The 72,089-nt window shown below is 43.1% G+C and overlaps 1 protein-coding gene and 2 long non-coding RNA genes across 4 annotated transcripts; 1 reads left to right on the plus strand and 2 right to left on the minus strand.

Moving 5' to 3' along the window:
• The first annotated feature begins 22,855 nt into the window (after positions 1-22,855).
• Positions 22,856-23,302, plus strand: LOC138817209 (large ribosomal subunit protein eL21-like). The gene has a single exon (XM_070007619.1). The coding sequence runs from the start codon at positions 22,883-22,885 to the stop codon at positions 23,300-23,302; it is 420 nt and encodes a 139-aa protein (XP_069863720.1). The 5' UTR covers positions 22,856-22,882.
• Positions 23,303-23,909: 607 nt separating this feature from the next.
• On the minus strand, positions 23,910-30,849 carry LOC138817210 (uncharacterized). Of its 2 annotated transcripts, none has more exons than XR_011368779.1 (3): positions 30,565-30,849; positions 26,014-26,296; positions 23,910-24,199 (listed from the first exon to the last, which is right to left on the minus strand). It is a non-coding gene; the product is annotated as an uncharacterized lncRNA (long non-coding RNA). The 2 variants fall into 2 exon arrangements; XR_011368778.1 differs by having other exon boundaries at positions 26,009-26,296.
• An 8,761-nt stretch (positions 30,850-39,610) lies between these two features.
• On the minus strand, positions 39,611-57,343 carry LOC138816482 (uncharacterized). Its single transcript, XR_011368672.1, has 3 exons — positions 57,267-57,343; positions 41,147-41,243; positions 39,611-39,840 (listed from the first exon to the last, which is right to left on the minus strand). It is a non-coding gene; the product is annotated as an uncharacterized lncRNA (long non-coding RNA).
• Positions 57,344-72,089: the final 14,746 nt, after the last annotated feature.

A 72,089-nucleotide genomic window follows, 5' to 3' on the forward strand; every position in this document is an offset into this window, starting at 1 on the left:
TACTAGGGGGAGTATTTGATGCCATGTGAATACCCTGTGTCTCACCAAGTCATCCTCAAACTTGTGACTGAAAATTAATATACCATTCTGGTAAATAGTATAGAAGTTTCTCAAAACATTCATTATAGAATTTCCCTATGATCTAAATAACCCCATTGCTGGGTATTTATCCAGAGAAACTGCAATCAGTCCATTGAAGAGATAGCAGCACTGCTGTGTTCATTCCAGACTTATTTTGCAATGGTAGAGATATGGAGATGAGCTAAATGAAGACCAACAGACAAATGCATAAAGAAAACATGGCATATGTTCACAATGGAATACTATTCAGCCATAAAACAAAGGAAATTCTATCATTTGTGACAACATGGATGAGACTGGAAGACATGAAGATATTATGCCAAGTGAAATAATCCAAGCACAGAAAGATTAGGACGATAGCCTTTGTATCTATAATCTAAAAAGGTCAGATACATTTTAAAAACTGAAAAAAAGCAAGAGCAAACAGGAACAACAACAAAAGTGGAATCTGAGTTGTTACAAGTAGGTATGGTTAAGGGTTTCAGCAAGAAGACAAAGAAGGGGAGAAGGAGAGGAACCATCGGGTGGGCAGCAAGGCCATCAGTGATGCCAGGTGACTGGAAGTGAGAAAATGACTTGATGCTGCTTGCACCAGAGCATCCAGATGACTCCTGGCCTCTGTTTCTTCCTCTGAGAGGGATTGTGCTGGCACAGGAGATGCCCTGAGGATCAAGAAAGACTCTTCCCCAGAACTTTCAGAAAGCCCTCATAGAGAGCAAGAGCCAAAGCAGCCTCTAGGAACAAGAGACAGTGTGAATTCTGGTTGTTGAAAATCAGCCTACTTTATGCACTTGTTCTCATGGCTGTCCTGGGAAGTGAACATGAAGGCTCAGCATACTAGGAAGGTTTTTCCCTACTGGCTGTTTATTTGTGAACAGCACAGTGGTGCTGTGGGTACAGCCATGCGCTACAAATCACTTAGAGATGCACATGTGTTCCCTCTTACTGGCCACTCCACTTTTTTCTAGAGTCTCTAGAAGACCTTCTGCAGGGTGGTGGATAGTAAGAGAGAGAGAGAGAGAGAGAGAGAGTACAGAAGCCTCATGGGACATTTAGGGTCAAGCTGTGTAAGTGGCATTCATATCTGACTGTCCAGAGCCCAAGCACAGAGCCCACCCCAAGCAGAAGGAGGATGGATCTATCATTCAATATATACGAAGGAGGGACAGGAAGCCAGTTTGCTAAAACCATTGTATTTTAAAACCTCTGCTTCAAACCTCAAAAACTTGTTTCTGGAGGCAGAGATAAGGAGCTTTATGGCTCAAGGCCAGCTCAGGCAAAAAGCTAGTGAGATCCTATTTCAACAAACAAGCCAGGTATGGTGGCTTGTTCCAGCTACATACGACACCATAGGTATGAGGATATCAGTCTGAAGATGGCCCTAGACCACATTGCAAGAGCTTAACCAAAAATATTAAGGCTCAAGCACTGGAAGCATGATTCAAATGGAATTGTGCCTGCCTAGCAAGCTTAAGGCCATGCGTTTAAATCCCAGTACCGGCACAAGTTAGTAGAAAAGAAGTCAGTCAGGAATTGCAGCCTATGCAGTGTACAGATGGCAGAATACGCTGATAAACCAAAGCCTGCCTGACAAGAAGTGGGGGCAGGAGGGCTACAAAAGAAAAGGAAGTAAGAAGGAGAAAACAATGAAGAAATAAGAATGAGCATAAATCTTTGGTGCTACAATCTTATTGCAACAGAAAGGAGAGCTACCAACTAGAGTTCTCCCAAGAGCAGGCTCAGTAGTGAGGAACACAGCCCAGATGGCAGAGGTCAGCTGAAGTACTGTCTTCCTGTCGCATATCTATGACACGTGCTCTCTTTCTCTGCCATATTTCTTTTCTAGTAAACTTTCCTATCATCTTTACCTATGTTTGCTTCTCACCTGAACTATTCTCTTGCCAGACACAAGTACCAAAGTCAACAAAGCTGCCTTAAATTGTCTGGTAACACACAGTGCATTGGCCAGGAAATAAGAGATTAAAATACATTGTTTTCTGACTTGGATTCATCAAAAAGTAACAGTCCCATGGAAGGGGTCAGAATGGTCCCTGGATCTATTGTTTGTAATATATACAGTTTGGCTAATTTACCATGCATCTGTATGGACCAATGTCCAAGCCATTTCCGTGTATCCTTGGGGAACATTGCCGTGTGTCTTCTCTTCTCTCCTGGCTATGCACAAGCTCTACCTTGGGCTTCCTTGCTCCACCCTCCATTGCATTCCTCTCTGGATAAAACCCATAGAAGATAGACCTCTGACAAGAAAACTTGGGATAGAGTGCCTGGGTTTTCAGGTGGGCAGTGTTTGCTGTGGCCTCTGCTTCCCTTCTTAATGGAGCCAGTTAGAGCTGCCCTTCTCTGCTGTAACTGCTGAGATCATTGGATAGTTTTCTCTGGGAAAGAAGCCAGAGCTCTCTGATCCCCTTGGGCACTGAATCGCCAGCAGAGCTTGGCTGGCTGAGGGCCTGGCTGTGAGCAGAAGAAACAAGATAGACAGATCTGTGTGTGTCTCTTTCATTATCATCCTAGTGCATCTGGAGCCCAGGAGAGAGGATGGGAGCACTAGCAATTAATCGGGGACTGTGAGGTTCAGCCAGTCCTATCGCAGTCCCTCTGTGGTAAGGTCATTTCCATTTCCCTTTTGTTCTCCTTTGCATATTAATCAGCAAGAAGAGAGCAGTATTGTTAGAGCAGTGGCTGGTGCCAGCCCTAATCACATCTGTCCCTGCAGCATGCAGTCTCAAGTAGCTGAATCTCCCCCAAATCATGGGGCCTTCTGCCCACTCCCTAAGGTGCAATTACTCTTCTACTTTTTTTCCCAAATAGTGCAATGCACACATAACACATACATGGATGGATACATGCATGCATGTGAATGTGAATACACATGTTCACATGCACAGAACATAAACACTACACAGGGTGAAGTGGGGCTTTCCTACCACACACCAGACAGCAGCTCCTTACAATGGTTTCTTCTTTGTCTTCAGTCAACACTTTGAAGTCCAGCCTCCAATACAAATGGAAGACATATAAAATATCATTGAGACAGGTGCTGGTGGCTTCTAGCTACTCAGGAGGCTGAGATCTGAGGGTTGCAGTTCAAAGCCAGCCTGAGCAGAAAAGTCCCCATGAGACTCCTATCTCCAATTAACCGCTAAAAATCCAGAAGTGGTGCTGTGGCTCAAAGTGGTAGAATGCTTCCTTTGAGCAAAAGAGCTCCAGGGACAGGCCATAGGTTCAAGCCCCATGACTGGATATATATATATATATATATATATATATATATATATATATATATATATATATATATATATATATGATCTATCTCTCTCCATTCTTTCTGTCACAGGGAGAATAGATTGAACTTCCTCCAACTTATAAGGAAAGAAAATGACAGGAAGGAAACAAAGAGAGAATGTGTGATAAAGATGTCACAATTATAAAAGGTTGCTTTCACAAGTACATCTATTTCTATTCAATCCCTGAAACTTCTGTGACTGCCAAATTGGCCACCACTTGCTTATTCTGTGGCACTGTCTTATTTCTGCTGGACTCCAGGGACATGCTGGATGGTAGGCCTACAAACTTGCTTCAAAGAACCTTGTCCTATGGTAACCCACAGCCTTGTAAGGCTGGTACTCAGGTAATAGCTGCATTGGTCTGTAGGTTTGGGGATGAGTCAGAGAAGGACCTTTAGTGCTTCGTCTGCACTAACTGACTGAAGGAGACACACTCCTGTGTGCTCCAGAGCTGAAAACACAATGGTTCCCATTAACCATCAAGTGGAGCTGAGCACAGAGACTGGGAATTAGATCATCAGACCCAGTGTTCAAGCAGTGTATGCCTGTTTTACAGCTTCCATGATTCAAAGGCAAGCGAGACAAGCATGTCACTTTCCTGAGAAGAGCAACAGAAATTGTCACCATCTTGAGTGGTGACATTTGTTCAAACAAGTGATAAGTTGTCCTCATGCACCTCAAAATCAGCTCTTTTTTTTTGACATTTTAATACATGCATACCATGAAGAATGATTAAGTCAGGGAAATTGGAATTCCATCATCTTCAACATTTCTTTGTGTTGGGAACATTCAAAAAATCTTTCTTCTAGCTATTTTGACATATGTGATAAGTTATATGTTATTAAGCCAGTAAGTCAATAATAATGTCAATAAGCTATTGACTGTGCTATGGAACAGTAGAGCTTTTATTTTAATTTTATGCTGGTACTAGGGCTTGAACTCACAGCTTTGCACTCTTGCTTCATTGTTTTCACTCAAGGCTGGTGCCCTCACACTTAAGCTATCCCTCCACTTCCAGTTATTTATTTGTTTTTTATTGTAGAAATAGTGTACAGAGGAGTTACAGTTACATGAGTAAGGTAATGAGTACATTTCCTACCGAGCATTGTTACCTCCTCCTTTGTTTTTCCCCTACCATCCCTTCCCTCCCCATCTACTTCCAGTTTTTTGGTGGTTAATTGGATTCTCTTGGTTAAAAAGATTCTCTTGGATTTGTCTTCATGGGATGACTTTGAACTTCAATTCTCAAGTCTCAATTCTCCTGAGTAGCTAGAATTATAGGTTTCTTCCTTTTCTCCAACTGTAATTTTGTACCCAATCACTGAGTTGAATTCACGCCTGCCCCCAATCCCAGCTCCTGGGAACCATCACGCTACTCTCTACTGCTCTGAGGTCAATTTGCTTAGTTTCCCCATGTGAATGAGAACATGAAGTGCTCCTTTTTCTGGGCCCAGCTTATTTCACATCACATAATGTTCCTGTTCCATCCTTGATGCTGCTGCAGTGAAAATGTTTAACATCACTAATCCTAAGAGAAATGCAAATTACAATCAAAATGAAAACCACCTCATCCTGTAGAATGGCTATCATCAAAATGACAATAATAACAATAGCAGTTATAATAATAGCAAATGGCAATGATGTGGAAGGAAGCTTTCATACACTGCTGGGTGGGGATGCAAATCTGCATAGCAATTTTTTAATATAAACTAGGGCTCATGATCCAAAATCTTTGAAATAACATTCTCTTTCCTTTCCTTCTGATACATTTTTTTTTATCTAAGTCAAGCCAGATTGAAATGAGCAGCTGGAAATCCCAGGAAAAATGGGGGGGGGAGAACAGAGTTGGACAAGGGAAATGTGAAATCCAAATTATATTTATATAACACATATATATTGAATATGAACATGCTCTGCCCTAGATACGTGAAGACCTTGGGCCTGGAACCTATATCTTGAGTTCAAAACAAGCAAAAGAGGCCAGATGAACAGGTGAGTGTCTAGACTACAGTGAGGAACTACATGGGGTAAGGTGGGAACAGACAGCTCAGCAGTTACAGCAGTAAATGCAGGGTTCCAGGAAGGCTGCTCTGAGAAAATGCTTGGGAGCAATGATGAAGAAAGCATGCACCAGTCAAGTCCGTGTGTGGAAAAGTGTGTGTGTGTGTGTGTGTGTGTGTGTGTGTGTGTGTGTGTGTGTGTGTGTGTGTGTGTGTGTGTGTGTGTGTGTGTGTTTCTGAGCTTACAGAGGCCAGTGCAGTTGCAATAAAGTGATCAGAAAAGAGAGACCTAGGGACTTAAGTCCAGAAATGAAAGGATGGGCAGATTGGTGAGGCTGGCAGGAAATGACAAGGACTTTGCGATGAAGCCTGTAGGTTTGTAAGGGGAGGGACCATGAGTGACTGAGGTTTTAGAAGGATATTCTTTCTCTGGTGTCATGTTGAAAACAGATTACAGGAAAACAAAGATGAAGGCAAGGGAAGCACTTTGGAAAATACTGAATGATGCTGGTGCTTGGCTGGAGGGACTAGCAGAAGAGATAGAAAGGGTAAAAAGGCAGAAAGGAAGATAGGCAGGTAGATGTTGGTGTCAGAATGTTTTTGGAACTTATCTGGTTTGGAACTTATCTCATAAAGTTGGAAGTAGTAGAGCACTAGCCTTGAGCCCAGGCCCTGATTCAAGCTCCAGAAAAGACAAGACAAAGAATAAGGAGGAGGAGGAGGAGGAGGAGGAGGAGGAGGAGGAGGAGGAGGAGGAACAAGAAGAAGAAGAAGAAGAAGAAGAAGAAGAAGAAGAAGAAGAAGAAGAAGAAGAAGAAGAAGAAGAAGAAGAAGAAGAAGAAGAAGAGGAGGAGGAGGAGGAGGAGGAGGAGGAGGAGGAGGAGGAGGAGGAGGAGGAGGAGGAGGAGGAGAAGGAGGAGGAGGAGGAGGAGGAGGAGGAAGAAGAAGAAGAAGAAGCAACAGCAGCAGCAGCAGTGGCACCACCAGTGGCTCACAACTGTAATCCTAGCTATTCAGGAGGCTGAGATCCGAGGGTTACAATTCTAAGCCAGCCCAGGTAAGAAAGTCTGTGAAACTCTTATCTCAAATAAACTACCAGAAAAGCCAGAAGTGGCACTGTAGCTCAAGTGGTAGTGTGCTGGACTTGAGCAAAAGAAGCTCAGGGACAGTTAACAGGCCCTGAGTTCAAGCCCTAGGACCAGCACAGAAAGCAAGCAAGCAAGCAAGCAAGCAGGCAAGCAAGCAGGCAGGCAAGCAAGCAGGCAGGCAAGCAAGCAAGCAAGCAAGCAAGCAGGCAAGCAAGCAAGCAGGCAGGCAAGCAAGCAGGCAGGCAAGCAAGCAAGCAAGCAAGCAAGCAGGAAAGAAAGAAAGAAAGAAAGAAAGAAAGAAAGAAAGAAAGAAAGAAAGAAAGAAAGAAAGAAAGAAAGAAAGAAAGAAAGAAAGAAAGAAAGAAAGAAAGAAAGAAAGAAAGAAAGAAAGAGAAAGAAAGAAAGAAAGAGAAAGAAAGAAAGAAAGAAGAAAGAAAAGAAAGAAAGAAAGAAGAGAGGAAGGAAGGAAGGAAGGAAGGAAGGAAGGAAGGAAGGAAGGAAGGAAGGGAGGAAGGAAGGGAGGAAGGAAGGGAGGAAGGAAGGGAGGAAGGAAGGGAGGAAGGCAGGGAGGAAGGCAGGGAGGGAGGCAGGGAGGGAGGCAGGGAGTCCGGGAGGCAGGGAGAGAGGGAAAAAGAGCTCCAGGAAGCTGCTAGGAGCTACAAGGGTCCCTTACATCTCCAGCTGAGTGTACTTGACTTAGAGGAAAGTTCCTTTCTGGTTTGAAGAACACCTTTGCCAAAACTCCGGCAGGAATTTACTCCCCTAGGGAGATAGGAAAAGGTGATTAGGTCTTGAGGACTCTGCCCCTGTCCATGCCTTAATCCATTCAATTGTTGATGGCTTAGCACATTATTGTGGGACAGCCTTGGCTAGAAAATGAGATCTCTTTGCCTACTTTGCTCCATTTCATCATGTGTTAGCCTGCATCCCCTTGAGTCTCTGCAGAGTCCTCACTAAGCAAGAAGACCTTCCCCAGATGCAGCTTCTTGAACCTCTACAACTGTGACCTAACTACATCTATTCTCTTTACAAATCACTCCATCTGTGATTCTCAGTTACAGCAGCAACAACAAAAGAATCAAGACAGTAAACAAGGGTGAGGCAGAACCATCTGAAAAGACAAGAGGGAGCAAGTTGTGAAGCTCACACAGGGCTAGGGAGTTTGCCTTGCACCCTTTGCACAATGTACTAGTATTGGTAGAGAACTCAGAAGGGACTAGCCTCCACACCTGGGCAAAATGAACAATACAACCTCACTGGCAATGCTTGAATGCAAGGTCCTGTGTGCTATCATGTGGAAGCTAAAGTTGATCTCCAAAGTGTGGAAATAAGAGTAGTGCTTACCAGAGCCAGGGAAAACCAAAGGGGGAGGTGACAGCGCCCAGGCCCAGAGTTCAGGCCCCATGACTGGACCAAAAAAAAACAAACAAACAAACAAAGGGGGAGGTGAGATGATGGCTGACCAGGTACCAGGATGTGGTTGCATAGCACAAATAACTTAGAATATTCTAAAATAGTACAGCTATGGCTGACAACAATTAATTGAATACTTCAGAAGAATTAATGGAGATGCTGTGTGTGTGTGTGTGTGTGTGTGTGTGTTGGTATTCTGGGTCTTGAACTTATAGCTTGGGTTCTGCCCATTAGCTTTTTTGCTCAAGGAAGGTGCTCTACCACTTGAGCCACACCTCTATTTTTGGCATTTTGGTGGTTAATTGGAGATAAGAGTCTCACAGACTTTCCTTGCCTGGCTGTCTTCAAACACTTATCCTAGGATCTCAGCCTCTTGAGTAGCCAGGGTTACAGATGTGAGCCACCAGTGCCCAGCTTAGAGAGGCTTTTAAAGGTTAATGTAAAGAATTAATAAGTTTGAGGTGACAGATATGCCAATTCATCTAATCATTCATATGGTACATACCACATTAAACCCCATGAATATATACTATTTATCATGTGTCATTTTTTTGGTCAGTCATGGGGCTTGAACTCTGGTCCTGGGTGCTGTCCTTCAGTTCAAGGCGAGCACTATACTACTTGAGCCACAGAGACACTTCTGGTTTTCTGGTGGTTAATTGGAAATAAGAGTCTCATGGACTTTCCTGCCTAGGCTGTCTTTGAATCATGACCTTCACATCTCAACCTCCTGAGTAGCTAGGATTACAGGTATAAGCCCAGCTCAAGTGTCAATTTTTAAAATAAACATAAGGTAGGGCAGATCTCTCCTCAGAGATCTGAGGACTGCAGTTTGTAGCCAGCCTGGGCAAGAAAATATTTGAGGCTCTTATCTCCAGTTAACCACCAGAAAAACTGGAAGTGGAGCTGTGGCTCAAAGTGATAGAGCTACTTCAAGCAGAAAAGCTCCAGGACAGTGCCCAGACCCTGAGTTCAAGCCCCACAACTGACAAAAAAAATAATTAATTTAAAAAACATATTAGAACAATAGCAAAAACAAGATCCTAAATGATCAAATGTTACCTTCTTAATAAGTTAAACAGAGCTCAAGAATATTCCAGGTAGGGGCTGGGAAGGTGGCTCAGTGGTAAAGAGCATGCCTTGCATGCCAGAGGCCCTGGGTTCAACTCCTCAGCACCACATAAGCAAAAAGAAAAAAGCCGGAAGTGGCGCTGTGGCTCAAGTGGTAGAGTGCTAGCCTTGAGCTGAAGAGCTGAGGGACAGCGCCCAGGCCCAGAGTTCAGGCCCCATGATCGGACCCAAAAAAAAAAAAAAAGAATATTCCAGGTGCCAGTGACTCATACCTGTAATCCTAGCTACTTAAGAAGCAGAGTCCTGGAGGACTGAAGTTTGAAGACAGTCTAAGAATAAAAGTCAATGCTGTACACATTATCCTGCCCATGTAATTGTAACTCCTCTGTACAGTATGTTCACAAATAAAATTAAATTAAATTTAAAAAAAAGTCAATGCTATTTCATCTCTAATTAACTAGCAAAATGCTGGGGAGCATAGTCAGTATGAGCAAATCAAGCAACAGTGTGAAGCCCTGAGTTCAAGCCCTGCCACATGCACACAAACATGTTCATGCACACACACACATACACATTCAAAAATGCAATATTACTCAACACCAACAAAGCAAAATGCTGCAGGATGGATGGAATGGTTCCCAGCAGACTTGGATTGCTGGGCTTTGAGTTCTACAAGGATAAGCTAGAAGCACAGGGCATGGTCATAAAGTGGGATATCTGAACACGAGATAGTAGCAGAGCTGTAGTTGCTGCTAATATCAATGTCTCATATGAATTATGAAAGCGTGAGGAGGACGAAATCTGTGGAAGAGAGAAGTTCAAGAACTGAGCAGCTGCATTATTTACCATAGCTAAGATATGGAGCCAACTCAGATGCCCCTCAATAGATGAATGGGTCAGAAAGACAATGGAGTTCTATGCTTCCATCCAAAAGAATGACTTTGCCCCATTTGTAAGGAAATGGAAAGACCTGGAAAAAATTATATTAAGCAAAGCAAGCCAGGCCCAAAGAAAAGTAGGTCACATGGTTTCCCTCATTTGTAATGACTAGAATGTCTATATATTCTTAACAAGGATCACAATAGCTCGATTGCTAAGTGCATAGGACCATATATAATGAAGCATATCAAAATGAACTCCAAGAATAAGAAACTCTTGTTTCTTATTATGTCCTGCATGCAGTTATTTTTTTCTGTTTTAGTTTTCTACCATTTGTCTTGCATATAAGTTTATATGATTCCTGGAAGGGAAAGGGAATCACAGAAACAGCAGGACAAAGGATGAAGTAATGCAACAATGATACTCACCTAACACTGTTGGAAATACACCTTGTGGGGAGGAGTAAGCAGGAGAAAATGAGGGAGTGGTAACAGTGTTTAAAAAGAAATGTATTCTATACCTTACTTATGTAATTGTAACCTGTTCATCACCTTTATATAAAAAAGATACTTTAAAAAAGAAAGAAACTGAGCAGTCAGCTTGTGGAAAGGAATCTTGTGTACACACATTGAAACTGTTGGGAATTAAGCAGACACATTGTTGGAGCAAAGGACAGGGAGCCCAGATGTTTAACCAGCTAGACAGAACAGAACACACCCTTTTCTTTTTTTTTTATATTTTATTTTATTTTATTTGAGAACATACTGTACAGAGGGGTTACAATTACATGGGCAGGATAATGCATACATTTCTTACCAAGCATTGCAGCCTCCTCCTTTGTTTACCCTTCACCTCCCTTCCCAGCCTCCCCCCTCCCCCCACCCAATCATACCTCTCTCCCCACCCCCCCACACCGACATTGTAAAGCTGGTTTTGACATGACATTTTGTACTTCTCATTGTTGCAACAGGTCCACCTGAATCCTTAAACGACTTGTTTGTCCCCATCTCCTCCACATGTTATACTGATATCAAATATAGTGAAAGCGGGGGTTACACTGTGGGGGAGGGACATACAAAGCAACAAAGAGATAATCTTATAAATGCGTTAGAAACACATGCATTAAAGAAACAAAAACATTAAAATACACATCTAAGGGTTCGTTTTCCTAACATCACATTATCTGACCTTTTCCGCTTGACTCATACCTATACTAGATATTGCAAATAAGGGAAACCATGGGACCTATGCTTCTTTGGGCCTGGCTTACTTCACTTAATATAATTTTTCCCAAGCTTTTCCATTTCCTAACAAATGGGGAAATGTCATTCTTTCTGATGGAGGCATAGAATTCCATTGTGTATATATACCACATTTTCTTGATCCATTCATCTACTGAGGGGCATCTACTGGGTTGGTTCCATATCTTAGCTATGGTAAATAATGCTGCAATAAACATAGTTGTGCTGGTAGCTTTAGTGTGGTCTTGTTTGTAAACATTTGGGTAAATGCCCAAAAGTGGGATTGCTGGATCATAGGGGAGATCTATGTGAAGTCTTTTGAGGAACCTCCATACTGCTTTCCAAAGTGGTTGAACAAGTTTACATTCCCACCAACAATGAAGTAAGGTTCCTTTCTGTCCACATCCCCTCCAGCATCTGTTGTTGTTAGAGTTCTTGATTTTTGCTGTTCTAACTGGAGTGAGGTGATATGTCAATGTCGTTTTGATTTGCATTTCTTTTATGGCTAGGGATGTTGAACATTTCTTCATGTGTCTAATGGCCATCCTTCTTTCTTCTTCAGAGAAGCTTCTCTTTAAGTCTTTTGCCCACTAATTTTTGGGCAGTTGTTTCTTTGAGGATTTGTTGTTGGGGGGTTTAATTTTTTGAGTTCCAAGTATATTTTAGATATGAGACCCTTGTCCGTTGTATGGCTAGTAAAGATCTTCTCCCAATCGGTGGGCTTTCTATTGATCTTGCTAGCTATGTCATTTGCCCTGCAGAAGCTCTGCAACCTTATGCAATCCCATTTGTCCAACCTTTCTTTGATTTGTTGTGTTTCCGGGTCTCTATTCAGAAAATTTCGGCCTGAGCCAAGGAGACCTAGGGTTTCTCCTATTCCATCCTGTAATGTTTTCAGAGTGTCTGCTTTGAGTTCTAGGTCTTTGATCCATTTGGAGTTGATTCTGATGCAGGGTGATATATAAGGATCTAGCTTTAGTTTTCTACATGTAGTTAACCAATTTTGCCAGCACCATTTACTGAAGAGGCTGTCTTTCTTCCATTCTATTGTTTTAGCTTCCTTATCGAAGATTAGATGGCTATAGGTCTGTAGGTTCATTTCTGGGTTTTCAATTCTATTCCACTGGTCCTGAGGTCTGTTCTTATGCCAATACCAAGCTGTTTTGATTACTATGGCTTTATAGTAGAGTTGGAAATTTGGTATTGATATTCCTCCAGCAGTGTTCTTTCCGTTGAGGAGCGTTTTTGCTATTCGGGGTCTTTTATTGTTCCATATGAATTTTTGGATTGCCTCTTCTATTTCCTTGAAGAATGAGGGTGGAATTTTGATAGGTATCGCGTTGAATTCAGAACACACCCTTTTCAATAATCATTAGCTGTTTATGGCTCTCCTCATTTTGCTTTCTGAATCTAAATTAACTACTGGTAAATAAAGTTCAAAATCACTTCTTTAGTTGCAAGAGCTGTATGTGGCTGGCAGCTAAATATTGCAGTTAAAGAACTGCAGTTAGAGAACGTAGTTAAAGAATATTTTCTAACCAATAATAATAGAATATCTATGATGGTTGGAAGTTCTGCTGAACAATGTGGCCCACCTTTGGGAAGTGACTGAGAGGAGGACAGTTAGGCAGCAAGGGTAGTAGAGACTTACTTGGGAACACTGTCAATCAAGACTGGGGCTTAAATGCCAACAGACCCATCCCTTTCCTCCACCTGCAGCCTGCACCAGAAAGAAACCTGGCTGGAGGTCAGGTGTGTTCCACCAGGAAATACTTTACTTCATGAACAGGTAGGTAGGATAATCCCAGCCGGAACTTTTCATTTATTTTGAGCTTGAGTCTCCTTAGACTCTGCCATTAGTAATGGAATATTTTTTTTGTTTGTATCATTTTTTGGTGTTAAAGAAATATTGTAAAGGTGATGTACAGAGGGGTTACAGTTACATAAGTCAGGTAATAAGTACATTTCTTGTCAAACAGTATTACCCCTCCCTCGTTTTCTCCCATTCCTCCACCACTGACTACCCTCTCCCTCAAGTTGTAAAGTTCATTTCCTACATAGTTTCTAACATGTATCACTGTTGCATTGGTTAAACCTCTGTCCCACCATTTCTGTGAATCCCCTTCCCTTCCCCAAATCAGATAAACTTATATACCAGACAAAGAGTACGGAAATAAAAAATGGTGACAACAAAAAACAAACCAAAAGAAGAAAAAGAAAGGAAAAAGAAATGACTGCAAACTGTACTCTTAAAAAAAACTCTTGTTTCCTATTCTTGGAGTTCATTTAGATAACCATCTTTTTAAATGGTCATACAGACATATCTTTTGAGCTACTGTGATGCTCTGCTAAGAATATCCTAGACATATTCTAGTTATTATAAATGAAGGAAACAATGGAGCCTATGTTTCTTGGGGTCTGGCTTACTTCACTTAATATATTTTTTCCAAGTCTTTCCCTTTCCTTACAAATAGGGGGAACTCAAAGCTTTGCTTTCCTTGGTCCAGTGTCTACTCAACAGAGGTTGCATGGGAGATAGTCCACAGATTTGGAAATAAAATGATGCTAGGTGATTCTTATGAGAGAAGATAGAATCTGGTCCCTTTATTCCACCAGACTCAGGTCAGAGTAGTGAGGCTTCATGCAAGATGCCTCTCTCTGGCAGCAATTTTCTGCAGGATCTTTCCAAATTCATTTCTGGTGGAAGCAGAGAATTCCATTGTCTATATATGCCACATTTTCTTGATCCATTCATCTACTGTGGGGCATCTGGGTTGATTCCATATCTTACCTATGGTAAACAATACTTCGGTGAACATGGTTGTTCTAGTAGCTTTAGTGTGGCATTGTTTGTTGGCATTTGGGTAAATGCCCAGGATAGGGGAGCTCTGCTTTAGTCTTTTGAGGAACCTCCATATTGCTTTCCAGAATGGTTGAACAAACTTACATTCCCACCAACAGTGCAGTAGTATTCCCTACTGGCAACATCCCCACCAGCACCTGTTATTAGTTTTCTTGATAATGGCCTTTCTAGCTGGGTGAGGTAAAATTGGGAATGACATGAGGATGTCCTCTCTCTCCACTCTTCTTCAATATAGTATTGGAATTCCTAGCCAGAGCAATAAGGTAAGACACAGACATAAAGGGGATTCAAATAGGGAAAGAAGAAGTAAAACTCACCCTCTTTGCAGATGACCTGGTCATGTATTTAAAGAACCTCTCCCAAGTTACTTGAGATGGCTCATATCTGTAGGCCTCTCAACTGCTCTGTATTTCTGGTATGCTCCTGAACTGCTGTTGGCATCCTTGATATTCAGGGGAAGGGAGCCTTGGATGGTGGGCCCAGGTTTTCCAGAGAAGTTGAGACAATCTCCACACAGCACCAGGGTCATTGTGAGCACAATAATAGTAAATAGTAAATCTTTAGATGGTCTCTACTCTGAGAAAGACAGTAGGCAATCAAAAGAAACTGAAGAACTTAAATAAAGAGTTAATTTGCTGAGTGATGCAGACCAGCAAGTCACAGAAATAAATTTGGAAAGATCCTGCAGAAAATTGCTGCCAGAGAGAGACATCTTGCATGAAGCCTCACTACTCTGACCTGAGTCTGGTGGAATAAAGGGACCAGATTCTATCTTCTCTCATAAGAATCACCTAGTATCATTTTATTTCCAAATCTGTGGACTATCTCCCATGCAACCTCTGTTGAGTAGACCCTGGACCAAGGAAAGCAAAGCTTTGAGTTCCCCCAAGAAACAGAAATTTTAAAATAAATAAAGACAAGTTGCCCCAGGGCTCACAGCTGGTATCAGTTTTGGTCCTGTAAATGAGACAACTTGGGGAAATAGGTATACTTCCTTGAGCAAGTATCAAGATAGGCTATGTACAGGAAGAATTGAGGTACGTGGTTTAGTACCCCCATAGTAGAGATATGGGAAAGTTAGAGCGCAAGGCAAGACAGCAGTCCCTCAAATACAAGGGCTGCTTTCTGGGCACCAAGGCCAGCAAGTCGACGGTGATAGGTCGCTTTCTGTCATGATGACACCATACGTACCTGAGGAAAATCAGCTTAGGAGGAGAAAATATTTATTTTGGTTCATGGTTTCTGAAGTTTCAGCCCATAGCTGCTTGGTTTCAGTGCTTTTGGGCCTGTGGTGAGGCAGAGCATCATGGAGGGAGCAGATGGCAAAAGTAACTGCTTACCTCTGGCAGCCAGGAAGCAAAGAGAAACAAGGCAGAGACTAGGGTTCCAGTAGTCCTTAAAATCATGCCCTGAAGGAGGTCACTTTTTCCCACTAGGCCCCACATTCCATCACCTCCCAGAGTCCTTCACTTGGGGATTATCCTTGATAACACTGATTAACATTGAAGGACCTTTAAGATCCCAAACACAGCACTGACTTGACTCTGTGATTCCTGTTACTTATTTCCTCGTGTAGGCTAAGTGCCCCTGTGCCTAGAGAAAGACATGAAGAAGAAGAAAGCATCAGGACAGCAGCTCAGCCACTGAGGGAGGGCACCAGTCAGACTATCTTTCAGGCAGAAATGGAGACTGGACAAAGCCCATGAAAGGTTTTTCAGCATGAAACCTGGAATGGGGGAAAAAAACCAGGATCCTACTGTCCTTCATGTCACTCTGTAGATCATTTTGGAACTTTGATACCCAGGGCTAAAGGTTTGCAAAACTGCTAGGAACACAAATTCATGAAGGCTGCTTGAAATGGGGTTCACTTTCTCCTTGGGTTCCTTCCTCATTCTCAGGACAAGCTCTGGCTTCTGTCTTTCCTCTTCCTGTTGTGGACTATTTCCAGAATGCTCCTATTGACACTGATAGAAGTGTGTAATGAAGGGAGAAGCTCAGCCTGACCCCAGTCAGAAACCCAAGCCCCCTCAAAGTAGAGAACTTCCAGAGTTTATGCAACAGGATCCTGGGTTTCTAGGTGATGGATGTAAGAGTCTGCAGGGATCTCAAGGTGATTCTTCAGCTTCATAAAAGCAAGCAACTACCTAAAGGCCCAAAGCACTGTCTACACAAGGTACAGGGAAAGATGGACACCATGCCGGCAGCTGTTCTACTCCCCAGCCATGTGCATTGGAAACTGGGAACTTGACTTTTCTCAGCTGTGTTCAGACTCTCTGAATGGTAGGAGGTGGAGGTGGTTTACACCACAAGCCTCTGTCAGGAAAGCCTGAGCTCTGACCATATTGTGGCCTGATGCTCATACTGGGAATGGCAGGCAGACTTCACCTTAGCAGAACTGGCCCTGTGTACTCCACCTGCTGGAATGGAGCGGGAAACTGTTGTCTGGGCTGCAGATTGAACCACAAAACAGCATCTTCTGCTGCCCTCTGCTGTCAACTCTGCTACATTGCAGCTGGCTCAAAGGGAATTAAAAGAGCAGAAGATATGGTTTCTCTTCCACCTGCTTTTAGGCCTTGTGCATTCACAGTCATCCATCACTCTCAGTATCAGGAGAAGGATATGTAGCTGTAGTTTTGGCTGATGGTGCTCTAGGAAACTATGGCTAAGCATAAGCTTTCACCCACAACGTGTGCAAACCTGCGCAAGAGATGCATTCACCGGACAGCAGAATGCATTCAGATCTGAGCCCAAATCTGAACATCGCTTCTTCAAAGCCTCACAACGCAGCTCGTTATGCAGTTGCTAGGCTGAGTGCCTGGGATGATAAGGAGAGATTTAAGTTCGGGAGTTTCTGGCTGTCTCAGGATAGCAAGGTCACAATGGTCTGACGCTGTGTGGACTTTTCCTAAAGTGAGGCACCCTGGCTCTGTCTCCCCCAAGCAGCAGTGGCTTCTGAAAACTTTGCCTCTCTCTGCAACTCTGTGACAGAAATTGCCAAGGATTTGACTGCAAGAACTAAACACCAGGATCTGTACACAGAGATGCTGTAGTCCTATTCTGTGCTTACTGCAGGAGCTGGGGAGGGGGACAATATTCAAACAGACATCACCCGAACCCCTGGGGCTGTGCTTCAGGTTCTCATCAACTCCTTAGCTGCATTCCTAGGGAGAAGATGTAGTTATCAGTCAGTGTGGATATGGAATAACCATAGCTCCAAAGAGAAGAAGATCTCCACTGTTAGGGACAGTCAGGAGGGAGCATCTCCCTCTGTACCTGCGTTCCTGACAAAGTGGCTTGTGTAATGCAACACACCTTGGCTCCTCTCAGGTGGAGGTATGTCATGGTCCAGCAGGAGACTACACACGTGGAAGAGAAAGGGACAATACTGTGAGATGCCCTGTGTGGACCTGGAGCCACTGGAGTCAAGAGGCCAGTGACATAAATGATGCTCTCCAGGCATACGAAGAAGATTTGTCAGACTCAGCTATTTACCAGCTAAGTCTTAAAAGGGTTCATGATAATTAAACGAACTAATCGGATTTTCAAAGGGCACCAGGACCACGTAAACAGATGGGATTTTATTTCCTGCTCATAGGGTGTCATTTGAAGTTAGGGGGGGTGAGGTGCTGTCATATGTAATCTTCCTGTAGAGGAAGGATCAGCCTCTTGACTTCCCATGCTGGAGAGGGATGGAGGGATGCTGAACTATCTCCAAAGTCTCCCAGGCTTTAGAGGACAAATGCTCATTGTTTATTGTTGTTTGATTTTGTGGGGGATGGGAGAATCTTGAACTCAGTGCCTGGGTGCTATCCCTTAGTTTGTTCACTGAAGGCTGGCACTCTACCACTTGAGCCATAGCTCCACTTCCAGCTTTTTGGTAGTTAATTGGAGATAAGAGTCTCACAGACTTTTTTGCCCAGGATAGCTTTGAACCTTGAACTTCAGATAGCAGCCTTATGAGTAGCTAGGATTGCAGGCATGAGCCACCAGCATCTGGCTGTAGTCTAAACATTCTGGTTTTGTTTGTGGTTTGAATTGTCCTAAAGTCACTAAGTTTGTATTTGTTTTTAATTTTTTTTAATTTTCACCTATGGGTATGAAACACTTGTGCCCATGGTTTGTGATCTGTCCCCAGATCATGCCACAACCTGTCCGGGAAAACAGTATTTTTAAATCATTCTTGCTAGCTAGCTTCCGTTTTAGGCTTGACCAATAGGAAGTTCTATGAAGAAATACAGATGAGAGGAAAAGAGAAGTTAGAGTCTTTCTTCCCTCCCATCCACTCCTCACTCCTGATAGAGACCTTGAAGGAGGCCACCTTGTCCATCAGCCCCAGACCCAGCTGGGTGGCCCTACTTTACCACATTGGTCACTGGGAGACCCCTTCCCCCACCTCCTCTTTCCTTGGCTCTTCCAGCTCCCATCTTTTTGGTAGCTGTGGCATATTTCTGAGATGCTAACCTACCTGGTGCTTATTCCAACAAGGTTTAACTAGTACTTGGTATTAAATGACTTCTTTTGGGCCATCTGTTGTGGGCAATTTTCCTGATGAGACCCTACTGGGTGAAACCTATGGCTACAGTATAGTTTTTGACATTGGTTTGTCCTCATTATTTGATTGCTGTCTTAGTCTGTGTTGCTTGCATTAGTCAGACTTTGTAGGGACAGACACAACAGTGGTGTGTGTGTGTGTGTGTGTGTGTGTGTGTGTGTGTGTGTGTGTGTGTGTGCAAAACGGACTTTTGAGAATGACATATACAACTGGAGGCTGAATCACTCAACACGGCTATGTGCACTCTAAAGCACCAGACAACCAGGTCACTTTTCAGAGTAAGCAGCTCAAAATGAGGACCACCAATGATGCAGCCTCAAGGATCCATCCTCTGTCCTTACTAAGAAGATCACGAGCAAGGGGCAGCCAGGGGAGGCAGTAGCTCACTGCTGTTACAGAAGTTGTCTTTACCCAGAACTAAGATGGGGAAAATTGCTAAGAAAATGGTGACCAGCCTTAGTTTGTTTTCTGGGATTCCCTCAAAGTGAGCCCAGAAAACAGGACTTGAGTGCAGGGTAGCTTGTTGGTAGCACAAACGAGGGAGGGGGCAGCGCATGGAGGCGGGCAAGGTAAGGACGAAGATGGCAAGTTATCAGGTGGACACTGTGACGCCACTATGGTAGAGGAGACTGGAAAGTACATGGAGCTGAGGCGGGGGGAGGGCAAGGAATGGGGGACGCAGAGAAGCATGTGGTCCTGTGCATTTCTATCCCATCCTTCTCTGAGCATGTGTCGTGAGTCTTCTGCTTTCCAGACACAGCGGGTTTGCAGGGAAGCAGGCCCCTGGGGTGGGGAAGCAGAGAGGAGAGGTGAGGCCCTGGGGGTTGGGAATATCACTGGGAGCTGTGGGGGGAGGGTAACTCAGGCGGGCTGAAGGGACACCGGACAGGCAGCAGTTTCTGTCATGAGCTGCACGAACCAGTGATGTGACAAGAATCGTCTTCTCTTTGCATCAAGATGCTTTTCACCCACACTGCCACAAGACATGGATGATCCAGGGAAAACCATGTTATAAATGGCAAGCAAATACCACCTGCCATTTCAACCCAGGTCCTTGTTGATCAAGATGCGTTGTATCATACATTGACCTGTTGAACCTCCTTGCATAGCTACTTATATTTTTTAATATATAAAGAAAAATTTAAACATAGGTTCTGGTTCAGAAGAAGACACATCAATGGGTAAGAGGGTTTTCCTGGGATCCTTTCCATTTCAAGTCTGCCTGCATCCAACTTACCTCCAAAAGTGATGAAGAATCCAGAGGCTGGTCTTGTAAATGGCTTTATGACTAGCAATTGCAATCAATTGTTCCCATTCAGTGGGATCGGGGCCTTTGCAGTCCTCTTCACCAAAGCAAGACCTCTTGATTTTGTCAAGGGGAAGTTCATTCATTCACTTTGAATGTCAGGTCATCAGAAATATAGTATAACAATGCAAACAAAGTCTTCCTCTGGTCCTGTCCCTTGTTTCACAGACAGGTCATCCCTTCCAAAACAGCTACTGTTCCAAGCTTTGTGCCTGTATCCTTTTGAGAGCTGTTATGTATAAGTAAGTGTTCTAATCTATGTGTGTGTACGTGTGTGTGTGTGTGTATATATATATATATATATTCACATATATGTATTTACATCCTCCCTTGCTTACAACGCTCTTGCATGTTTCTCTCATTTGTTGACTCTATATATGACACATTATTACACTCAGAGGTGCTTTGCTTTTTTAAAAATTATTTTCTCGTGTTTGTAGTAAAGAATATGTAAGAGATTTCTCAAAAAAAATAATACATCATTCCTTGAAATGTTTTAATTTTGACCTTATTCATGGCTTAAACTATCTCAAAACTTTCATTTAGTTAGCAAATTTTTTTCCGTGCTACCATGCACCAGGCAAGATGTTGGGTTTGATGTTGAGAATGTGAACTTTATACTCTAGTAGACAGAAATAAACAAGGAAATGAGATAGAAAGTTGAGTCCCCTGCTGTGAGGATGGGGTCTGTGGGGTTTAGAGGCAATTATCAGACAGAGCTTCAGAGAAAATAATGTTTTATTTACCATCTCATGTTACCTGAGCCGGGGGTAGGAAATCTGAGAGAGAAGAAAAGTGTCAGCCATGGAAAGAGCCAGCAGATGAGCATTCATAGTGGAGGGAAAGCTAATGCAAAGGCCGGGAGTGGGAAAGAGGCACACTCCTTAGGATACAAAGGATACCCAGGAGTCAGAAACCTCAGTGAGAGGAAGGGGATATGAAATACACTGGAGGAATAGGCAGGACCTATTTAAAACAACAACAGAAACCTCACTAGGTATTTCCCACAAAGACATACAGGAATTCTTCTTACACAAGAATTTTCTTTTACAGGGCTGGGAAGGTGGCTCAGTGGTAGATTGCTTGCCTTGCATGCATGAGGCCCTGGGTTTGATTCCTCAGCACCACATAAGCAAAAAGAAAAAAGCCGGAAGTGGTGCTGTGGCTCAGGTGGTAGAGTGCTAGCCTTGAGCTGAAGAGCTGAGGGACAGCGCTCAGGCCCCACGACCGGACCCAAATTTAAAAAAAAAAAAAAAAAAAAAAAGAATTTTCTTTTACAGATGGAGAAGCTGAGCAGCCAAAACAGAACCAATGCCAAAAGGCAAGCCATTCAAAAAACGGAGAGGCTGATAGCATCTCCAGGCTGGAAGGGCAAAGAGAAAGGGGGCGGAGGGGGGGGAGGCCAAAAATCTGAGGTCTCTGCTCAGGCCTATCAAGCACAGAAGCAGAATAATAAAGGTGACTGCCTTGTGCAAAAGCTGATGTCGTGGAGCACAGGGCCAAGGCTGGACCTGGAGGAGAAATGGGAAGAGAGAGGAAGATACACCCTCCCCTCTCCCATCTACCAAATTCCCACCAATGCCTCCCATTGGCTGAACCCAACAGGAAGCCTTAGAGCAAAGGATCCTGGGAAACGGAGTTTCTCACCCTGCAGCATGTAGGAACTAACCTGGAATGGTGCTACGGGGATCATATAGACACCATCCTACTTTAGCCCATACCTACAGTTAGCCCTAAAGCCATGGCCAGATTAAGTGTTTAATAAAAGCTTATTGAATTGCCTTTAAAAAAGCAACTGTTCTGGTTTATTTACTTTAATCATAATAACTATGATCATCCCACTCAAAGTCAGCATAATGTTCAACAGCCTCATCCACCTTACCCAATTATTGACTCTGCAGTTCCTTTAACTACTGGATGGGGGATTTATGTCACTGAAGGCACAGAGCCCCAAGCCCCTGGCTGTGCACTGGTAGGGGAATTGTGGATATGATTTGTGTGGTCTGCATACTTATCTCCATTTTAAAGGGCATGCCATACCACACACTCCCTGCCACTGGAAGGCAGATGGCACTCACACTAACTCTTGCATGTCCAAAAAAAGAGTAGCTGTTGCCATAGCAAACAGATGAGCATTTTGCTCATTCTACCTGGGCTCAGGTATTTTGAAGCCTGGCTCTGAAGTCTGGAGCAAATGTCCTGTTACACAGACTCAGTCCATGCAGAGATGAGGCAGCAGGCGATTTGCAGCTGGTTACTCCTGAATAACTGTTCCCTTCTCCTCTCTCACTCTGTAGGCTTGTGCCCCATAACCACCTCATACCAGCCATGGCTTTACATTCCTACCGTCATCTCCTTCATGATTTCAAAAAGGTTTAATTCTTTACTTGGTAGAAGATGTGAAATTCAACAAGCAAACTAAGCATAGTCTAGCCTGGGAAATGATGTAACAATTTTCATAGCGATTTATTAGCCAACCTGTATATTTCCAATGCCCTACCAATGTGGTCATAGCTCTGAAAAGCATGGTAGATTGACTCCATGGTCTGTCCCAGAACCCAAATCCCCCTTGAGGACTGAGCCAGACTCCTGCTGAGTGGACTCAACTGAGCTGCTTCCCATTGTCCAGTGCTTCCATGAAGTCATGTGACTCATTCATGTCTGGAGACCCAGGTGAGAGAGGGCAAGTGTGCATGCATGCCCTTTAAAATGGAGATATATGTGCAGACCAGGCAGAGGGCCTATGTGTGTCCACAATTCCCCTACCAGCTCACAAGCAGCTGCCATGAGCGTGCCTCCCACCCAAGTCAGAGAAAAGATGGAGGAGAAATACAGGCTTCCTCCTCTTGGAGGGAGAGACAGGAGAGGGTGGAGAGGACTCAACATGAATCCTCAGGTGTCTTCCCAGGTGAAAATTGCAAGCCTCAGCTCCTCACCCTTTTCTCCTCTTGCCCCCACAATCTAACCTGTCTTCTCTCTCCCTTACACATGCTTCTGGGGATCCCATCTCAAATAAATTGCTTGCGTAAGATTATAGAGAGCGCCTTTTGGCCAGAACCGCCATCTTCCAGTAATTTGCCAAAATGACGAACACAAAGGGAAAGAGGAGAGGTACTCGGTACATGTTCTCTAGACCCTTCCGGAAACATGGAGCTGTTCCTTTGGCCACGTACATGAGAATCTACAGGAAGGGTGATGTTGTAGACATCAAGGGAATGGGTACTGATAAAAAAGGAATGCCCCACAAATGTTATCATGGCAAAACTGGAAGAGTCTATAATGTTACCCAGAATGCTGTTGGCATTGTTGTGAACAAGCAAGTTAAGGGCAAGATCCTTGCCAAGAGGATTAATGTGCTAATTGAGCATATTAAACACTCTAAGAGCCGAGATAACTTCCTGAAACGAGTGAAAGAAAATTACCAGAAAAAGGAAGCCAAAAAGAACGGAACTTGGGTTCAATTGAAGTGCCAGCCTCTCCACCCAGAGAAACACATTTTGTGAGAACCAACAATAAGGAGCCTGAGCTATTGGAACCTATTCCCTATGAATTCATGGCCTAAAAGATGTTAAAAACAAAGACTGCTGGACTATAAAAATGACCTTGAATAAAAGTGTGGCGTATCTTCCCAAAGAAATCTGTAAAGCAAACTATCTCTCAGTTCATTTTTATTATATCTTTGCCATTTAATATTTTTCTTGAAAATAAAAAAGATGAGAAGTTTAGAGTACAAAAAAAAAATAAAAAAGATTATAGAGAGCTCAGCTCTAAACCAAGAGACAAAGACTTGTTCTGAGGGGAGGCTGCGCTGTGACACCAGTCTGAGCTAGGGAGAAGCATGAGGTAAAAGAGTGAAGGAGAGGCTAGGAAGAAGGAATATCACATGCTGAGTTTCTGAGCATGCACAGCCAACTTTCTCCTAGGCCTGTCCCCCAGGCCATTCGCATCTCTCCAGATGGCAGTTGGTTCCCTACAGTGGGTGGCTCTGATAACATTTGAGACTGGATTATTCTTTGTCATGGAAATGCATCCCTGACCTCTACCTACTAATGCCAGTAACATCTTGAGTCATGTCAACCAAAAAGTCTCCAGACGTTGTCAACTATCACAGAGGTGGGACAGATTTATCTCGTGAGAGACTGGAGTGAAGAACTGTGAAGGACGAGTGAGCTCCTGAAGAGGGAGAGATGGCTGTTGCTCTATTCTCCTTCCTTTGTACATCCACAGACACATCCATTTCCAAGTGTGTCTCAAAGCCAGTGTCCAGGGCCTGCGGAAGTGGTCTTCAGGGAACAGATACAATGAAGAGTAGGCAGGATTGTCCTGAACTTCTTGACAATGTCCACTAGATGACGCCATTGCAATGCTGTATTCAGGACAAGGGATGAGCCTAGGATTCTCTGGTTTGGAGAGGAAGGTGAAGAATTTGATGTCAGAAGACTTTCATAGTTGAACTCTTGCCCACCTCCTCTAACAGCTGCACTGTTCCCAGGAGAATTTGACAGCCAGTCAAGTCCTATGAGCTGGCTCTCAGCAACCTTGAGTTCTAGTACTCACTTCCTTATCTGTAAAATGGGAGTGCTAACTGCATTGAATGAGATGCATGAGAAGAGGTGTACTACCCAGGTGTACAACCCAGCTAACATGAGCAATCTTCAGGATGAAGTTTTTGCATGCTAGACCCTGCAGCACAGGAAAAAGGCATAAAGAAAATCACCGTTTTTCTCTCTAGAGCTCAATATTTGCTTCTCAGGAATGACACTGACATCTCTGATATCATGAGATATCTATGGCATGCTCAGGATGTCAAGATCAAGTTAAAACAAGAGCTTTAAGCTTTGTACTTATTGTTATAAAAACTATGAGCCAGCCACTGTTGGCTCACGCCTGTAATCCTAGCTACTTGGGAGACAGAGATGGGGACAATTGCACTTTGAAGCCACTGCATTTAATTTAATTAGTGTACTAAATATGGTTTCTTTTGAATTCATCATATCTTCCCACCTTTGCAAAACTGAAAAGTCCCCAGTCTGACCATTGTAAATTGGAGGCAGTCTATAAATTACCCTAACACGTACAATTCTAGTTCACAAGAAATAGTTCATGAACCAGGGCACTGGTGGCTCATGCCTGTAATTCTAACTACTCAGGAGGCTGAGATTTAAGGATTGTGGTTCAAAGCCAGCCCAGTCAGGAAAGTCCATGAGACTCTTATCTCCAATTAACCACTAGAAAACCAGAAGTGGCGCTGTGGCTCAAGTGGTAGAACTGAAGATTTCAGAGACAACACCAAGGCCCAGAGTTCAAGCCCCACAACCAACAAAAAAAGAGACAAAGAGAGGAAGGAAGGAAGGAAGGAAGGAGGGAGGGAGGGAGGGAGGGAGGGAAGGAAAGGAGGAAAGAACTCATGAATTTAGGTTTTAAAGAACCAACACTAGCCAAATATATACACTTTAAAACCAATGAATTCAAAGTACCAACATTCATTTAACATGCTAGATTTTTTAAAAAATTTTGCTAGATTGTTTTGGGGTGAAGCTAAATTGTCCATATTTAAATTTAAGTAGAAAGATTTAGCTTTTCACCATGCTTTCCTGTCCATTTTGCTGCTAAGAATGATGAATCAGCCAGGTGCTGGTGACTCATGCCTGTAATCCTAGATCCTCGGGAGGCTGAGATCTGAGGATCATAGTTTGAGGCCAGTTTGGGCAGGAAAATACATGAGATTATTATCGCGTTAACCAGCAAACATTCAGAAGTAGAGTTGTTGTTCAAGTGATAGAGCACTAGTCTGGAGAACAAAAAGCTCAGGGACAGCAACCAGGCCCTGAGTTCAAGCCCCAGTACTTGTACCCTTCCCCTCTCCCCATCCCCATCCCCCCAAAAAAAACTGGCTTTTTTTTTTGTCGGTTGTGGGGCCTGAACTCTGGGTCTGGGCACTGTCCCTCAGCTCTTCAGCTCAAGGCTAGCCCTCTACCACTTGAGCCACAGCGCCACTTCTGGCTTTTTCTGCTTATGTGGTGCTGAGGAATAGAACCTGGGGCCTCGTGCATGCGAGGCAAGCACTCTACCATTGAGCCACCTTCCCAGCCCCAAACCTGACATTTCTTACTCAGCAAACAAAATTGCAAATATGGCAGTACAGAGGAAACGTCAGAGCTTCTAAGTGAGATGCAATTAGAAGCAGCTAAGGGTTCCTGTCTCCCAACCTCACTGGCTTATAGATGAGCAGAGACTTCCGACAACTCATGTTCTTGATGCCACAGGACAAGAGCAGCCAAGGAAACTGCCATTACAACTTGCTTTTCTCATGTTCTAACTTTGGCTTTGAGCATCGTTTGGAGCCTTGGTGGGAAAGGTTGAAGAGGTCTCTAGATCAACTTGGGAAAGTGCTTTCCCTACTTTGCAGTTTCTTTCAAGGGTGGACCTGTAAGCAGGTCAATGATCCATTATGGAAGCCAGCCAGACCCAGAGAGAGGTGGTAAGGAGAACACGACCTGGAGAGAAAAGAATTAAAAGAATGTTACACTCATTTGCTCACCCATTGTTTTTTAATACATTAGTCACCTTGACAGTGCTAAAAAGAATTTTTCAAGAGCCTAAGTTTAAAAGGTAAGCAACGTGTCCAAATAAAATGTTCAGAGTCATGGACACTGGATTTTCACTGCTATTCACTGCTACATTTCACTGGATTCCACCGCCAGGGTGGGATGGGGATCTGACTGTCGCCCTCTTCCTCCAGGGTAGCTACAAGGCTCTCCCTGATGAGAAGGTGTTTTGCTCTTCAAGTGGCCAAGGCAGGGAGAGCCTCCCCAGACAGTCTCTCCAGCTGTTCCATGCTGACTTGCCAAACCTAGTTAAGCACATTCATGCCTAGCCTGAGACAATAAAAATAGCACATGCCAATCTCATCCAAAGCACTTCTGCATTTGACAATAAACATTCAATATCTGAAACAATTGGTAAGTGCTTATGCTTTCCAATGCCTGACCTTTTTTAATGTTCAAAGTGTTTCTGCCAATAATTGAGACCACGTTAGCCTACTAGGTGATGGGAGACACATCTTTTGTGCCTAAATGACATTGAGTTAGCCACTGGGCCTGTCTATAAGGACATTCTAATAGTCTAGCTCCAGCCAAAGCCCTTCAGTGATAAATAATTCCCATATATTGCTTTGAATTGGCTTTTTAAAAAAAACCAGTCCTGGGGCTTGAATTCAGAGCCTGGGCACTATTCCTGAGCCTTTTTGTGCTTAAGGCTAGCACTCTACCACTTGAGCCGCCGCACCACTTCTGGCTTTTTCTGAGTAGTTTATTGGAGATAAAGAGTCTCATGGACTTTCCTGCCCAGGCTGGCTTCAAACCATGATCCTCATATCTCAACCTTCTGAGTAGCTAGGAATACAGGTGTGAGCCACTGGCCTCCAGCTTGGACTGGCTTCTTAGACTGCAAAAGCTTCTTGATCCAGCCCAAGAAACTCCTTTATAGGTTTTGGTCTTAGCATCTCTGAGCATAGAACTACCTGGATTAACATCCTCTGTAAATCTTTTAGGTTGTAGCAATCCTGTCTCAATCATTCATTATGCTGAGGCATGTTGGTTGATAATCTTACCCAAAGTTTCCACTGAGCTCTAAGGTTCCATTAGTGTTTTAACTCCTCTATTATTACTAAAAACAAAACTGTCATATTGAAGTTTTCTTGGAAACAAAGCGAGGAAGTGATCATATTCACAGCCAGCTGGAGGGCTAATGAAGGCCATCTGTGTTTGGTCTCCAGAAAGCCAGGGCACTAAGGGAACCTCACCTTCACCCCCAAAGTCTCCACCTTCTCTCCCTGCAAGTCCTGTTGTGAGTTTGAAGAGGAAATGGATAGAATGTATTTCATAGTTCAAATGAGTGGACATGGGAGGATTCAAAATAACATTGCCATATGCCAGTGGCTCATACCACTAAGTAATCTTAGCTACTCTGGAGGCTGAGATGGAAGACACTTAGGCGGGAAAGTCTGTGAGACTCTTATCTCCAATTAGCCACTAAAATGCTGGAATCAGAGCTGTGGCTCAAGTGGTAGAGCATTAGCCTTGAGCAAAAAATAAAATAAAATAAAAGCTCAGGAACAGCACCCAGGCCCTAAGTTCAAGGACTAGACCACCATAAAATAAAATTAAATATGTTGCTACAGCCAACATGAAAAGACAGAACTTTTATTTTCTTCCTGAATAACTAAAGAAAATTTAAATAGAGACAAACGATACCTTCTGTCATTTTTTAAATGCTGCTCCAAAGTATATAGAAAAGTTTCACCTTGGGGTTGAAAATGAGAAGTGTAGACCTTGTGACCAGTATCATTCCAACATCCTGAAATGTTTTCCTCCAATGCATAACAAAAGGCAAGAATTTCTTTTTTTTAGTAAGTTTTTTTATTGTGAAAATACTGTACAGAGAGGTTACAATTACATGAGCAAGGTAATGAGTACATTTCTTATCAAGCATTGTTGCCTCCTTTGTTTTTCTCCTACCATCCCTTCCCTCCCATCTCCATAACTATACTCCCCCGCACCCCCGCACCTCCCCCCCCCGCCCTCCCTCCCCCCCACGACCCCCCCCCCGCCTAAATTGTAAATTTCGTTTTTCGAAATAACGTCTTGTACATCTCATTGTGGCAATGGGTCCACCTGTATCCCTATTTAAACAATCTGTTTTTCCCTTCCCCTCCCCAAATTATACCAACATCAAATACGTGAAAACAGGGGTTATACTGTGAGGGAGGGACATACAAAGCAACAAAAATTCACGTGGTAAAAAGGCAAGAAAAAAGTCATTTAGAACATTTTCAGCTAGTATCTGGGAGAAGATAGATTTTCTTGAGTGGCTGTGTGTTCAGAGTTTCCACAGTGTATTCATTAAAATGAATACAAGCCACGGTGATAATGATGTCATAAACAGAAGTTCATACCTAATTTAAATGAAGTCCAAAATGAGCCTGCCAGGTGATGGGGATTCACAGCCTTCTACATGTTGGTTCAGTTATATTCGGTAAGTAGCTCCAACCACAAGACAGAGGAAGAAGAAAGAGATGGATGGGAAAAAGCTTAATCCAACCAGCCAGCACACAGTACATATCTCCTGTGCCCATGTTGCATTGGTTGACATCAGTCACATGATCACACCTAACTACAAAAGAGGCTAGGAGCTTCACAGATGGCCACTAATGAATGATTTCCCCCATAATAATGGGAGTTATTGTCACATCCCAACTGGGAGGTTCTATGGCATTTCATTTCTAGGGCGATTTGGAAGAAGATCTGTTTGCCTGCCCAAATCACTTCCCATATAAAACCAATGAACAAATGGACACACTGTCCCTAGGCTCATACTAAGAGTTAATTGCCTTGAGAAAAAGCAAGCTACCATTGTTCCCATTGGGACTTTACTTGAAATTGAATAGTTCTGACATACTCAATGAATGGTTTGAGACTAAGGTAACATCTATTTCCATGCATGTTCTCCTGTGTCATATTTCCATACCTATTGATATATTTTCCCAGAATATGAGAGTGTATACAATTGAAAAATAGAAGTCTTTTTTTTTTTGGGGGGGGGGGAGATCATGAGGCTAGAACTCAGGGCCTGAGAACTATGCCTGAGATTTTTGCTCAAGGCTAGTATTCTACCACTTTGTAGTCTTTTTTTTTTTTCTGTCGGCTGTGGGGCTTGAACTCTGGGCCTGAGCGCTGTCCCTCAGCTCTTCAGCTCAAGGCTAGTGCTCTACCACTTGAGCTACAGTGCCACAGGCTATTCTACCACTTTGAATCACAGCTCCACTTCTTGTTTTCTGGAGGTTAATTGGAGATAAGAGTCTCAAGGACTTCCTTATCTGGGCTGGCTTTGAACCACTATCCTCAGATCTAAGTCTCCTGAGTAGCTACGATTACAGACCTGGGCCACTAGTGCACAGCTAGAACACAGTCTTAGATGCTAATTCATACTACATAGTGACTAGCAAGAAAAAGGTGTGCATATTCTAGGCTCTCACTATGAGAAAAGTCTACAAAGAAAGACCAGAACAAAGCCATCATAGGAGCTTAATAGCCAACATAGCAGAGCTTGTGATCACAAGCTATTTGTGAGCCTGGTATCAGAAAGAATTTTGTTGAGAGTTATTTTTAAAAATTATTTAGTGGGCCAGGCACCAGTGGCTCATACCTGTAAGCATAGCTACTCAGGAAGTTGAGATCTGAGGATTTCTGTTCAAAGCCAACGTTGGCAGGAAAGCCTCTTACTTCCACTTAACCACCAAAAAGTGGAGCTGTGATTCACATGGTAGAATAGAAGCCTTGAATGAAAAGGCTCAGGTACAGTGCCCAAACCCTGAGTTCAAGCCCTAGAACTGGCACAAAACAAACCAAAACAAAAAAAAATAATAGACAAAGTAAGCTCCAAATAGAACAATCTTACTATGTGTGTATTTGCTCAGGATCAGGCAGTAGACAAAACCCAAGCTGGTCCTATTCTCATGTGCTCAGTGGAAAGAAATGGACATTGTTTAGGGGGCCAGACATTAGCAGAGGAAGGGGTTGTCCACGTTTCAGTTAATAGGGAATCCCAGGTTATTGGGATTCTGAAGGGCAGCACTTCAAAGAGGTCTGACTCCGTTTTGTTTTTTAGGAAGTGCAACAGAGGAAGAATTCTTCAAGTTGGCCTTAAATCTTCCAGAAAGAAGAGCAATATACCATCAATCTGCCAGGAGGAAAATAACTCCTACCTTTTAGCTTAGCTTGTCATTGAAAGACGAAGTCGTGTATGGGAAAAGTCAACGCAACTCTTCCCTTCTGGATGGTATGTGTCAGGTGTGAAGCTTGCCAGTCTCCAGCCAGGTCTGGCTTTGAAATCGGCAGCTGAGAGGAAATCAGCCTCTGCGAGGTGCTGCTGGAAGCTGGATGCTTCCCGCAGGGAGAATCCACATCCCTCCTGCCTGTGGCTCTTCTCCCTTGGGATGGGGATTGCCCACCTGTGTCCAGCCTGCCCAGTGTCCCCACCCTGCAGAGGACCTGTGGGACAGCTGCAGGGAAAGCAAGCCAGGAAACTCCTGCCACCCCCAGGGGGCCTTTGCATCACAAGGGGACATTATTTCCTTGGCTGCCAGGCTCTGTTTGCTGAGACCCCAGGGGACTGATGAGGTAATAATCTGGGGACCTGGAGGACCCATGAGCCTGCTTGAGGAGCTACCTATGTGTCTACAAACAGCCAGAGCTAGGGGAACAAAATTGCCCAGGCAACACTAGACCTAGCCCAGTACAGAGGAGGCATGTAGGTTGGAGATCTAATATGTGGTTATGGTTCCTTAGCAGTACGCATTAGGGGTCTGTCTCCAGCTCTGGAGCCAGAAGTGTGCCTTTGCCAGGGTGTGTATCCATAGGAAATTATGTCCTTCTATGGAATCCCCAGTGTGGTGCGCTGAGCAAGCATAGCAGGACCTCAAGGGTCTCAGCCATTTCTTCACACAGGGCTCAATTCCTCCCTAGTGGAAGATCTGGCCTTTTCGAGATCAATCTAGAAACGGTCAACAACAACTAGGCCAGTTACTTGGATTACTCAAAACCACAAGCATCAGCTGGAAGGGTGCTGTGTTTTATAGCTTAAAGTAGGAGCATGACTGCAGTCAGACTTGATGCCAGGGGCTGCCAGCAGTGAATGTGGGTTGTCAGAGGACAAGACAGGAAGCAGAGGGGGCTGTCTCAGGGTCTGGATGGGCAGTCATCCACAGGGGACAGCATCCCCCTCTGTTCCCTTTCCTCCTGAACTGATTCTGGGCAGCACTGGGGAAGGGGGAGGGGGAAGCTGCTGAGAGCTGTCATCGGAAGCCCAGCTCAACTCACACTTCTAAATGCACCCCACGGTCCAGATGTGCAAACATCTGTAATGAGGAGCTCTTCTCAGTAGGCATCACAAACACCTGTGCTCGCTTCCAGATGGCAGGGACCGTATTTTATTTTTGCTTCCACACTGGCTTGCATATACCTCAAGCCCAATAATCATTTGCTGAATAAAAAATGTTAATGTTCACTCTTAGTGAAAGCAAAACTTCAGTGACTACAACCATCAGAATAAGTGTTAGTGTACGTTCTGAGCACCTTATTGCAGATCCTTGTAACAGCTTCTCTCGTCCTTGAATTCAAGTTCCAGGGGCATTTCTTGGCCATGATCTGGTCAGTCATATGAGCTGGCTCTGGTTCCTACAAGGGGCCTGACTGACTCAGGAATCTTGTCCTAACTCACAGGCTGTGCCTAAGGTGGGGCTCTACAGATGCCAGTCCAGTGATGCTAGGATGTGGCTTCCCCTCAGTGCCCTCCCTGTACGGAGTGCTCAGACACTAGGGTGTCCTTCTCAGTGTTGCCATTACCAAGAGCCAAGGCTTTACCTGGTCTGACCAGCCAAAGGGATCCAAAGCATACATCTTCAGGTTCAATGATGCTTTGCTTTGGAGAATTTCAGTTCTAAGAGATCATAATTTTGCTACCTGTCTTTCTGGCAAAGTTTTCAGAAGTCAGGTAAAAAATCATCTTTGTAACAATGTTAGAGGAAATCTGGTACCACTGGCTATCAAGAGGGGTGTCTTCTTATTTAAGAAATAAGTATTGTGGCTATACATTGAGTTCATTGAAGCTTTCAAGGAAACAGATGGTCAGATGGAAAAAGGGCCTGAAAGGAACCAACAGTTCCACTGGCTCCCACAGCACCTCCTGCAGGCGAAGCAGTGGAATCCATTCAACTATGTAGAAAGGTGAGATCAATAGTCTTCTCCCTACCAGGTGCTCTGCTTTTTGTCCTTTCTGGTCCAGGGCAGTCACAAGGGGGATGAATCTTGCCACACAGACCACAGAGCTGATCCATTGAGTAAAGTCCCATAAAGCCAAGAAGATTTTTTCAAAATACAAGAGCTGCCGCTGCTTAATTCAACCCACAGAAGGTATTGCTCAAGAAAGGAGACGCACAAAATGACCATGACATAAATGTAGAGAACACTGGAAGAAAGATACGACTATCCCACTCACTGAAAGTGTCAGTGAGCATCACCAAATAACGGAGGCAAGAATTCTATAACAAGTCATCTGATAATTTGGCGCATACACTTGCAAATGGTGCTTTGTTTTATTGTTTTATTTATTTATTTATTTATTTATTTATTTACTGGGACTTGAACTTAGGATCTCACATTTTGTTCAGCTTTTTCTACTCACAACTGGCAGTCTACGTAGCTTGAGCCATACCTCCAGTTCCAACCAATGGTCAAGTTAAAGCTCTGTCCCCTTAAATTTAGGAAGCATTTTGAGATGTCATGGCCCATCAGATATGTCAACATTAGATATGTGGTCATGTAGATCTCATTCAGTTGCCAACATACGGGTCCTTCATGTCATGAAGACTCTTAGATGGCTTCCAGAGGCCACTGAGTGACTCTAAAGACTTCTAGGGGAGCTTTACTGCTGTAACACATTTTGCAGAGAACTTTCTGAATGTCCTCATGCATGAGTTTTCTGGAAAGGGATGATGTTAACATTTAACAACCTGTGATGCTTGTTCCCTACTTCCTGGAGTGTAGCCTTAAGAAAGGTTACACCCTCATTTGTTTTGTTTGTTTTGAAAATGATATTCCTTTCAGAGGATAACAAGATTAGAGCTGACTTAGCCACTCTTCCTAACACAGCCAGCCACTTGTTGATTGTTTCTAATTAGCAGCTCCTCCAGGACCCCCTTTAGAATTTGTTGCTCCCCAAGAGGCAATGGTTACCCACAGGAAGTCCCAGGGGTAGAGGGGGGAGGGGAAGAGATATTCACTAGTAGTTTTGAAATGATGTAAGAATGAAAATTCTTTTTAAGGGCTAGGGAATATTTGTATTTGCCACCTCTGGATTACAGGAAAAATGTCACCAATTCTATAATATTTTGAAATAGGTATGAATTTGTCAAATCTGTTTAAACAGGAATTCTGCTTTCACGTGGTACACTCACTGAATAATTTGTTCTTCAATCCATTTTAAGACATGTTTGTTTTACACTTTCTATAATATGGATGGGCTACTGTGAACTGATGACACTTTAGCTATTATGCTCATAAATGAATGGCAGTGTGATATATCTAGGGTCATCGAAACAATGTTGGTATTCTAAATTCAATGAGATACATTGGTAGGAAGTAGAACATTTACTCAGCCACTAGCCATATTTGGTATGGTTTGAGCGGTCTTAGAAAGGATTTCAGCTTCTCCCTAGGAATCCTCCACCTCAAGGACAGGAAATTACCACTCTGGTATATCCAGCATTTAAATTCACCAATCAGGCATGGGTAGATGTAACAAAGTTAACAGTCTTCCTCTGAGACTTTTGTACCTGGTACATTCTGTCTCTGGTTGCTCTGGAAGACTCTGGGGTTAGAAGATTGCTATGTTCCTCCAACAGAATGTCACTTATCCCCCAGAGTTCTCTGCTTCCAGCAGCAAGATCAACCACCACTGCTTAGCTGTGCTGTCTTACAGAGCCACTGTGTATCTGTCTCCATGTTCAGAAAAGTAGCAAACCTGCAGCAAACTCTATCCAAGAGCTTACCTATTTCCCTGATGACAAGTTGAAGCAGTTGGAGAAGAAAATAGGATGCCACACTGTGAGACCCTCCCCCCACCCCACTAGAGGGTTCTGGGAATTTCAGAAAAGGGTTTAAACTTGGACAAGTGTAATAGTTTAGCTGGCTGTTAGAGGATGGAATCTAAATCCAAACAAAAGAAGAAAATAAGGGCTGGGGGTGGAGCTCAGTAGGAGAGTGCTTACCTTACTTAGCATGCTCTAGCACCTGTTCCTTCCCAGGGACCACAACAAAATTCAACAAAATTATAAAAAAAAGATTCTACCTCTTTCTCCGTAAGAATAATCATATCTTTAAAAACAGGGGTTAATTGGACATCCACTATCTTCTAGCGGTTTCTCATCCTCAACTCTGCCCTCGTGAGACAGGGCCACAACCCTCTCACTGTGACAGCAAGAACTGACCCACAGGCTGTATGGCTCGAGTCCGTGACTGTTACAAGGACCCTACACAAGCCTAGGAAGGACATTAGGACCCACTAAGTAACAAGGAAGAAGGTATTTCACAAAGGGGAGGAAATAAAGCCCAATGTTAAAAGTAATCATGTAGGTCAATTTCTATTATATTACCTTGGGTAAATAAGCCAGACTCTCTGAGCTTCAGTTTTCTCAACTGTATATAGAATGGAGACACTATTGTTTGTCTCATTGTATTCATTCCCAATAGTAAATTACACAATTAAAATTAAGCAATGTAGCCAGGCACCTGTGGCTCATGTCTATAATCTTAGCTACTCAGGATGCTCGTATCTGAGGATTGCAGTTCAAAGCCATCCCACGCAGGAAACTCCATGAGATTCTTACCTCCAATTAACTACCAAAAAGCCAGAAATTGAGCTGTAGCTCAAAGTGGTGAAGTGCTAGACTTAAACAAAAGCTCAAAGACAACACCCAGGCCCTGAGTTTAAGCCCTAGACATATACATACAAAAAAAAAAAAAAGGTAAAGCTGGGTGCCAATAACTCACATCCTAGAAGTCAGGAGGCTGATATCTGATGACTGTAGTTTGAAGCCAGACTGGGCAGGAAGAGTCCATGAGACTCTTATCTCCAATAACCTACTAAAAATGTCAGGCATTGTGGTTCAAGTGGTAGAGTGCTAGCCGTGAGCAAAAGAAGATCAGGAACAGTGCTCAGGACTGGCACTCTGACACTAAAGAGAAAGAGACAAAGAAAAAGAGAAACAGAGGGGGGGAAGAGGAATGGAGAAGGGAAGAAAAAGTAAAGGAAGGGAGAAAGAAAGGGAGGGAGGGAAGGAAGGAAGGAAGGAAGGAAGGAAGGAAGGAAGGAAGGAAGGAAGGAAGGAAGGAAGGAAGAGCTGGTACCAAGAGGCTCACTCCTGTAATCCTAGCTACCCAAGGAGACAGATCTGAGGATCATGGTTCAAAGGAAGTTCGCTTGGGCAGACTAACTCAGAAAGTCATCTACCACTAACTAACCAGCAAAAACCAAGAAAAGGTGTGGCTCAAGTGGCAGAACACCAACATAGAGCAAAAAAAGTTAAGCAAGGCTGTGAAGCCCTGAGTCCAAGACCCAATATGAACATGTGTATATGCACACACATACAGGGCTGGGGGGCGGGGAGAAGAAGTAATTACTACTTATTTATTAGTCTCCAGCAAAGAGTTGTGTGTCCATAGGAAAGAGATTTTTTTTTACAGGACATCTTGTTGATTAGGATCCATAATCTTTGTGGTTCTCACCCCAGATTCCTTCATGAGCTTGGAAAGAGGTTGAGTTTACGATGAGTGGCAATGATGCGCCTCAGCTGTGGCCAACCTGCCTCGAAGAGGTCTGCCTTTCTCCTCACCTGCCAAATGGATCTCAAGAAATGAACCTTAGAGTCATGCAGATCTTGTTTAAAAAACCCGCATGTCTGGATCCCCCCTCCCCTAATTAACTATATTTGAATGGTTTAGAATGAAGCCAGCTATCTAGGGGCTTTGCCCAGAAAATATGCTATTTACCAAACACTCAAAAAATGGCTCTCCTGGGCTGGGAAGGTGGCTCAGTGGTAGAGAGCTTGCCTTGCAATGCATGAGGCCCTGGGTTCGATTCCTCAGCACCACATAAGCAGAAAAAGCCGGAAGTGGCACTGTGACTCAAGTGGTAGAGCACTTGTCTTGAGCTGAAGAGCTGAGGGACAGTGCCCAGGCCCAGAGTTCAGGCCCCACAACCGGCGAAAAAAAAATAAAAAAATAAATAAATGGCTCTCCTTCCTCCTGGGCTCCAGGTGAGGACAATGCAAGGGAACTGAGGCAGGGGAAGCCGCGCCAGTTACTTCCATTGAGGGAACCTATTTTCTCTGCAGGACCATTTGGGTGTTTAGGACATCAGTTGCAGGGAATACATGATTCTCAATACAGGCAGCTGGCTGCAGAAAGCCAATGAGAAACATTGAAGAAACCTGGATGTCTGTCTCTTCCCAGCTCAAATGATTCTGTGGCCTTTTGTGCCCAGTCGAGAGGACTTTTCCCAACTCTGCTCTGCCAGGACCTGACCTGCTGCCTCCAGATTTCAGACAGAGTGAAAAAGCTTTCCCCCCTCCAAGGGTCAGAGAGGAAAAAGAGGTGACTAGACCAGAAGACCAGAAAGTAGAGATCCATCTCCGGATTGGTTTCCTTTATATTGCCCTTTGGGGAGGGGGGAGAATGTGTTCATTTTTGTACATGGTTTTGTCTTTTCTGAATGCTTTTCTTCCCTAACTTAATGGCTTGAAAAGTAAACCACACTCCTTCCTCCAAATTCAATACCTATTTGTCAAATCAGGACTGCTGGCAGGGCAAAGAGGAAATAGCCTTAGTTCTGACAAATGTTGGTATCTTCCAAATTTCATTCACTAATTCACTCATTTATTCATTCACTAATACCCCACCTCTCTCTCTCTCTCTCTCTCTCTCTCTCTCTCTCTCTCTCTCTCTCTCTCTCTCTCTCTCTCTCTCTCTCTCTCTCTCTCTCTCCCCCCCCCCCCTCCCTTATGATGCTGGATTTGAAGTCAGAGTCTTGCACTTATTAGGTAAGCCCTCTACCTCTTAACCACACCTCCAGCCTTGCTTTTTTGCTGATTATTTTGAAGGTAGATTCTCACCGATTTTTTTTTCTGCCCAGGCTGGCTTTGAACAGCAGCCCTCCAGCTATCAGCCTCCCGAGAAGCCAGAATTTCAGGTGTGAGCCACCAGTACATGGCTCATCATATATCTTCTTAATAGTCTTGAATTTGTGCTTAGGTCACTCTCTTATTTGTACTTCCTGGATAGCTGGAATGATATTGTAGTCACTCTTTTATAAGCTAAGATGGAATCTCTCGGACTTTTGTGAAGGCTGACCTCAAATCTTGATCCTCACAATCTCAGCCTCCCCAGCCCCTAGTACTATAAAAGTAGGCCCTCATACCTGGCTTCCAGCATCTCACGTTTTACCAGAAGTCTGACATTGCCTAAGATTTGGAACTGGTCCTCTGTTTAGAGGGTACCACTGTTCGGTCCGTATGCAGGAGTTTTTCTCTGTTTTTGAGTGTATGCATGTGTCTACCAAGGGACTAAAGTCAGAGAAACTCCTTGGAGAACATTCACTTGGAGAAATTCTACCTTGAGGCAAACTTACACAATGGGCTATGGAGAATGAGCTACAGGGTCCTCCTTCTTCTAGGAACTAATTTGGGGAACTGACTGAATGCCAAAGGCTGCCCAGGTGCAGGAGCCATGAGTTAAGAGATGCTCACGAAATGAGCTTGTAGGACCTACTCTTTTGTCCTGTACTACTTGCACTGTTTTGTGCTATTCCTTCTGACAGAAAATTGAGACTGAAAAACCAAGCAAGGGGCAATTTAATAAGAACTCTTTTGAGACTTTATAAAAGGTCTACCAACATCCATGTTCATGGTAGCAATATTTCAGATAGCCAAAAGAGGGAATCAATTCAGCCCCAGTACCAGCAGCGCATGCCTATAATTTGAGCCACTCAGGAGTCTGAGATCTGAAGATTGTGGTTTGAAGCCAACCCATGGAAGTGCACGAGACACATCTCCAGTTAACCAGCAAAAAAAAATGGGTAGTGAAGCTATGACTTAAGTGGTAGAGTGCTAGCTTTGAGCAAAAAAAAAAAAAAAAAGCTAAAAGACAGCTCACAAGCCCCAGGACCACCACCACCAAAACAATAAATGGATTCAACTCAATTGTCCATAGATGGACAAATGATGGACAAATAAGCCAAACATAATATTATATTCTGTGGACTATCTTATAGCCTTGCCCTACAAAAAAGGAAGTTCTGATACATGCTACAATACTGGTGAAACTTGAGATCAACATCCTGAGTGAGAGGAGGTGGTCACTAAAGCCTAATGTCACTGCAAGGGTGTTTCACTCCTGTGAGGTACCTAGAGTAGTCACATTCAGAGAGACAAAAAGAATAATGGTAGCCCTGGACAGGGGGGAGGTTGCTCTGGGGTGAGGAGAGGTGGAGGAAAAGAGTGTGATGTTATTGAATGGTAACCGATTCTCAGTTTTGTGAGATGGAACAATTCTAGAAACAAATGGAGCTGTTGGCTGCCCAATCACTTGAATGTGGTTATCAGCACTATTACCCCTAAGAGTGATTGTGATAGCCAATTTCATGTTCTATGTACTTTAACACATATATACAAGAGACTTTGCAGTTGGTGCAGGCTTACAGCTTTCTGTGTGATCCAGGTTTATTAGCAGCATCAGTATTCATAGAAGAATGTGATTATTCTGGAGAATGATGGCTAGAACTCAGGGTTGCAGAGAACTTGAGGGCAAATGGCTTACCAACTAATATTATTACATGGTTATAAATAAGGCCTACAAGGAATGAAGGAATGATGAAAACATTAAATCTATTGGGCTGAAAAAGAAACATTGTTCCTTTTTTAAATTATTATTATTATTATTATTATTATTATTATTATTATTATTATTATTATTATTTTGGTAGTGGTGGACATTGTGGGACTTGAACTCAAGGCCTGCACTTCTTCGCTCAAGGAAAGTGCTCTACCACTTTGAGCCACAGCTCCACTTCCAGTTTTTCTGGTTGTTATTCAGAGATAAGTCTCAAGGACTTTGCTGGCCAGGCTGGTTTGAACCATAATCTTCAGATCTCAGCCTCCTGAGTAGCTAAGATTACAGGCATGAGACACCAGTGCCAAGTGTTCTTTTTTATTTAAAAAATTATAATTCAAATGTTGGAATAAGTAACATGTCCCCAAATACATGATTTTCCCCAATGATGCAGGAACGGCCACATCAGCCAGCCCAATCAGGAGTACTACTGGTCCATATTCTCTAGAGGTGCAGTTTTCATGACATCTTCTAGGGGCATGGTATCCACTCTCCAAGTTGCTTCCTCCTGCATCATTGTAGGCATCACACCAGAACACCTGGAGAGGATGAGGAGGTGATGCCAGCAGCCAGTTTGCATATGACAAACTTCAGTCCACAAATACAGGTAATCAAACAGGAAGAGGCAAATTGCTCATGAACTACAGAGAACCCATGAACCTGTCCATGAAGGTTCAACCGACCACGGAGAATCCACCCACAGTCCCCAAATGGGCCTCAACCCACCCCCAAAATCACTGTCCTCCAGGTTGAGGATCCAGGAAGGGAAAGGGACAAAATGACAACTTCGTGCCCAAACTCCAGCTGGCACATGAGGGGGCAGCCAAGCTCCTGGGAAGCGCTGCAGGTGGCAGGCCTAGGACATCACAGTCTTGTGTTCAAGTGTGAATATGTGTGTGTGTGTGAGTACACAGGAACTTACTCATGAACGTCTATGTTGTACGTGAGAACGTGTGCACGTGTGTAAGAGGGTGGAGTGTCTGTGAGGTGAGAATGTAGATGGCACTGTATCACCCATGTGTGTCTCATGAGTGTGGATGTGAGTATACTTGAGTAGAACTCTTTCTGTGTATGTCTGTGTATATGAATTATGTGTACTTTTATCTGTTGTTAAGTTTGTGTGCAAATATGTGTGTATGAATGTATATCATTTTGTGTGTCTACATATAGCTGTATTGTGCATGTAGGTGTATTGGAACACATGTTGGTGTTCATTTATGTATTTGGGTGTGAACACATGCATAATTATGTGAGAACGTGTGTGAACGTATGTAACCATGACGTAAGTGTAGAAGTGTGCATGTCTGTAAGATTATGTGTGAACACAGGCGGATCTCTGTGTATGTGTGTGTGTGTTGTTGCACATCTGTATTCACACCAGGCCACCCCTCCTGGGTACCCAGCTGTGACAAGAATGTGCAGGGCTGCTGTCACCACCAGGAGGACTGTGTGCCCCATTCATCACAGGCACATGGGAGGGTCTTTTGTCCCCCTTTCTTTCCCATCTGAAAGCAACTCTTGAAGTGTAACTGCGTTTGTTTGGAGAAAGTCCCTCGCCTTAGGTGAGCCCTGTTTGTCCTTGTGACTGGCGGCCCATGGACAAGATGTACAGCCCCTAGGCTTTAAAATAGCCAGGCACATTTCCCTTTGCCTGCAAGACACAATCCTGGCCCTGTGGCCTTTCAGATTCATTTGCAGGTAAACACCCTGGGACCGGCCACAGGCTGGAGACCAACCCGCATGGTCACAGCTGTGCCACATCATGGCGCACCCCAACACCCGGCCTGCACAAGAATGTTTGCCGTCACCCCAGGCTGTGGGCAGCAAATATTTTCCATAGCTCACCAAGGAGAAAGGTTTCACAGAGCATTCCCAGAGAGGTGGACACTGGAGTCAGTAACCAACTTGTTCCAACATTCGTGAGCCACGTGTGTGGACTCTCCTGGAAAACACAAAATCAAAATGTTAGGGCTGAATCTTTCTGCACAACCCCCCCACCCCACCCCACTACAAACTTCTAAAATGTGTTAAAGACCTTTACTCAAACAAATACAAACCAAAAATAAATACTGATTCTCTGGAACATGGGGGATCTTCCCTCCATGCTGGCAAATTGTAGGGAGCCTCCAAATGGCTGCCCAGAAGTTTACAGCTGTTGACACACATGGTAAAAGGGAGGCCATGCTGGGCGCTGGTGGCTCACGCCTGTAATCCTAGCTACTCAGGAGGCTGAGATCTGAGGATCGCGGTTCAAAGCCAGCCCGGGCAGGAGAGACCGTGAGACTCCTATCTCCAATAAACCACCAGAAAACCGGAAGTGGCGCTGTAGCTCAAGTGGTAGAGCGCTAGCCTTGAGCTGAAGAGCTGAGGGACAGCGCCCAGGCCCAGAGTTCAAGCCCCACGACCGACAAAAAAAAAAAAAAAAAAAAAAAGGGAGGCCTTTCCCAGGTCCTCAGGCAGTAAAATCCCCAACCAGCGTCTTCCACTGGGTGGAGGGAGGGTCCGGGGCTGAGGCTGTCCTGGTGGAGTTGGAACAGACCTATGCTCTGGATCTCTCTTGGTACCAAGGGTCAAGGTGGAACTATCCAGAAAACCTCAATGACACAAATAAGAAATATTTCCTGGACTCATGCTTTCTGGTTTCAACCCAGTGTGTTCGAGAATTGTGGGAGCTAGATGGCACAAAGGTACTACCCTTCATCCTAGCCTTGTCACCGCCAAAATTCCCAGGACTAGCCCTAGACATGGCAGCTCTTGACAGGCCAGAGTAGCTCCAGCTCTGGGGAAATGCATTTTCTGTCTGAGCAAAGCATATCAAAATGTAGCAAAGTTCCTGAATGTTGAACCACACAGCTGAGCCTCTCCAATACAGGGCATGTGAAGAAAAGGAGGGAGTAAGCAGTACCTGGAGCTTTAAGCCCAGATGGAGCAGGAAGAGGGAACCTGCTTAGCTTTTTTTCCAGGAAAAGCTAAGCAAGAAAGTAAGGCCCTGAGTTCAAGCCCTGGTACTGGTGCACGCATGCTTGTGCACACAAGCACAATCACATGTGTACGTGCGCATGCACACGCACACAAACAGAATGTACTGACATTCTAAAATTTACATCTGATGCCGCTTGAAAAGTGACACTGAGTTAAAGAAGCCAGACTTAATTGAGATAAGCCTACAACCTTGTAGATCTATGAAAAACACTGAGTATTACACTTTATAATGATTAACTTTTTGATGCTTGAGAAAACACAGGTTATGTTCTTCATGTATCCTGATCTTGGCCAAAAACTTGCTTTGAAAGGCTGGAGGAGGGAGGGATTGGAGGCGTGGCTCAGTTGGTAAAATGCTAGCCAATGAGCAAAAGTGTCAGGTAATGAGTTCAAGTCCCAGTCTTAGACAAAAAAAAAAAAAAAGGGGGGCAGGAGAGAGGGAGGGGAAGAAGGAAAGGATGGAGGAAGGGAGGGAGGGAAGGATGGAGGGACTGAGGAGAGAGGGAAGCGTGCAGGGAGGGCAGGAAGGAGGAAAGGATGGAGGAAGGAAGGGAGGGAAGGAGGGAGGAAGGAAGGGAAGGAAGGGAGGGAAGGAGGGAGGGAGGGAGGGAGGGAAAGCAAGACTGGAAGAATTTTGTGTGCCTTTCCTCTTATGTGGACTCCATGGCATACCATATGCAGCTGCACTCATTCCTCCTTCCAGCAGGTCCACCCCTGTTATGCTACTAAAGGCAAATAAGAAGCTACTATCATTTTCTCCACTCTGCCACACCCTTGCATCTGGCAACCGGAAATGCTTTCTTTTCAGATTGTTTTGATGTTACCACAGTCATCTTAAACAACTGGGTGGAAACTGCCACTTGTCAATTTCCAACTTTAACACAGGAAGGAAACCAGGTGGTAGTGGCTCATGCTTACAATCCTAGCTACTCAGGAGGCTGAAATTTGAGGATCGTGGTTCAAAGCCAGCCCAGATAGGAAAGTCCATGAGATTCTTATCTCTAATAAACCACCAGAAAACTGGAAGTGGTAGAGCACTAGCCTTGAGTAAAAGAGCTGAGACAGAGCCCACAGCCCAGGACACCCCCACCACACACACACACACACACACACACACACACACACACACACACACACACACACACACACACACACACACACACACACACACACACAAAGCTGGAAAGGAAACTATGTCTGTGACTGGCTGTTACTGTCAGGTCAGTCTCTGAGAGGTATTGAAAACCTCAACTTGCTTGCTAAATAGCATGACTTCTTAACAAAAATGTCCCCTAATCTACAACAGTGTTATGGGTTCTCATTCTGAGGGAGTTCACAGTGCCTATTAATTGTGGACAGGAAAGGAAATAAAGTGTATTCCTTTTAGAGCTATAGAATCCTGGGAATGGCATGACTTGGGAGAACATTGAGCCCTTTATCTGCTTCACAGATGATCTGGTGGACAGGTGACAGTGCTGAGGGTCACAAAGGAAATTGTGGTCCCTCCAGTGAATCAAAGTAGAATCCCGTTTCCACCAGAGCCCACCAGGCCCACCACTACCTGTTATAGACACCTGTCTTGTCTCATTTCCTTCTCTGGTACATTCCATTTCAGCTCAAGTGGTCTCTTTTAGTTGGTTTCTAAACATGGTAATGAAATACTTACCTCAGGATCTTTGCATCTGCCCTTTCTTCTACTTGTTCCCATGCTCACACCATCTGACCCTTATTTATATATCACCAACTCTGAGACATCTTCACCCTCTAAAATTTCTCCCCTGGCCTGCTTGTTTCCACCCCTAGGCAAATCTAAAATTGCACCTTTTTCAGTAGTCACACAACATCACAAAATTCTGAGAGCCTTTCTCCAACAAATCCAGGCACCTGAAGCTTTCGCTCTATCTTAGTTGCTGCCTCTGGGAGCCAACTTAACACAACATACAAGAATGAGGTAGAAGTGTTTTCTGAATGGCATTGCCTGCTCTTTGGATCTAGATCCACCTATCTAGAGCAAATGCATGTTAAATACCCAACAAAATGGCCAAGAAACAACAAATAGGCATGTCAAAACAATCAGAACCCAGAAATAGTTACTTCAGAAGTTATGAGCTCTTTGATTTTTGCCTGTTTGAATCAGGATCTTGCTTGCCTAGAAAACTCATGATCCTTCTATCTCAGCCTCCTGAGTGCTGGGATTATAGGCATATGCCATAAGGCTTGGCTGTGATCTTTGCTTTTTAATGCCAGATGTCTGGCTCCGGAGATGTGCTTGGGCCTCTGCAGATCATGTTTACCTAACTAAATGTGCGAGGTCATGCTGCTGAGCCTGAGGAGATCACGTGAGCTACAGCAAACAGTCAACAGATGCATGCTATTTATTTGGTTTTTCAGTCTTTTCATATATCTTCATAAACCATAGTCATTTTGCTTAGGGGTTATTCAAAAACAGTCTTTGCTGAGGGGAAGGCCATTTCTTCTAAGTTAATGCCATTGTTGCCTGCAAGACCAGGTATGCCTTTTGTTGTGTGTCAGTCCTGGGGCTTGAACTCAGGGACTGGGCATCTGGGTCTTAAGCCTGAGCACTGTCTATGAACTTCTTTTATTTTTCCCCCCTCAAGGCTAGTACTCTGTCACTTGAGCCACAGCTCGAATTCTGGCTTTTTGCTCATTAATTGGAGATAAGAGTCTCAAGTAAGGGCTGGGAATGTGTCTTTGTGGTAGAGTGCTTGCCTAGCATGCATGAAGCCCTGGGTTCAATTCCTCCCTACCACATAAACAGAAAAGGCTTGAAGTGGCACTGTGGTTCAAGTGGTAGAGCACTTGCCTTGAGCACAGAGAGGCTCAAGGACAGTGCACAGGCCCTGAGCTCAAACTCCAGGACCAGCAAAAAAGAAAAGAAAAGAAAAAAGAAAAGAAGTCTCAAGTACTTTCCTGCTCATGCTGGCTTCAAATCATGATAGTCAGATCTCAGCCTGCTGAACAGCTAGAATTACAGGCATGAGCCACCAACACCGGGCTAGGATCAGGTACACTTTTTACCGTCAGGCATCTACACTGTCACATCTTTTGACAGTAACATGTACCTATAGTTCCTATCTCTGGTACACTAAGCAGAGATAGAGTGTGATAGCTTCTGTCACCCGACACTATGTCTTAGCTTAGAAGTCACACACAGTACCAAGTTTGATGCCCCATGCCTGTAATCCTAGCATTTGGCAGGCTGAGATAGGAGGATAGAAATCCAGGCCAGCCGGGGGCCTGAATAGTAGTGAGACCCTGTTTGAAAAACAAACATAATGAGCAGACAGATAGACAAAGACATGTGAGATTATATTTAAAATAGCCTCATTTTTTCCCTTTCCCCCATCTCTGTTCAAAAGACTAAGTGTACCTGAAAGAAAAAATAATCAGTATATAAAAAGACTTAAAATTTAAGATAAGTAAGTTAATGGAAATTTCCAAAGGGAAATTTCTTTCACTGAAGGCTTGTTTTTCAGGTAAGAATTTCTCCACATTCAGAAGTCCAGATCCAGGCCTGAATCCATCATTGCAAACCCCAAAGACTTTCCCACTTAGTGATCATGAATACAGTTTATGCCCCATTGAACCAAAGTGGCTGCCAGAGCTCACCAACATTTCCGAGGACATCCGGCTTTAAATGTAACAAGTCATTCAAAGAACAAACACCTCTGCCTCCCTCACACATCATGTCTTAAACTGACTCCCACAGGCAGGGCTGCAGCAAGGTCAAAAAAACAAAACAAAAACAGAAAAAAGGAAAGTAGATTACAGGTCCTCTCTTTGGAGATAAATTTGCACTATGCTTTGGAAATGCACACAGAAGTACTCTCTTCAAAGCATATTCTCTGAAATAGCAGCTGCCCCTCACCTCAACTGGTCCTGGGGACCCAGATTATTTAAGTCACCAGTATTTGAAGACTATTTTGGCCAGGATGCCCCTGCTCAAGGCAGATCAAGGCTTCTTGCTTCTAAGCAGTCAGGAGCAGAAAAGAATCACTTTCTGCCAGGTGCCTGTGGCTCATGCCTGTAATCCTAGCTACTTACAAGTTGAGATGGGAAGATAATGATTCAAAAACTGGCTTGAAAATTGATGAGAACAAATCTCCAATTAGTCACCCAAAACCCAGAAGTAGAACTGTGATAGAGCACTAGCCTTGAGTGGAAAAAAAAACTAAAAAACAGCACCTGGACCCTAAGTTCAAGCCCAGTACCTGTAAAAGAAAGAAAGGAAGGAAGGAAGGAAGGAAGGAAGGAAGGAAGGAAGGAAGAAAGAAAGAAAGAAAAAGAAAGAAAGGAAGGAAGGAAGAAAGAAAGAGGGAGGGAGGGAAGGAAGGAAAGAAAGAAAGAAAGAAAGAAAGAAAGAAAGAAAGAAAGAAAGAAAGAAAGAAAGAAAGAAAGAAAGAAAGGAAGGAAGGAAGGAAGGAAGAAAGGAAGAAAGAAAGAGGGAGGGAGGGAAGGAAGGAAGGAAAGAGGGAGGGAGGAAGGAAGGAAGGAAGGGAGGGAGGAAGGAAGGGAGAGAAAGAGGATAGAAGAGAGGAAAGGTAAATTATTTGTTCAACAAAAATGGAAAATGTTAAAAACCATCATTTGACCCTCTGGATAATTCTGATTTGAAACTAAAACTTTCATCAAAGCTGGGAATATTCAACACACTTGCAATACAAGTGGTTCAAGTTTATCATTTGGTCTTGCTCACATTAAATAAAACCTCTAGAGAAGGAAGAAAACCACTTTCTTCCAGAATTTCCCAGTGGGGGGAAAATGGGCAAGATATAAAAATTTTATTTTGATCCTATAAGTGATTTTACACATACATGTGTATATATGCATATATGTGTCTATATACACATACATATATACATATACATATATTTATATATGTATAATATACACATTCATATATCTACTTATAATATATGCACTTGCTAGACAGGTGCTCTACCATTTGAGCAACATCTCTAGTTTTGTTTTTTGCTGGTTAATTATAGTTTTCAGACTCCCAGCCTGTTTCATGGAGAAGCCCTCTTTGAGCATCTTGGGGCTGTGAGCATGAACCCCATCCAGCAAGCCTCAATTATGTGAGCCTGTTTCTCTGCTTTTAGTTTGGGTCTTCTCTGGTGATGGCTCTCTGAGACATTGTGAAAGAACTAAAGAGGTGCAAGGCATAGATGAATTCTACTAGTACTAAAAATTAAGCAAACATGAAGAGAGTATTTCAGGAATCACACAGACTGTTTTTCTTCTTTCTACACACTGAGCTGATGACTGTTTGGGGCTATTTGGCAAAATCTTCTCTCAGCCTTTTGTGGAATGGTTTACAGTGAGATAAATAATGTACATAAAAATTTCAGTTTTGATACTGAGTTGAGAAATGACTGTTTGAGAAAGGGAAAATATTCAAAGTCACAAAGGAAATAACATAGGCAGGTGAATTGCCAAATCCTTCAAGATGTTGAAGCACTTTGCCAGGCTGTGTTTTCTCTCCAGCAGCATCTAAATACCCACCAAAGTTGGGGGGAGGGTGACCCAATCAAACAACATCACCAACAGTGGCAGGTGGCAGAGACCAGCTGGCCTTTCTGCAGTGTGTGTACCCAGACCTCGGTTCCTGCCAAATGCACCCGTGCTGGATGTGATCATGCCATGCCAATGCCAATCCCAGCATGCAGAGCTGTGGAACAACACATAATTATGAGAGGGACTTGTGGGAGGGTAGAGACAGAGGAACATGGATCTGCCTTCCCAAAAATTTTATTTTATGCCAGTCCTGGGACTTGAACTCAGAGCCAGTACACTGTCCCTTCAATAAATATTATTTTATCTGATCAGATACACATAGGTATTGTGGCTCTCCTAAGAACACCCTCTTTTGGTCTCACTGTGTGTGAATGCTTGGAGTCCTGTATAATTTATCATGTCCAGTGTATTTTAGATCTAGCTTCCGCATATTATAGAAAACATATGCTGTTTGTGTCTTTGAGCTTTGTTCTAAATCCATCCATTGCCCTGTAAATGGTATATTATTCTTTCTAATGGTTGTGTAAAATTCCGTTATGTATAGGTACCACTCATTTATTGGATCTATTGGATCCACTCATCTATTGTAGAGCATCTGGGCTGTTTCCATAACTTGGCTATTGTGAAGTGTTCTAAGTAGATGCCTTGAGCTTTTTGCTCAAGGCTGGCATTCTTACTACTTGAGCCAAACCTTTACTTCTGGCTTTTTGCTGGTTAGTTAGAGAGTCTCTCAGACTTCTCTGCACAGGCTGGCTTTGAACTGCAGTCCTCAGATTGTAGACATCTGAGTAGCTAGGATTATAGACATGAGTCACTAGTGCCTATCTCTAAGGATTTTCTCTTAAATGAGGACCCTGCAGTCTACAACTATATCTTAATAAGTGCCCTCTGCATGTAAAAACAGCAACAGTATCATCAGATGATGCTGTTTGTTTGTTTTCTTTCTGCTAACAAGACAGGGAGAAGAAGCTGACTTGCTATTTGAGTCACTCAAATGCCAAGCTTAATTGTGTGAGGTACACAGAACTACTTAACAAAGATGAAAGAAAGCATTTTCTCATGGCCAGGGTCAAGAATTTAAGTGACCATCCTGTTATTTAGTTAAATAGGCTTTTAATGATTAGCTCATCAATCCTAGAAATCAAAAGCTATATATTATACACAAGCGTACACACACACACACACACACACACACACACACACACACACACACACACACACACCTATAAAATAAACAAAGAACTTTAGAGGGTGTGTTGATTCAGGGAGGAACCTCCAAATCATCTGTGAAAGAGAAGGAACTATTTCCTGTCTAGCACCATTAGCAGCTTCATTAGCATAGAAATGCCTTGGGTGACACATTTTATAAGTGCCTATGATGTGGGAGACTGGTGGTGTTGAGAAGGCCAAGGGAGAAAAATTCTATCAGCCTGGAAATAAAATCAATACGAAGCACATGTCATTCACACCATGCATTCTTAGTTGCTTCATAAAGTGAAAGGCCAAGAGAACAAAGGGGTTATAGCCACACCACTCCATTCAGGACACATCAGACCACCTGGGTATGCAATCCCCTTCTGCAGACCTGCAGACAGGTGAGGACAGAGCAGCACACCATATTAGGAATAATCATTTCTCATCACCTTACTATCCTATTGACCCATCCCCCAACAAATGCAGTTAATTCTTCTCAAAGTTCTTTTTCTCTGCTCAAAACCCATTGCTAGTTGGGCGCCAGTGGTTCACTACCGTAATCCTAGCTACTCAGGAAGCTGAGATCTGAGTATTGAAATTCAAAGCCAGGTCAGGCAGGAAAGTCTGTGAGACTCATATCTCCAGTTAACCAGCAAAAAGCCAGAAATGGAACTTTGGCTCAAGAGGTAGAGAGCTAGCCTGGAGGGAAAAAAGGAAAGAAAAAAGAAAGAAAAGAAAAGCTAATATACAGTGTCCAGGCACTAAATTCAAGCCCTAATACAGGTATACACACATACACACACTCACAAATTGCTGCAGACTTGTCTGAATTTGGATCCCCAAAGAAACTCATTCTCCGCTGCAGAGTATGAAATTGACACTAAATACAGCCCTGCACAGTTGCTCAGTGCCTCTGAGACACAGAATCCATTACCAAAGGACACCACTGCTGGCATCAGGGACCTGTGTGTGGAGGCAGAGATTTTTGTCCTTATTAAATGCTCTGGTTTCTTCATTCTTCCTCACAAGAACAAAGATAGGTTGGTTCTCAAATGTGTAAGAAACCTGCCTTCATAAGGCAAAGCAATTGTGTTTGAAAATTTCTTCTCTCATGCCCCCACTCTTTTTCTCCAGCAAACTCAACTAAAAGGATTATTTGGATTGTTGCCATGACATGTAATTGTAAGATAGAATATAGAATTTTCAATTTTTTTCCAAATTAGTTTCATGAAGATCAGACTCTATGCCTTGGTAATGTAGAAAGACAAAATTTGAAAGAATAGTTCTGATTTGGGCTGGCTAAATGAAGCAAGGTAATTAAGAATAAAACCCTGCTAGCCTCATCCCCCTTGATTTTTGAGGAGCCATTTACATGTGTGAACAACACCCTGAACTTTTGCTTCATCTAGATCATTAAATCCTCTGAAAATGTTTTTCATGAATTAAGGATAGCCATTAGATGGTGAACATAATTAGCAAAGATTCAGCTATGGAGTTCTTCAAATAGCTGAGCAAATATTATCTCGTGTAATTGCACTAATTCCCTATTATGCCTTCTTGTACACTGTTAGTCCTGTGCAGGAAACCTCACAGGCCAGAGAAATTTCTCTGTAAAACAAAGAGCATCATTCTTTAAGTGTCTTCTCCTGGTGTGAGGCCATGAGGAGCAATACCGGCCTTTTCAATATAAATCTCCATTTAACTGTTCATAAAAGGCTAGCAGCTGATAGAAAAATCTAAGATTCTCCTACATGATTCTGCTTGCTGTGTATGTGGGGGAGGTGAGGGAGAGATGGGGTAGTGTGTTGAAGCTTGAACTCATGGCTTTGTGCATGCTAGGAGCACTCTACCATTGAGATACACTCCTGACCTGAACATTTTATTTATTCATTCATGTATTCATTTATTTATTTTTGCAATACTGGGGCTTAAACTTGGCGTTGCACACTCTTACTTGGCTTTTTTGTTCATGGCCAACACTCTACCATTTGAGCCATACTTCCACTTGGAGATTTTTGCTGATTAATTGGAGATAAGAGTCTCATGGACTTTTCTGCCTGAGCTGGCAATGGACCTCGATTCTCAGATCTCAGCTTCCTCAGTCGCTAGAACTATAGGTATAAGCCATCAACACTTAGCTATTTGGGGAGGGGGGTGGGGGGAAGCAGACTTCTTTATACCAGACTAGAATTTAACCACTAAACTTTGCTTCCTACTCAGCATTCACTTGGAAGTTTATGCTTTCCCAACAACATTTTAAGGTCCACACCAATTGCTTTTCTAGCGGTATGTTTTCCAAAACATTGGAAAGAAATTGAACAATTCTTAGCTCCTCTACTGTCTTTTGACTTTATAGTCAAAGAGAAATTAAGATTCTTCCCTAAGATCGCTTTTTAAGGCCAAAAAAAAAGGAAAAAAAAGAATATGAATGAAAATTTCTACTCTTTATTTGTTCGGCCGAATATAAAATGACTCCAGATTTGGGGATTTTAAAGCTGCTTGAGTGGATCCATTCCCCAGGCTTTGTGCTTCTGAACTTTCCCACCTCTGTGATACTTGACACCCTCAGAAGTGGCAGAAAAATGGGAAAAGGAGCAATAGGGGAAGAGTCAGGGGAGTGGGACACAGTGCTAAGTTTGCTCCAACCTCCACCCCAAGACATCTGCCCACACACATTCTCTGTTATGCTCTTCACAAAAGCAAGGCTGAAGTACACAAATTCTCAGTGCTCTCTGCCCCCACCTCCCACAAGCACACACACACTGTGATCCGCAGGGCTGGAAGTTTGGGGGAGGCCCCACCCCCTTCACACTACTGTCTGTCAGCAGGAGCCACCTGAGATTACAAAGATTTCCAGCCGGACAGTTCAGATTATCCTCACTGCAGGCTTTTCCCCTGACTGAGGCAAAGAAATGTGACCATGGTGTATGATGGACATGACCACACTCTCACCTTTTGATGGAAGATTGAAAGGACAAAATTAACACAAAACCTGCTGAAAAGGAGCATCTGGACCAAGATGGAGGCTGGGGGGACATAACTTACCAGCTATGTATACTTAATATACAAAGTAATTCTTAATATTGCCAGAGACATAGCTCTAATACTCAACGATAAGAGAAGATGGCATTAGCTCAAGGAGACAAAGTGAATTCACCTTTCCTCCGTCTTTTTGTTTTCTTCCCATATTGATGAGGGAGAGCTGTACTCCATTGACAGATACAAATCCTAATCACCTTCACAGACATACACACAGATTAAAGCTTTGACAGCTGTTAGGGAATCCCTCAACCCTGTCCACTACATACATAACATTAGCCATTACACTGCATAAATAGAAAAATGAAGGAGAGAGGTCACAGAGACTAGACATGGACCACTCATCTAGGGGGACAATGTCTGAAGCAAGTGCCTGAGAGATGGTACTCAATACAGTGGTAGCAAACACTACTGATGTGCTCCCTAGATTTCATGTTCACGTAAGTGTTTTCCTATAACAGTAACCCACTAAGTTTTCATAATTGCCTGTGAACTAGTTCGGGAGGCTGCTTTTAAAGGAGTCCCTGTCTCCTGGCATTCATAATCCTTGTATAAACTCACTCCTTCAATTGGGACTGGTTTTAGGAAGAGAATGACTCCAGGAAGGAAGAGAATACAGGAGAAGTAACAAGAAGTCATGTCCAAGGTAACAATATAGTGGGCTGCAGATACCCTTAGGGATGCCCTCTTTTATCCTAGAGGATAAGCCAGCTACTATGCTGTGAGCTGCCCTATAAGGAGGCTAGTTAGCAAAAACTAAGACCACATTGGTCAACAGCTAGTAAGAAACTATGGCCTTTAATCCACCTGCCTGTAGGAATTAAATCCTGCCAGAGAGGAATCTTAGATGAATTTGGGAGGAGGATCCTCCTCTCGTGAGCCTTCAGATGAAACTTCAGCCCCCATGGATACCTTGCTTGCAGCCCTTCAAGAGATCTTAAGTCAGAAATATCTAGATGTTTGACCTACAGGATCTATGAGATAATAAAATTTTTGAGCTATAACATTTTGGAGAAATTTGTTATACAACAATGGAGAGATGGCCAATTAATAGATTTCACAGAACAGGAAACAGCCAATCAAAAGTAGACTAACCAAAGACATAAAACCCCATTCCTGATCCTGTCTGCATGTTTGTTATGCCTCAAGGGTGGCTACTTGACTACTATGTCTCTTTTGACTGGTATCCTGATGACCCTCTGTTTCTCCTAGCCTTCCTAAATTTTTACCAGCCGGCAATCTCAGCTCCAAATATCCACAACAAGAAAGGATTCGTGACGCAACTCCTGAGTTAGCCAGATCTACCTTCCTGGAAGTTACAGTCACGTTAGTCATTAACTTGCTTCATCTGCCTGAACCAAAATGTGAGGAAAATTCTAATAATTTGTGCATGTACACACACACACACACACACACACACACACACACACACACACACACACACACACACACACACACACGTAAACACACTTAAGAGAGAAGCACTAATTTGAATTTGCCTTCTAAATAAGCTTAGTAACATAAGAGAATCACTTGGAGCTTTAAAAAAAACAACAGTGCCTGGGCTGTATCCTAGACCAAGGAAATCACCAGCTATGAGTGGGGACCAATCCAGGGTAAGATCAAGGCTCTACAGTTTCTAACAGGATGCAAGAAGGTAGATAATTCGATTCCAGGCACAGAATGGTGCTACATCACACTGTGCTGCTTGGTTGCTGTGTGTAGTGGTAAATAAGATCTGTGAAACACAAGGAACATAAAGTCTACATATTGGGGATCACTGTAGTGTACATGCAGAGGTTGCCATGAAGTAGAACTGCTGGTCCAGAAAATATTTGTGCAGAAAATGTTTGTGCTGGCCACAACCCAGGTTTTCCTACTTTCACAGTAATACAGCTGTAACTTAGCATATGGATCCCTGGCTGGTTGATGTTTTCTATCCTCCCTTACAAGTAGGCATGACCACTTGACTATATTCTGCAGTGGAGTGTGAGAGGAGGTGATGTGTAGAACATTGGGGTCTAGAACCCAGCACTGTCTGAACTGAATTATTACAATAATGGAGCTTTGACCCTGGAGCTCTAGATAATGACCTTGGGAACAGCAGAGGAACAAGAAGGAAAGAATGTAGGCCCTGCCACTCAAGTCTCATCTGGACTGGTTCACTCTTTGGCTAACTAAGCCACTATTCCAAATGCTCTCAAGAGTCCTTAGGGTGAAATCAGATTCCTCCGATTCCTCTTCAATAAAAGATGTGCTGCTTAACTCCTAGGAATCCTGATTCCAAGCGGTTCCCAGGTCCTTCAGAAAAGCATCAGCTACAAACACTGCCTAGTCCAAGGTCATGGCTATTCCCAAGGAAACCCATGTCCAGTGTCTGATGGCTTTGTAGGGATACAAAGGAATGGTAAAGGGCACTATCTTAGATAATGAGGACCAAACCACCTATGTAGAAATGGTCAAATGAATATCTAAAAGACATCTGATCACCTGACTTCTGGGAGATTCTTAAAACCCTCCTACTAGTCTCAACTGAACAGAGGAGGTGGCCAAAGTCCAATGTATTCTCCAACTGGGACAGGTTATGTCATCAGCTCTCAGACAAAGAACACACATCCCACTTTTTTAGTTTTGTGCCAATGCTGGAGTTGAATTCAGGGCCTTGCGCCCTCACTCGGCTTTTATACTTAAGGCTGGCACTCTACCACTTGAGCCACACCTCCATTTCCAGCTTTTTTGCTGGTTAGTTGGAGATATGAGTCTCATAGACTTTTCTGCCTCTAGTTGGCTGTGAACTGAGATGCTCAGATCTGAACCTCCTGAGAATCTAGGATTATAGGTATGGGTCACCAGTACATATCCCACTTTCTTTAAGGGGGAAAAAGTTCTGCTACTTCGGTTCATCAGATTTTTTTTTACCATCGTTAGGCAGCTAGCTCAGTACTTTCTGCTTTGAACTAGCTGAACAGCCTGGCAGAGGATTCTTGAGGCTTGTCAGGCCCAGGCACAGATGCAGAGAAAAGAGCTGCAAACATGTATAGAGAGAGATATGCTGCAACCCAAGGTAAATGTAAGTAAACAGAAGCTGGTGACCAGCGAGGGGTTCAGTGCTGAGAAGGGAAGGCTGTGGGATCACTGCTGGCCAACCACAGAGGTGTGTTTAGTGTGTGGTATAGGACCCAACTGACTTGCTCGACAGTGATTTAATACACAGCTCTACACACTAAGAGACTTCAATAAACGTTGTTGACTGACTGCCCAACTGGCTTTGACCTTGCCTGAAAAGAGGGCAGGGGTGCTAAATAAACTCTAGGTATTATCATAATAATACCTGCTGACCAAGAATGTTGTCAAGATGAATGACCTCCTTTTAAAGGGCAAAATGGGCTTCTCTGCAGAATGACACTAGATGAATACTAAATTTAACATCATTTGAATAGGACCTTATATTGCTTCAACTCTGCCCCATCACAACATCAGCTAGAGATCTTCTAGAAATACAAACAATCTCTTATTGAGACAGTTCAACTGAAAGGTGACTTATCTTGACACTAGTGGTTTGCTCTCTTTGTTGTCTTAGAACCCAAAGATGGAATGAATCTTGGAAGATAGAACACTGTTATCTACCCAAAGCCAAAACTGCCCAGAAAACCTAGAAATTAGTCCCTTCCTTCTGTCTCTCTCACCCTGCCCAGCCCCAGGAAGAATAATTCTCCACTGCTCCTAGGAAACCTTTGCTTGGATATGTACCAAATCCACTGTCAGGATGACCTCTTTGTGTTTAACCCTAATCCTTTGAGAAATGATTTGTCAACTCCTTATTGTTTAGTCTTCAGGGAAAATAAAAAGAAGTTCGATACTCTGTCCTTGAATTGAAATTTAAACAGACTGGAAGATACATACATACATATATACATACATACATACATACATATATACATACATACATATATCATTAAGTTATCAAGTTAGGACTTTAAAACTGATGTTGTCAGTCATACAAGATTAAACCAGCTCTTCACATATATTTATCTTTTTGTTGTTGTTTGGTTGGTTTTAGAGAGTTTTGTTTGTTTATCTGTTTCATTTTCTTGAAACAAGATCTCATTTTGTTGTCCAGGTTAGCCTAGAACTTGGGATCTATCTGCCTTTACCTTCTGAGTACTGAGATCACAGGTAAGAACTTTTATGCCTGGCTATCTTTTTTTTGGGGGGGGGTCCGGTTGTGGGGCCTGAGCTCTGGGCCTGGGGAGCTGTCCCTCAGCTCTTTAGCTCAAGGCTAGCACTCTACCACTTGAGCCACAGCTCCACTTCTGGATTTTTTTTTTCTGCTTATGTGGTGCTGAGGAATCAAACTCAGGGCCTCATGCATGCAAGGCAAGCACTCTACGTCTGAGCCACCTTCCCAGCCCCGCCTGGCTATATTTTCTAACCTCTCTTATGCTCTTACTACATGGATCTTGTTTTCAATTCAACCCCAACTTGACATTTATTGCCAAACTAACACATATAAATCATATATATACACCATATATATCTCATATATATATATATATATATAATATACACAATGCATTTGAGTTTCTTTGGGGAAGGGGTATAGGCCTGTTGATGCTGTAAAGTGAAGGGTCACTCTCTCTCCAATATGTCCAGTGACAGAATAACATTACTGAGAAACCTAGTGTTTTTCACTGAATTAAAAAAATTGTCTAGTGGCAGAATAGTTTGGCATGAATAGAGTAAAAATCCAGCCAACTATCAGTGGTTTTCCATTGATTTCTACAGTTATATCTTTGCCCCAACTGTGTTAGAGACCAGAATCAGCCAGCTGAAATTTTCTCTTGCAACACCTTCAAAGTTAAAGCTAAGAAGAATGACTGAATACTTGAGCACCAAAAATTATAATGATTTGTCAGTTGATAGTAGCTCACACTTGTAATTCTAGCTGCCCAGGAAGCTGAGAGCTGAAGAATACATAGATCAGTGTGGGCAGAACAGTTTATAAGGTTTCATCTCCAAAATAGCCATGCTAATAGAACTCCAGCCTACCAAGTGCAGGTATCTGAGTTCAAACTCTGCCACCAAAGAAAGAGACAGAGAAACAGATATTTAAATTATGACCTCTAGTGGGAAGATTCTTAGGAGAAATATGAAATGACAGAAATACAGAGTAGGGGAAAGGCATAGCCCTGCATGGCCCTCCACCTCCTACCATTGCTGAACCTTGAAGATATGATGCCATGAGCTCCTGCTGACACTTGGCAGTTAAGGGGATCGGCCTGAGAGAGCTGCAAATGCTGACCCTGAGCCCTAAACCCAAATAAGTAACTCCCTCCCTCCAGACTTGTTAAATGCTAACCAGATGTTCCAAGAGTTACAGTTGGACACATCCTAATGGACAGAGCATGCTCTGTCTCTTTCTTTTTCTTTTATGCCTACATTTATTTGCATAGTTGTTTTGCTACTTTTCATCTTGCTCATGCATGAGTGATTCTGTCCAGACATGCTATTTCCTCTGACTTAATGTGAGTAAATTGTCCTTGACTCCTTTTCCCAGTTTTATTTGAATCCTCAAGCATCATTTGAGAACTGATTATTGTAGTCAACTTATATTTCTATAGAGATTTCATTCTGAGGATGCGAATGATAGTATCAGATACCTATTTTTTTTTTTTTGTCGGTCGTGGTGCTTGAACTCTGGGCCTGGGAGCTGTCCCTCAGCTCTTCAGCTCAAGGCGAGCTCTCTACCAACTGAGCTACAGTGCCACTTTCGGTTTTCTGATGGTTTTTATTGGAGATAGGAGTCTCACGGTCTCTCCTGCCTGGGCTGGCTTTGAACCACTATCCTCAGATCTCAGCCTCCTGAGTAGCTAGGATTACAGGCATGAGCCACCAGCGCCCAGCACAGATACCTATTTTTTTAATGGAATTTCCTTTTACTGTGGGCTGGAGGCAGACAGTAGAAGAATGCTTATCTAGTAGCACTTGAAGGAGCCCTGAGAACCAAAAAAACTGGATGAAGAATGGTTTGGGCCAGCAGTGGAGGTAATGGTAGGAAATGGCAATGGTCAGGAGATTTTTCTCATGGATTAGACAGAGGGTGAAGGAAAGCAAGACAGTAAAGACAGTCTCATGCCTGTAATCTTAGCTACTCAGGAGGCTGAGACCTGAAGACTGCAATTCAAAGCCAGCCTGGGCAGGAAAATTCAGGTTAATTCATCTCCAATTAAGCACCAAAAGTGCCAGAAGTGGAGCTATAGCTCAAGTTTTAATGTGCTAGCCTTGACTGCAAAAACTCAAGGATAGCCCCAAGACCCTGAGTTCAAGTCCCAGCACTGGCATGCACACAAGCACACACACACACACAAAGATTTGGGGTTATGTATTCCTAATTGAATAGATGTGAGATTTAGTTGAAATGAACACTTGGAAAGAAGAAAGATTTCGCCAGGAGGGGGTGAAAGGAGAAAGTAGGAGTCCCCCTGAGCAAGGATCACGGCAGGAAAGATTCATGAAGGAGAATTTCTCTTCCATTTTTGGGGTCAGACTTTTTCATATTACGGATTTTTCATCTCCCTTGTGTGTACATCTGGCAGGTGTTGTCACAACTTCCTCACTGGGAAATATCAATACTCTTCTTCCTTGCTGACAGATCGCCACTTTGTTCAAGTCATAGGAAATGGGTGGGCTGTCCCTGAGTGGGGAGAGGAAGAGCCACCATTTGACCAATGCCAAGGAAGGAAGGCATTATGAATGAATTTGTTCACCAGAGAGTAAATTTCTAAAAAACCTTTGTGGGGTTACTATTCCTTCACCCCCAACCACCAGCCAAGAAAGCAGGATTCAAAAAGTTAAGAAAGCAGCTCAGTACCACACTCAGAAATGGGACGGGCAGAGTACAACCCTGTGCATCTTCAGATTCATTGTAGTGCTTGTCACATGGCCTTGAAGACCCTTCCATGCTCTTGGAAATGCCTCATTGATCTTTGGGTAAAGTCTTAATTACCAGCTCTACATAACTGTCTGGGACATCCCAGTCCAATGGCAAAAATTATCCCTAATATTCCTGCTGTGTATGTGTACCTGTCTCCCCACACTGAGGGACAAGTGTGTGTGTGTGTGTGTGTGTGTGTGTGTGTGTGTGTGTGTGTGCCCCTGGCACTGGGCAGGGAAGGGCTTCTGGTAGACTTACCATTGTTGTGTGGATGAATTGTAGAGAAGAGACCAAGAAAAAGATTTTTTTTTAATCTTAAGAATTTGAATTTGAATGTGAGCCATTCATTCTTTACCAATGTGAGTGAAATTGAGATAACTCCCTGCAGCCTATCTGATCACGATGGAATTAAACTAGATCTCAACAAATGATACTACAGAAAACACATGGAGACTGAACGACACATTGTTAAATAACAGGTGGCTCACTGAAGAAATAAAGGAAGAAATCAGAAAGTTCATGCAACTCAATGAAAATGAAAATGCCGCATAGGAGAACCTCTGGGATACAGCAAAAGTAGTGCTGTGGGGAAAGTTCATAGCTCTAAGTATATGGATAAAGAAAAAAGAAGCAGCCCAAGTAAATAACCTCATGATGCAACTAAAGCTTCTAGAAAACACACAAAACAAACCCAATGTGACTGCACTGCACTGCGGATAAAAATCACCAGCCAGGCCAAAGGAGACATGCAAGAAGCAGCCTTTTAGAAAATCCTAGCTCTCAAGCCTGGTACCAGTGGTTCATGTCTTTAATTCTAGCTACTTAGGAGGCTCAGGTCTGAGGAATGTGGTTCGAGGCCAACCAAGAAAGTAAGAAAGTCCTCGAGACTCCCATCTACAGAAGTGGAGCTGTGGCTTGAGTGGTAGAGCATTAGCCTGAAACAGAAAAACTAAGGGATAGCGCCCAGGTCTTGAATTTAATCTCCAATATTGGCACAAGAAAAAAAGTAAAATGAAAAAGAATTCTGTAGCTCTACAGTGTCTTTGTTTGCCTGTCTTCTTGCAATAAGGAGGAAAGTGTTGCCTTAATGAGTCACACGATGCCAATTTTGGTGGTAAAATTAAATTTTGAATAAACAGTATGAAAAATCAAATATTAGAAATCCATTTCTTAAAAGCTTACAGCAGTGACTTGTCAAGGTACTAGGCGAGCTTAAGTAAGATCATTTCAGATTATATATACAGTGCCGAACTAGTTTAATTTAATTACACTAAAATTGTTTTCATTAAAGCTTCCTCCTAATGCAAGAATATTATTAGAGATATTTTCGCTGACATTCTGCTAATAAGGTGGCTTAGCAACTGCATTTACACTTGACCAGGTCATTGTTTTTAGAGGTAGAGATGTCTCTCAGTGGGAATAAACTATACCCCATGAGAGATGGGGCTACTGAGTCAATTGAAAGAGACACTATAAAAAGGCAGGTGCCAATAGCTCAGGCCAGCAATCCTAGAGAGTCAGGAGGCTGAGGTGTGCCAAGCATGGTTCAAAGCTGGCCAAGGCAGAAAAGTGTGAGAGACTCTTATCTCATTTTCTGAGGAGGGAAGTCCAAGAGACCCTTATCTCCAATTAACCATCAAAAAAGCCAAAAGTGATAGAATGTACCAGCCTTAAGTGAAAAAGCCAAGCAAGAGTACAAAGCCTGAATTCTGAATTCCATCCTCAGCACACACACACACACACACACACACACACACACACACACACACACACACACACACACACACACACACACACACACAAAAGACCTTCAGACCTCATGCAGGTAAAACGGTAAAACACCCAGTTAGCAGCCTAACACACAGCCAGGACTGTCAATAATAATAAGATAACAAATATTATTATTGCCATCATGAACCTTCATCTGTATTATGCCACCTGTAGCAAATTACGAAGTTCAGTTTAGAGGACAGGCATTTGGCTCCAAACTTTTCAACTATCTACTAATTGCAGTCTGACATTTACTACCATAAGTCAATGCACAGACTGGGAAATGGGAATGAGAGTGGGAGGGGAAAAAAAGTCTGACAGGACAATCAGGGCCTTTAATATCAATCATGTGGACATGATTGATCATGGCCATTGTCGGGAATGATACTCGGGTCATGGCCCATTGTCCCTGGAATACTTGTATGTGAACCATGGACTTACTGGACCCCAGAGATAGGCACCAAATGGGAATTTAGTCAGAGGTACCAAACAATGCAAGGAAAGCTGGTTCTGCTGCATGGAGCCTCTCATTGGGTCTGAGGATTGCTACAGCCCCCAGGCTGTCCAATGATCTTGAGAGTCAAGTAGCTCTCTCTTAGAGACACTCTTTTAACCCCTATACAACACAACTCCAAGCAGTGTCCTTCCTTGAGACTCTTCTTGTCTAATAAGAGTTCTGCTTATCTTTTTCTTTAATAAATCTTTGTCATTTAACCTCTCCCTTTGTGTCCATGGACTCATTCTTCAAAATCACTGAGACTTGAGCTAGGAATTGAGAGTTTGATCCATGGGCTGGGATTGTGGCTTAGTGGTAGAGTGCTTGCCTCGCATGCATGAAGCCCTGGGTTCAATTCCTCAGTACCACATACACAGAAAAGGCCAGAAGTAGTGCTGTTGCTCAAGTGAAAGAGTGCTAGGCTTGAGCAAAAGAAGCTCAGGGACAGTGCTCAGGCACTGAGGGGTTCAAGCCCCAGGACTGACCACTGAGACAAAGGATCTGACTGGGTGTTGCAGATTTCCAGTATGTGGGAAAGCACATCCAGGGGCATGTATTAGTCTAGCCTCAAAGATTAGTGAGGAGAGAGGAGGGCTGGCCAAAGTCAATAACACCAAGACAGCAAGGCTTAGTCCAAGACAGCAAGGCTTAGTTCACAGCTATGTAGCACCTAAGCAATGGTGTGTAAAAAGATAGTTAGGACCAGAGCAACAATGGGCGCTTCCTCCACCACTCAGGAGGATTACTCCCTGACTGATTACTCCCTGACTAATCCAATTATTTATTTCACACATACTTATTAAATGTTTGCTATGTGCTTGGAGCCATGCCAGGTCCTGGAGATGCTGTGGTCAATGAGGAAAACAAGATTCCACACATCTGCATCTCACTCTCTGAAAAAAAACAAACAGGTAGTAAGCAAGAAAATAAAACAGAAACCAAAAATAAAAACTGGAGAACTCCAAGAGGTGATTGAAAAAAATGGCACACATACTGAATGGCAGAGGAGAAATAAAGAGGGCTGAGACAGGGTGGCAGGAAGGTGACCCTTGAGCTGCTACTACTGCTCCAAAGTCACTTTCTTCTAGTTATCAGAACTAGAGGTACAGTGCCTACATAAGGAAAATGGAATTAATTTGGCAGGAAAGAGTGGGTTCATCAGAAAAGACCTGGGTGAACATGAGATACAGAGATTAGCAAAGGATAGATGAATAGTCGAAAGGTCCCAGGGATGTTGTAAGTAGTTGAGAGAACAGAGATCATCAGGGAAAGTGATGTGTGGTTATTATACTTCTCCATTGGAGTTTTATTGCACTATCCACACTTCAATCCTGGTGACCCCAATTATTTCTATCTACTGACATTCCTAATTCCCTCCAATTGAACATGGGTGAGATTTGTGACTTGCTTCTAACCAACAGGTGAATGATGAGATGTCGCTACAATGTTCCCAAGTGGTAGATTCTCTTACTGGTTTTAATGAAGCAAGGGACTGTATTGGAGAGGACCATATAAAAACAAACCAACATGGCCTCCAGCCAACAGCTAGAACTGAGACCCTTGATGCAGCAAGAAGCCATGTTCTGCCAAGAATATATCTTAAGGAAGGATTCTCCTGTTAATTAGCATACATGCTGTTCCCATGTGTTACAACCACAATAACTATAATAGGTAAGTCTGCTCTTCTTCCCTAGTTGTAAAATAAACAATTAGAATTGGAATTGTGGAGCCAAAGAATACCTCCTACCAATCTGTACCCAAAGGTTCTACACTGTTTATTCCATACCCAGTCTACAAGGTCATTGACAAATTTCAGAATCTCTACCAATTATTTTAACAGGTAAAAATTCTATCTAGGGCTTTGGGGAATGTTTTCTGCCTGCCTCCCTTCCTCCTTCTATCCCTCCCTCCCTCTCTCCCTCTCACTCTCTCTCCTTCCTTCCTTCCTTCCTTCCTTCCTTCCTTCCTTCGTTCCTTCCTTCCCTTCCTTCGTTCCTTCCTTCCCTTCCTCCTTACCATCTCCTTTCTTCTTTCCTTCTTCCCTTCTGTTCCTCTCTCCCTCCCTTTCTCCCCTCCCTCTCTCCCCTCCTTCTCTCCCCTCCCTCCCTCCCTCCCTCCCTCCCTCCCTCCCTCCCTCCCTCCCTCCCTTCCTTCCTTCCTTCCTTCCTTCCTTCCTTCCTCTCAATCCCCCACCCCATATATCTGAGTTTGACAGATTCTTCACAGGTGAAATCTACTTCAAGGATCCAGGAAGGAATGTAGATATTATGGATTAAACCCTTGGGGGGGATAAGAAAAAGCAATGCCATTGATACTAAGGAAATCATAATTTTGTTAGGAATGGTTTGTATTACAGACAAAGATTATAAGAATTTTTTAATGTAGATAAACAAGTAGAATAAAATTTCCCAATGGAGTTATCAAAAAAGAAAAAAGAAAAGAAAAAGCAGTATCCTTTGACAACTTCTCCTAAAGGATTCTTGCAATGCAAACACCCCCTCTGGTAATGATCTTGGCAGCTGCCTCATTGAAGTTTAGAAACTTCCTTTTCCTTCAAAATTGCCACACATTAGAATAAGACTGGAAATTTAAAAGGTAGGCAATATGTTCAGGTGCCCCAGAAACAGATGTGGAACTGATCCGTGACTCGAGTGTCTCTCTACAGAAGTCTCCAGAAAGAACTCCCTCTTCTCAGGTAATTGTCATCCCAAATATGGTCACCCTTAAATGGGCCCAACATTTTATTTCTACTACTTTCTAGTTCTTTTGAGATATAGCTACATCCAGTGAAAAACTACTTAAAAGATCCTCTTATTTAAAAAAACCCAACAGATATTATTAAAAGAACAAAAAATCTCACTGATTTATAGGAGACAAAAAGGGAAATAATTAATTAACATGTATTAATTTTCTGTCTCAACTGTGTTCTGAAGCTTTGAAGTAGCCTATGAGCTCACAAAACTGTTGACTCACGGTAATACAAACATACAGAGAAAGCAAAGGGCTACTCAGGTCTCTCACTCTTGGAAGAGACTTTGCCAAAGACTGGATTATTTTTTAAATCTATTTTTGCAGTGAAAGGAAGCCACAGGCATCTCATACTGGCTTCCCAGCCCGACACCTAATTTCTGCCAGCGCATGAAGAGAGCTTTCTGAAACAGCACCTCTGGAATTTGGGTGGGTTTGAAAAGAGATGGGAGCCTTTGGGTGTCTTTTGTTTTTCTTTCCCAGATCTTCATCTGGGTATTTCCCCCCTCCAGTGTACACCCTGTACTCTTCCCCGTTGTTCCTGATCATCTCCAAACACAAATTCAAATTCATTTTTTTAAAGACTAAGGATGGAAGGCTTGACCTGTATTTTTGTTTTCCCCCCAGCTATAGTCTTCTTTTGCCAACCCAAATGAGGGCATTCATTTTATTTTTAAAAAACCTTTTTACAAATCATCAGTGACTCTTTGTTATAAAATATTCATACCTTGACTCCAAATTACAGTTGGGAGCATAAACACTCAACAAGTACTTTTAGTTCAGAGTCATTTTAGATTCATACAAGCAGGGGAAGGAAACTTGGGAAACACAAAGTATCCTTTGAAGGAGAGAAAAATCCTGAATGAAGAAGTGCGGGAGGAGGGGGGACCGGGGAGGCAGGGGGTGGTAAATGCTGCCATTTCCAACCAGCCCAAACACCTTTGCCACAGATTCAGAGTTATTTAGGGTGGTAGAGCAAGCTTTGGCAGAGGAGCTGGCCACAGGTCGGGAACAGCCGAATTGAGGAGCATCTTGGGCAGTAAACTGTTTTAGAAAATCAAGGTAAGTCAACGAAAATGGTTGCATCCCAGCTATATCTTTTTGTTTGTTTATTTTTTCCATGCTGGTCTTTGGGCTTGAACCCAGAGCCTGGGCTCTGTTCTGAGCTATTTTTGCTCAAAGTAAGTGCTCTTCTACTTGAGCCACAGCTCAACTTCTGGCACTTAGGTGGTTAATGGGAGATAAGAGTTATAAACTTTCCTGCCCAGGCTGATTTCAAATCCCAATCCTCAAATCTCAGCCTCCTGAGTAGCTATAATTGTGTGTGCCTGAGTGCATGTGTTTATGCACACATACATGTGCTGGTACTGGGGTTTGAACTCAAGTCCTAGCACTCTTGTTCAGCTTTTTTGCTCAAAGCTAGCATTCTTCCATTTGAGCCACAGCACCACTTCCAGGTTTTTGCTGGTTACCTAGAGATAGGAGTATCATGGCCTTTTCTGCCTGGGATGCTTTGAATCACAATCCTTAGATCTCAGCCTCCAGCACTGGGCACCCCCAGCCATATCTTTCACCAAAACTACTTATCACTGGTAGGAGCTATTATAAGCATTGAGTTACATGTGCTACAGACAGCTAGACCATTCATTTTACTATGAATTTGGATATTAGTGCAGGGAGTGGGATGATGTAGCTATTCAAAACCCACTTCTTGATTTCCTTGAAGCTCTCTCTGGTCTGTCTGGTTGCAAATCATATTACAAATGTAAATATCATTCCCTAGAGTTTCAGGGGTGTTTTTTTCCCTCTGGTAAAAACCTTAATTGTTGTGAGCCTTCTCATGTTTCTAGAATAAAATGTTGTAACCTGGAACCAAGTTGTCTTATTAGACAATGGTTTGAGAGAAATTTACTAGCTTTTCTAAAGTCTCTAGGCTGTGAGGCTTTTGATAAGTACAAATACAGAATTAAAGGTTGTTCTTTCTGTCAATGTAGTTATACTTGGCTAACATTTTAGCTCACCTACCTAAACCTCACTTAGAAAAATCAGTATGTGAAGGAGCTTCCAGAAATATATGTAGAAGTCTGCCAAGAAGAAGCTCCTGAACTTACTAGATTCAGAAACCTTGTAAGAGTGTTCAGGTTCTGGAGCCCCAATTTCTCTCTTGTGTAGTTAGGGTTATAACTGATTTCCACCAAATTTCATGATTACAATTACCTCCCATCATATCCAGATGGAAAAATAGACATCTCTTTGAGAAGAGGTGACAAGTATTTTTCCCCCAGTGGGTGGGGAGCTTACTCTTAAGCGCCCGTGTCTAAGAATGAGGTTATACTTAGTAGCTCAGGCCTAAGCCCCAAGATAGTTTTCAAAGCCTGAAGCTCTAGGCAAAACCCTCTTCTAAAAGGATGCCCAGGGCTGAGCTGAGCCAGCAAGTCCAAGCCAGGATGCTTACTAGAGGGCTCAGAGGAACAGTAAAAATTTTGCAATAACACTGAGGGATTAAGAAACAAATGACTGTCATCCTAATTTGGGGTTTGCACCATCTTGTTGATTCCTAAATCCCGATTGTGTTTCAAGACCTGGTCTGGACTGAGATGTCTCCTCCTAGGATTAATGTGTTGAAGCACTAACTTGCAAGGTAACTGCATAAGGAGAGAGGCCTTTTAAGCAATGGCTTCATCTTTTGGGATTAGCCACCTAAAATAAGAAGAGAAAGAGTGAGAGATGAATCTCTCTCCAAGTGCACACACCAAGGGAAAGCCTTGTGCAGACACAGCAAGCAGCCTGTAGCCTACTCACAGGGGGTCCTCACCAGAAGCCAACCACACTGGCACAGTGGTCGTAGCCTTCCACTCTCTGGAACTATGAGAAAGTATATGTCTAGTTTCTAAGTCTAAGAAAAGAAAGAGAAATGAAAAGAGGGAAGGAGAGAATGAAGAAAGAGGGAAGAAGAAAGTAAAGAAGATGGAAGGAAGGAAGGAAGGAAGGAAGGAAGGAAGGAAGGAAGGAAGGAAGGAAGGAAGGAAGGAAGGAAGGGAGGGAGGGAGGGAAGGAGGGAGGGAGGAAGGGAGGGAGGGAGGGAGGGAGGGAGAAGGGAAAGGAAAGGAAAAAAGTGAGGGAGGGAGGGAAGGTAGAAATTACTAATGAAAGGGAATCTAAGATAGCCAAAACAGTAGAATGTATGACAGCAAAAATAGATTGCTTGGAGACCCTGTGTGAACAGGCCAATAAGGCTTGTGTGGATCCATTCCGAGATATTGGAATGGAGTGGGCCACATGTCAACCATTTCCACCCTGACCAGCAATTTCTCCTCATGCAACACATTCACATTTCAAGAGCCACAAGACTTTGAACACAGTCTCTGTGCAGTGACACTTCAGCCAGTGAAGTGATGAAATTATTTCAGTGCAGACTCAGCCCAGCACAACATCCCCCAGCATAACGTCTCCCTGGGACCACTGTCACTCATTATTTTATCTCCTTCAGGGACTCACTAATTTCCTGTCATAATAGCCTTCTCTATCTTGGTTCTCAAGTGCTGTTATCTGAAACTGAGACCTATTATAAATATGCTAATGACCTTCATTCAATAGAACCCCTTAGGTTTATCCCAACCCACCTCAGGAAAGGCAAAGAACTTGCTCTCTTCCCAATTCTGCAAAGCATGATAAAGGTCTTAAGTTTGATCCATAACATAGATATTCAAAAGGAAATTTAAAGTGGATTGGGGGGGCGGGGCTGGCACTCTACCATTTGAGCCACAGCACTATTTCTGGCTTTTCGGTGGTTAATCGACAGTAAAAGTTTAATGGACTTTCTTGCTCTGGCTGGCTTTGAACTTCAATCCTTGATCTCAGCCTGCTGAGATCAAGGTATGATCCACTGGCATCCAGCTCAGAAGATTGAGCTGAAATGAGTTCTAAACCATTCTCTCAGGGTCTTACTCTCATGAGAATGTGGCCTATGGAGGGACAAAAAAATCCACTGGTTTAGTTTCCTCCATAATAAAGAACTGTTCCTAAATTGTTGCTCACTAACAAATGTGTACCTTTGTGTATGCATGCGTGTATGTGTATATGTATATATATATATATATATATATATATATGTATATATATATGGAGAGAGAGAGAGAGAACAAATAACAACAAAAAACCAACAATAGTGATGCTCCATGCATTTACCCATATGAAACCAAGAAGTCACATATCTAGATTTTAAACCTCTAGAAAAGAAGATGCTGCCTGATTAAAAATAATGTCACTGGGTGCCAGTGGCTTACACCTGTAATCCTAGCTTCTCAGGTGGTTGAGATCATGGTTTTAAGCTAGCCTGAAAAGGAAAGTTTGTGAGACTCTTATCTTCACTAAACTGAGGAAAGAAAGAAAGAAGGAAGGAAGGAAAGAGAGAAAGAAAGAAAGAAAGAAAGAAAGAAAGAAAGAAAGAAAGAAAGAAAGAAAGAAAGAAAGAAAGAAAGGAAGAAAGAAAGGAAGAAAGAAAGAAACAAAGAAACAAAGAAACAAAGGACGGAAGGAAGGAAGGGAGGGAGGGAAGAAGGAAGGAAAGAAGGAAGGATGGAAGGAGGAAAGGGAAAGAAAGAAAGAAAAGGCCAGAAGTGAAGCTGTGGTGCAAGTGGTGGAGCACTAGTCTTGAATAAAAAGAAGCAAGAAGCTCAGGGACAATGTCTAGGTCCTGAGTTCAAGCCCCAGTACTGGCACGCTCACGTGCACATGTGCGTGGACACGCATGTGTATACATATGCAGGCGCATGTACATACACACATGCACACACACTCCACTTAAAATTTCTTTTCTACAGCAGAACTATGGGTCAAACCCAAGACCTTAATCAAGCTTTACAGAATCGTGAAGAAGGAAAGCTCTCTGCCTTCCCTGAGTGAACACACACACACACACATACACACACACACACACACACACACACACACACACACACACAATGTTTAAAGAAGAACTAACCTGGCCAGGCACCAGTGGCTCAAGCCTGTAATCCTAGCTACTCAGGAGGCTGAGATCTGAATTGCAGTTCAAAGCCAGCCTGGGCAGGAAAGGCCATGAGACTCTTATCTCTAATAAACTACTCAGAAAATCAGAAGTGGCACTGTGGCTCAAGTGGTAGAGCACTAGCCTTGAGCTGAAGAGTTGAGGGACAGCACCCAGAGTTCAAACCCCATGAAGAAGAAGAAGAAGAGGAAGAAGAAGAAGAAGAAGGAAGAAGAAGAAGAAGAAGAAGAAGAAGAAGAAGAAGAAGAAGAAGAAGAAGAAGAAGAAGAAGAAGAAGAAGAAGAAGAAGAAGAAGAAGAGGAGGGAGGAGAAGGAGGAGGAGGAGGAGGAGGAGGAGGAAGAGGAGGAGGAGGAGGAGGAGGACTAACCTGAACATTCATCTCACAACATACCTGCACACACACCACCTGTCACACATTGATATATCGTGCCAGCTACTCCACTCACCTGTTCATCTTTCCAAGCCCAACCAAGATGGAAGACTTGCTCTGATGCTTTTTGATTGGCTGCTGCTCAGAGCTGGCATCCAGTCAGTGATCAGGGAAAATGCAACCCCTGTGCAGACCTTAGCCATCAGGATGAATAGCAATTTCCCTGCAAAGGCCCCTGGAGAATTCATTATGTGAGTTGTTCTGACCGCTCCTTTAAACATGCAAATCCCTTCAGCACTGCTATACTCGTGATGGAATAGAATATGAATCAAAGGCTCAGCCTTTTCTTTTTATGCCAGGATCATAAAAGTCTGAAACATCTCAAGTTTGTGTGTGTATGGATTTTTTTTTCAGCAGTGGAAAAGTCAAGAATGACTTACCCAGTACGAGCCTCCCTGAGCCTAGAAAATGAGAAATACTTCTTCATATGTTATCAGGTTTTTAAAAATTAAAATGATTAATGTCTAGGACATAAAATTCAATTATAGGAAAGGCTAATGGGGTAGTGATAAAATATAAGGAGAAGGCAGCATTTCCAGCTAAATTCTGAAGGGTCTTGGGACTGATTTAAGGTCCCATTAACCCCATGGGGATCTAATCAAAGGCTTTTGGTGAAAAGTAAATCTGAGACTGAAGGGGGTGAGAGTTCTTACAAGGATGGGAGAAATTCCATCAGTACTTTGTAGGAGCAGTCCTGAAATGAGATGTCCCTTCTCACACCTCGTAGGAGTGGTTACAATCCTTTCTCTACCCACCCAGTATTTTGCACAAAAGCACTGAGGATGGAATTGTATCTTTGTGACCTATGTACTCTACTTGAACCCCTAGGCATTTCTTTCTTTCTTCCTGGTCTCCAGTGTTTGGGGAGCACCTCCACACTTTAGTATGAAGATTTTTCCAAAATGATATTGTTTTATTGTGATTTCTCATTCCCTGCCTGTGAAGCAGTCACCTCAGCAAAAACTAGAAACAGTACACTGGTTTACCTTCTTCTTTATAGAAGAAAAGTTCAATATTACTGAAATACCTTCAGCTACCTCTTTCACCTCGGAGCATTGGATGTGTAATTGTTGAACGTTTCTTCTCATGTGGGATTTTTCTGTCTTATTTCAAGTAGTGAAGAGGTCTTAGGCTCAGCAAGAATCTCAGTAGGGACAGGAGGACGGTGTATCTTTTTTTTTTTCACTGCTACCAGTGTTCTGGTTAACACTGTTTGTTTGTGTTGGTTGTGGGGTTTGAACTCAGGGCTTGGGCACTGTCCTTTGGCTTTTTCACTCTAAGCTGGTACTCTACTACTTGAGCCATAACTCCACTTTTGGCTTTTGGGTGGTTAATTGTAGATAAGAGCCTCACAGACTTACTTCCCTGCTGGGACTGGCTGTGAACTGCAATCCTCAGATCTTAGCCTCCTGAGTCTCTAGGATTATGGTGTGAGCCACAGATGCACAACTCGGGTCAACATTGGCTTTATTGTTTCATTCCCCAAAAATGCCGAGAGTAGCATGCTGGATTCCAAGACATCTTTCTAAAGATCTCATTTAATAAATCGAGAGGTAGTTGGCAGAATATAACTTTCAGTACATGTAGGTGATTTCAATAAGTGACTCTGAACATTCTCATTTTGGAAGGTTATTTCTATTTTGAAGGAGTTTGAACAGATTTATAGTCTTCACACATTTAAGAATGTAGTTTTGGGGCCTAAGATCTGTGATAAATATTAATGTTATTGTGTACTTATTTCTTCCTTCCACATTAGCCATTCTTGAAGATATTATTCTAGAATTAAAGCAAAGCCACATTTAAATCTTACAGCAATTAAAAGGCATTTATCATCATCCTCCTACGACTAAGGGGCTCAAGCTTAGAAGAATGAGGCCTCTAAGCCCTTGTCATGAGGAAACAGAGATATTAGAACTTAGACAGATGATGTTGGGATGCCCGAGTATATCCTCTACCCTCAACTGTCCTCTTCTAGTACCTCTAGACCTCTATGCTTGAGGTGTTTTCTGGCAGGAGCTGTTAGCCTGCCAACGGTACCCTAAACTTAGACAATTCAGAGCCCTCTCAGCGGAAGATGTCAATAATGACTCTGAAGTTGGTGCATACACACCCCAGCTCCCTCTCCCCTTGCTAGGGACTCTCATGTGCCTGTTCTTCTCTAGCTCCCAGAATCCTCAACAAACCACCATGACATGATATGTTATACAGGACTCTAGACATTCATTCACACAGTGAGACCAAAGGAAGATACTCTTAGGAGAGGATCACAAAGGCTCAATAGCTATCTGCATATGATCATATAAAATGTTACTTATCAAAATAAACTCCAAGAACTAGAAACAAGAGGGTTTTTGGTTACTTTGGGGTTTTTTCCTTTGTCACTGCTTTTGTTTCCTGTACCTCTTATTTGTAAGTTTATCTGTTTTAGGGAAAGTAAGGGGTAAGCTCAGAAATGGTGGGACAAAAGATAAATAAATGCAGCAGTGATATTCACTAGATACTATGTTGAAAATGAACTATGTAACTCATAGGGGGAGTCAAAAGGGAAGAGCTGAGAGACAGGGAAGAGGTGACACTGTTCAAAAAGAAATATCCTCATTACCTGACTTATGTAACTGTAACTCCTC

Source organism: Dipodomys merriami, unplaced genomic scaffold, assembly GCF_024711535.1.
Source record: "Dipodomys merriami isolate MVZ:Mamm:240054 unplaced genomic scaffold, mDipMer1.0.p SCAF_7, whole genome shotgun sequence".
NCBI lineage: Eukaryota > Metazoa > Chordata > Mammalia > Rodentia > Heteromyidae > Dipodomys > Dipodomys merriami.

Excerpts from the sequence above, each read along its gene's own strand:
- LOC138817209 (XM_070007619.1), top strand. The coding sequence starts at position 22,883 with ATGACGAACACAAAGGGAAAGAGGAGAGGTACTCGGTACATGTTCTCT.